Source organism: Hydra viridissima, unplaced genomic scaffold (genome assembly GCF_058129835.1).
Source record: "Hydra viridissima isolate aposymbiotic clone 2 unplaced genomic scaffold, HvirCarnegie_v1 scaffold_13, whole genome shotgun sequence".
NCBI classification, from domain to species: domain Eukaryota; kingdom Metazoa; phylum Cnidaria; class Hydrozoa; order Anthoathecata; family Hydridae; genus Hydra; species Hydra viridissima.
In genome coordinates this window covers 1,133,645-1,205,733 of record NW_028324312.1, presented here as the reverse complement: position 1 = coordinate 1,205,733, position 72,089 = coordinate 1,133,645, and the positions used below count along the sequence as shown (strand labels likewise).

At 29.9% G+C, this 72,089-nt stretch overlaps 5 protein-coding genes, 1 long non-coding RNA gene and 1 pseudogene across 9 annotated transcripts in view; 1 reads left to right on the top strand and 6 right to left on the bottom strand.

The window, feature by feature from the left end:
* Positions 1 to 3,482, bottom strand: part of LOC149879953 (uncharacterized) — a 7,902-nt gene extending 4,420 nt beyond the window's left edge. The window contains exons 1-3 of one of the 3 annotated variants that reach the window (XM_090070973.1): positions 3,359 to 3,482; positions 2,419 to 2,754; positions 1,918 to 2,004 (exon numbers count right to left, since the gene is read on the bottom strand). In XM_090070973.1, the coding sequence (XP_089927099.1) occupies positions 1,928 to 2,004; positions 2,419 to 2,728 (387 nt within the window). In that variant the 5' untranslated portion in view covers positions 2,729 to 2,754; positions 3,359 to 3,482 and the 3' untranslated portion in view covers positions 1,918 to 1,927. Of the gene's footprint in view, positions 1 to 1,917; positions 2,005 to 2,418; positions 2,778 to 3,358 lie in introns of those variants that run through there. The other 2 variants (XM_090070975.1, XM_090070974.1) reach the window with 2 other exon arrangements.
* A 21,193-nt stretch (positions 3,483 to 24,675) lies between these two features.
* Positions 24,676 to 40,893, bottom strand: LOC149879951 (FAS-associated death domain protein-like). Its single transcript, XM_090070966.1, has 7 exons — positions 40,656 to 40,893; positions 40,103 to 40,392; positions 34,522 to 34,545; positions 28,882 to 29,214; positions 28,588 to 28,697; positions 25,820 to 25,849; positions 24,676 to 25,690 (listed from the first exon to the last, which is right to left on the bottom strand). The coding sequence occupies exons 2-6, from the start codon at positions 40,362 to 40,364 to the stop codon at positions 25,841 to 25,843; spliced, it is 738 nt and encodes a 245-aa protein (XP_089927092.1). The 5' UTR covers positions 40,365 to 40,392; positions 40,656 to 40,893; the 3' UTR covers positions 24,676 to 25,690; positions 25,820 to 25,840.
* LOC149879952 (uncharacterized) lies at positions 29,854 to 33,994 on the bottom strand. The gene is made up of 4 exons (XR_016446465.1): positions 32,654 to 33,994; positions 32,165 to 32,472; positions 30,513 to 31,959; positions 29,854 to 30,298 (listed from the first exon to the last, which is right to left on the bottom strand). It is a non-coding gene; the product is annotated as an uncharacterized LOC149879952 (long non-coding RNA).
* A 2,493-nt stretch (positions 40,894 to 43,386) lies between the features above and the next one.
* Positions 43,387 to 44,157, bottom strand: LOC149879950 (E3 SUMO-protein ligase ZBED1-like). Its single transcript, XM_090070655.1, has one exon. It carries the CDS (start codon positions 44,155 to 44,157, stop codon positions 43,387 to 43,389), a length of 771 nt encoding a protein of 256 aa, XP_089926781.1.
* Positions 44,158 to 53,170: 9,013 nt separating this feature from the next.
* Positions 53,171 to 53,855, bottom strand: LOC149879949 (uncharacterized; annotated as a pseudogene).
* A 3,547-nt stretch (positions 53,856 to 57,402) lies between these two features.
* On the bottom strand, positions 57,403 to 61,914 carry LOC145194788 (calcyphosin-like protein). Of its 2 annotated transcripts, XM_090070972.1 has the most exons (7): positions 61,537 to 61,664; positions 59,406 to 59,492; positions 58,413 to 58,509; positions 58,188 to 58,268; positions 57,819 to 58,031; positions 57,621 to 57,733; positions 57,403 to 57,525 (listed from the first exon to the last, which is right to left on the bottom strand). In XM_090070972.1, exons 3-6 carry the CDS (start codon positions 58,473 to 58,475, stop codon positions 57,632 to 57,634), a joined length of 459 nt encoding a protein of 152 aa, XP_089927098.1. In that variant the 5' UTR covers positions 58,476 to 58,509; positions 59,406 to 59,492; positions 61,537 to 61,664; the 3' UTR covers positions 57,403 to 57,525; positions 57,621 to 57,631. The 2 variants fall into 2 exon arrangements, with proteins under 2 accessions (XP_089927098.1, XP_089927097.1); XM_090070971.1 differs by lacking the exon at positions 59,406 to 59,492 and having other exon boundaries at positions 61,537 to 61,914.
* Positions 61,915 to 70,828: 8,914 nt separating this feature from the next.
* LOC149879943 (uncharacterized) overlaps positions 70,829 to 72,089 on the top strand; it is a 113,384-nt gene continuing 112,123 nt past the window's right edge. The window contains exon 1 of the transcript XR_016446464.1: positions 70,829 to 70,910. The gene's annotated coding sequence lies outside the window, so the exon portion shown is untranslated. The remainder of the gene's footprint in view (positions 70,911 to 72,089) is intronic.

The window sequence follows — 72,089 nt, the reverse complement described above, 5'->3', positions numbered from 1 at the left end:
AAGATATGACAAGATAAAAAGAAATACACTTCAAGATATTACATTAATAGAAGTAATAAATTACATAATTTTTGGGTGGCCAAAAGAGTTGAAGATACAGGAAAAACTTATTGTTTATACAAAGAAGAACTTACAGTCATTGACAACATCATTTTAAAGGATAAAAATAAACTAAAAACAAAGAAAGATGTGAACAGGGATATTGATATCTCAGACATGGAAGGAAATAACAACAAATAAATGAAAATTTCATAAATAGAAAAAATCACCTGAAAAAATCAAAGGTATAAGCAATGCCAAACCAGCAAATCATCAGGTTAAAATCTCCCATTTTAAAAGTTGGAAAAAAGTAATTATTTTCTAAAATTTTATTATCACCTTTTAAAGTAGCAACTTGCATTTAAAAAAATTCATATTTTTAAAAAGTTATTTAGAAATACATTTAAAAAATAAGTTGCATTTTAAAAGTAATCATTACCTATTAAAATTACCGATTAATTCATTTTCTCTCAACATTTAAAATAGGAGATAAAATAATTCTAGCCTAATAACATGACAATACTAACATCACAAGAAGAGTTTCAAGAAAGTCTGGAACCTTACGTGATATGAGACCTATTTCTAAACAATTGTAATTATTTTCTCAAGATCAAGTTTATGAATTGTCAACGGAAACTAATATCTCAGATTGTGTGATCTTCTGTGTGTCTGATCCCTAAATAGCTATTGTAGAAATATCCCCAGGATATTCTGATTAATGGTACAAACTTCATCCCAAATAATGACTTGAAATGAACTTTCAAAACAAAGAGGAGTCAAGACAGTTCATAAAAGTAATTGCTTGAACCGATAATAGTTCGACCATTGTTCAAGACCCAACTGGGCTACTTTGAAGTGATATACTTAACAACCTGAACCACACCCCTCCCCTCCCTTCTCTTAGTATTATGTAAATTAACAATATAGGATATTAATACTTGTAATATTGGAAATGCAATTAGATTTTAGACATTTAATATTGTAAGTGTAACCCACTTATAGTTATTTAATTGTTGTTACAATTCAATACATTTTCTTCTGTGAATAACTTTAGAGGTTTCTTCATAAATTCTAATAAAAAGAAAACTAAAAAGTCTGTATTTTTTTAATCACCAACACACTTTTGAACACAGCTATAAATGGTCTTTAATACCACAATAAATGGTCTTTGATGCAACTTTATCAAAAACTGATCAATTTACAGTTCCCTGCATTATTCATCAGCAACTTAATCATCCACTTCATTGTTGCTCAAATCACATTAAGGAGGTAACCTTACATCATAGGTTTTAATGATATGTAGATTGATGTTTAATGACATTAGAGGTAAGCAAGCTCAAACTCTTGAACCAAGTTATCAGATTTCATTACAGAAGTTTTCTCTCTATAGTGAATATAACTAAATGAACTTCTACCATTACCTATGGATGAATAGTTAGAATCTGAACATTTTAAGAAGCCTCTGTGCAATCTCAATGCCATAAATTTTGTGAATGTGGCTAAGTGTAATATTAAATTAAGTAAAGATATTCTGAACAGCACTAAAACAAAAGAAGACTATCAAAATGGAAGTTATCATCACTTAACAAAAATTTTGAGTGAACCACTTGTCTAGAAATTTGAATATTCAAACTATTTTGATCCTTAACAATTAAAATGCTATAATTAAAAGACCTTTTAATGAATTTCTATAAAAGGTAACATATGTTGAAATGAAAACATATATCAAATGAAAATACACATATAAGATGAAGACACATGAACAAATGATTATATAACAAACGTATATAATAAAAAAAACATATATATAATTAAATAACAAAGAAATAATTAAAAAAGTTTCTTTCCTTTTAAAACAAGAAACAATAAATTTCATACTTCACTTTGTTTAGACATATACTACATCACTAGAAGATGAGTTAGTATTACAACCACTGTCTTGTTCAGGAATAATATCAGGTTTTGCTAACAGAAATTGATATCAAAAGTGGAATCAACATTTGTCTGGATCAATACTTTTTACATCATACATTACATACATATACATTACATACATATACATCACATACATATGCATTACATACATATATATTACATACATACATTAAGGTAGTTCTTAAAACAAAAAGGTCTACTGGCTTTTAAAATGTGTTCTATAAAATAAAATGATGTTGGTTTAAAAAATCAGATTACAAAAATTATTTCATGGCTTAAAACAAATCTCAAAAAAAGTGCGATGAGATGAAGTAATAATTTTTTTTGTTTCTTTCATAAAAATTCAATTCCATATAGCTTTAAATTTGAAAGGACTATGTTTTTAATCAGAATGATATCTAAAAAAAAGGATTTTGTAAATAAATAACTCAAAAAGCAAAAAACCTTTTTCAGCCTTGTTTGAGCCTTGTTGAGCAGTTTCATTAGATTTAAATATTTCCTCAACTATTCTAACTATATCAAGGCGCCCAAATGTTTCCAGTTTTTCTTTTAGCAGTTCCCATTTTCCATTTGTTTGCTTTTGACACCATGAAAATACAATTTGAGATGCTTTATCAGCTACTTTTTGGTAATCACAGTTAATATTATCAATTTCAGCTTCTTCTAAATCAAGGTGACGTCCAAAACTACGCCAATCACTTCCAATATTATAGCCAATTTTATTTCTAATATTTGGAGTCAATTCATTAGACATTTTTGGAGAATGTAATATTATTGTTCCTAAAATAAAGATACTAAATATATAAACTTAGCAAACTTAAAAGTAAAAATTTCAATAAATATAGAAATAACTTGATAGTAAAACTCACTCAGAGAGTTCCTCTCAATTCTATTTCACTAACTCTCATTAATAATATAAACCTATTTCACATAAATGATAAATGGCAAAACCAATAGCCAAAAACCTAACTAGCAGATAATGCTTATAAAGGATGGCTCCAATCTTTTAATTTAAAGTAAGTTGTAACTTCTAAGATTTGCATCAGAAAAAATATAAAAGCCCTTAAAAAAACAGGTGTCATCCAATGTTATCCTTAGTCTGGGAGACCCAAAAAACCTAGAGTGCAAGAACGTTCTCATGTTTTGCAAACCAATTCAATGGAAATTTATCAACTTTTAAGAAACTTAAACAAAAACCATAAAAACATTTTTAGAAATACAGTAAGAAACATATTACTTTAAAAAGACAGTGTATATACAGCTATATAGCTGATGTATAAAGCTGATGTTGACTCCGAATAGCTCAGCTCCTCCAAGATGAATCCTGTTTATTAAGCTTCCATAGAAGAACCATAAACAAAAGAAAATGAAGTAAATTTTATACCTCTACCCACATGATTGCTATATTTGAATCTAACAGTACATTTTTGGACTGGGACAAAAACTGCTAGAATTGCTTCAAGTAGATTATATGAATTAGATTAACATTTCTCTAAAGGAAATCCGGCGCTAGTGCACTTTCGCACCCCCCTTTTTTTATGATTGATTATGATAGAGAATTTTATGCTGATTCAGAAAAATATAAAAACATGGACCTGAAAATTAACGGAAAGTGCTCTAATTCGAAGTCAAAGTTGTAAAAAATCCCACTAAAAACCCTTATATTCGCCATTTTTAGAATAATAACTTAATGATCTTTTAGCTTACAAAAGCAATATATTAGTAGCATGGTTTTTACGTTAGGGTTAGGGTTAGGGTTAGGGTTAGGGTTAGGGTTAGGTTTAGGGTTAGGGATAAGTATAGGGATAGGTTTAGGGATAGGGATAGGGATAGGGATAGGGTTAACATTAACAAGACTTAGCGCATGCGTATTGCGCTTCGAGAAGTATATGGCTGCATAGATCGCATTGCGCTTCAAGTAGTAACCCTCAAACCGTTTTCTAAATAAAAAAAAACCAGCGTACAATACAATAATTATTATTCATCAATTTCTCTATATTCTCACATTCTACGTTCAGCCTTTATTTGAAATCATCCATTAATTTCATTTCGTTATTACACTTTCGTTATAATACTTTAAAATTGTAATGCAAGGCTAATTGAAACCAGGTCTGCTTATTGCGCAATATAAAAGGTAATTAATTTTCTTTAAAACTGAAAGCGTTTTGAAAAAGATTTTTAAAAAATGGCGAATATTAGAGTTTTTAGTGGGATTTTTTACAACTTTGACTTCGAATTAGAGCACTTTCCGTTAATTTTCAGGTCCATGTTTTTATATTTTTCTGAATCAGCATAAAATTCTCTATCATAATCAATCATAAAAAAAGGGGGGTGCGAAAGTGCACTAGCGCCTATATATTTTGTATCTTTTTAATTTTTCTCGCATCATTTTTAAAATTTTTGTTTGCACACGTTTATTGTTTGCATATATGCTTTTTTGATATGTATGTGTTGGTGGTAATAAGCGCTTTATAGTGGTTTTATCAATGTGTTTCTATAACAATGTGAAGTGTTTTTTTATTGTTTGTGTATGTGTTAATATGTGTTATATAATTGTTTTAAAAATGTGTTTAAATATGTATATAAGGTATATATTTAACCTTATATACATATTTAAACACATTTATTGTTTTTATAGTTGGTACATATGTTTATACTATGTTGTTTCCATGTTTTTAAAGTACTGTGACTTGGTAAACATCTACCTGAAAATCAGTTATTGCATTTTAGAGAAGGAGCAGAACAAATGGCTTAAGATCGTGCAGCTCAACGTGATATGCACCTAACAGCATGGTTTAAGTTAAATACTGAAAATGAAAGAGCACATTGCTATTCTTATGTAGACATTCTTTATCACTTTATATTTGATGATAAACATTGTAAATGGAAGGTTAGACAAAGGGGTGGTAATAAGGTGATAGCAAGAATGGATAAAGTTAATCCAACCGGAGAATTGTTTTTTCTTAAACTGTTACTTTTGCAAGCAAAAGGAGCAATATCTTGGGAGGATGTGCGTACTGTTAATGGTATTGTCCTTGAAACGTTTCGTGAAGCATGTGTTTTGAAAGGTTTGTTGCAAGATGACACTGAATGGCAGAATACTCTTTCTGAGGCGGTTTTAACACGTATGCCAAAACAAATTAGACAGTTGTTTTCAATTATTTTCACCTTTTGTGAATCTGACAATCCTTTACATCTCTGGAATACATGCAAAGCTTTTATGAAGAAAGATTTCATTCACCGCTCAATCCCACTTCTAATAGCTGAGCAAGCTACTCTTCATCAAATTGAAAAGATTATTAATCAAAGTGGTAAAATGCTGGCTGATTACAATCTGCCTGTTATTGATGAGTTTATTGGCTTTAATCTAGAAAATTTTGATGAAAATAATCAACAACTGAAATAGTATAATTGTGTATAAACACAACCAGCTGAAATAGTAGAATTGTGTGTAAAATGTTCTTTGCATTGGCAATGGGTGCAGAAGTTTGCATTAACTGAAAATATGAGAGTGCAAGATGGGGAAGGTGAATTTTCCTAACGGCTACTAAAACTTGGGAATGGAACAATACCTGTCAAAGAGGAGGATCCTTTTAAAGGATGCATTAAAATACCAAATCAGTGCATTATTAGAGAAAATGAATCAGTTGTTGAAAAGAGTTTTGGAGATGCTGATCAAAATGATTATTCTTAACGCGTGATTTTAACACCAACTAATGTTGATTAATTATCAATGAAGAAGTGCTTGAATGTCTGTCGGGTGAGGTCAAAATTTATTTAAGTGCTGATCAAATTGATACTGATGACCTTAATGAAAGAAATAATTTTCCTGTTGAGTTTTTGAACAGCTTAACTCCTTCAGGTATGCTACCTCATTGTTAAAAATTGAAAATTGGTTGTGTAATTTTGCTACTTAGAAATTTAGATCTCAAAGCTGGGTTATGCAATGGTACTCGAATGAAAGTTTGTGCTCTTCAAAATAATTATATTGATGCAGAGGTGTTTCTGGTGGTAAATGGGTTTTTGTTCCTGGAATTCAGTTGGCTCCATCAGGTTCTAATTTACCTTTTGTTCTGAAACGTCATCAGTTTCCTGTCAGATTGGCTTATTCAATGACAATTAATAAAAGTCAAGGTCAAACATTTGATAGAGTTGGGGTATATCTCAAAAAACCCTGTTTTTCTCATGGTCAACTATATGTTACATGTTCAAGAACTAGAGCATTTTATTTTTGTTTTTCAAAATTGATAAACATCTCATTCAAGGTATGGAAGGTGAAAAATGTTACACAAATAATGTTACATTTTTTTAAATATTTTAATTTTTTTTTTCATAGTTTTTGATAAATATATCTGTCATTTAATATGTTTATATGTGTTATAATATGTTTATATGTGTTATATGAAACCATATTTGTTTATAGCTGTATATATGTTTAAATTATATTGTTTCCATGTTTTCAAAGTGGTGTGAGTTGGCATTATATTGAGCAAGATTGATAACCTTGCCAGCCAAGCAGTGTACTTATAGCAGAGGTGTGACTTGGCAACATTTAGTGCCAGGCGGTGTTACTGCTTTAGAGCTAGGTGTTGTCTAGCCTTTTTAAATTATTCTGTAAATACATAATAATGTCTGTTAATGTTTAGGGTAATGTGTATAAGAGAGTATGCAATCTTGATCTTTAAATCTAGGGTGTTTTAATGTCCTAAATTTGAAGTAATTGAATAACTAATATTGAACATAAAAACAAATATACTTTTATGTAGTTATATGTTTAGTAAAAAGATAAATATATAGTTAACTTTAAATTGGTTTTCTAATTTTGCCTTTCATATTTTAATTTGGTTTGTTATTTTCGCTGGATTTTAGGATCAAGGGTGTAAATATTCTATTGTTATGTGTTATTGCTGTGATGTTTTGTGTTGATAGACTGCTTGGCTTACCTTCACGTTGGTGTCTATTGTTAAAAATGAATAATAGGTAGTTTCATTATTGGAACTTACTGCTTTTATTTATTTACTAAAAGCCAACATTATGCTAAAAATGCAGTTTATATCTTAATTTTATTATTATTATTTTTTTATATTAGTATTGTTAATCCTTTTGCACTTCGAAACAGATTTTATAGATACATTTTCGAAATATGTTTATAATAACTGCCATGTCAAAATAGGTTACTATAAATAGGTAAATCGATTTTCAGTTTTTATGTGGTGTTTTTTTTTTCTTAAAGATTTACGATTGACGCATTTATATGATTTATAAAAAAAAACCTTTTATTGTAAATAACCTTTTATTGTAAATTTTTGTCAGTTAAAATGATATAAATATATGCAATTAGTTCAATTTTTTTTTAATTTTCTCTATTTTATGCCTAATAATTTGTTGTACGTAACTTAGGGGATCTTTTTAAACGGGGGGTGAAGATTGTAGTTTTGCGCATTTGTCAAATATCGAGTTACTTAAATTTTGTAAGGTGCTTAACTAATTAATTAGCTTAGTTTGCATTTGCAACACTTTTGAGGAAAGAAAAAATTCTTATATATCTTAAATTCTTATATATATTAAAAAGAAAAAATTCTTATACATGTAAATCATTGTTTTACATTTTATTATTCTGGTAAAAGGTCTCCATCGAAAATTTGATTACTCTTGATAAGAATAACTCTATTCTCCTGACCACCATTTAGACAAAAACGGGGGAGGGAGGTCCTTTACTAAAAGCTATTGAAACAAAGAGGGCGCATATAAAAATGGTCAGATTAGTGCCATATATAGTAATGGTCAAATGATCAGTTATTTTTAATAAATTTATTTAGTTGTGTGTATTTAACGTTCTAAAGTCAATTTCCTTTTTTTTGAAGAAACATGTATCAAGAGGATACCAAAAAATTATTATCTCATGTATAATATACGTTCGCTCTATAATAATCTTATTAATTAAAGTTCATGTTATAAAAAATTTTACAAAAATTTAGCTTTCCTTTTTCGTCAATTTAAAGCATGACGAAGTGATATTATTTTGTGTCAGTAACTAAAAACGTATTCTTTTGAACTTAGCAATGCCTAGGAAAATGATTCTGCCTTACACTGATATGACCTATGTCAGTTGTAAATTACTCAATGTTAATTAATTGGTAAATTATTTTACCTCCGCATACTTTTTTATTTTACAGATGGTTTAATTTTTTCAATTTGAAGGCGTTTTTCTAATTGGGTATTAGTTAAGGTTTCGCAACTTTTAATTGTGGAAAACAGCTACACTAAATAATAGACCGACCATAACCCGTATTACGGGTTGCTTTCTGCTAGTATATATTAGTGTTGTTATCGACTTCGACTAAATCGACTAAAAGTCGACTGGTCGAAAGTCGAAATTAGTCGACTTTGAAAAACCGAATAGTCGATTTAATCGACTTTGGGTTTCCTACTAATCGACTAAAAGTCGATTTAGTCGGGATATTATCCTAATATCCTTATTTCTATTTTTTCACTTGATTTAATTTTATCAATCTTTAACATTGTTATGATGCTGACCAATTAGTAAAGAGGTATCTTTATAAATAGTTTATCTTGTAAAGATAATTTATTTGTAAAGATTGAGCCATGCGTTTCAATATCATTCAAAGCGGTTTTTTTAATTTAACCAAAATATCTGAACATTGAACCTAATTTGCTGTATCACATAAACTTAACTCTTAACTACTGTATGTACCACCACTTCATTAATGTTTCCTTTTTCTCATTATACTAACCAGTTGATGCTTTTCAAAACAAAACATATGGTAGGGTAGGGTGGGGCTAGTTGAGCAATTTTTACTAAACCTAATAGATCTTTTGAACGGTCCGTCAGATTTACATAATTTTTTCACTATTAGAAAGATAATTTTATTTGCTGAAAATTGCTTAAGAAAAAAAAGCGTTTTTAGATTTGTTTGAGAAAATATTCCCTAAAGTTGACTGAGCTACTCATCCTACCCCACCGGGGTAAGTTGAGCAGTTGCGTAGAGGAAAATAAATATAAAGTTAGAAAGTTATAATTTTTTTTCCTGAACTTTTGATTTATGCATATCATTTACTAAGTAATATTTAAGTAATAAAAAATTTAAAAGAAGCAAATATTTTATAGTTTTAAATCTCATTAACATATTTTTCAAGAAAAAGGGTTTCAGATATTATTTTAAATTGCTAAGAGTATTTAATAATGATTAATTTAAAAGTGTTATGGACCTTAAAATGTTTACCAAGCAAAATTTGTTTCTCCGTATCCGATAACGCCGTTTTATTAATTAATTTTATTAATTAATTTTTTTCAAACCTGCTCAACATACCCCGACTAGACTAGGTGACACAAAAGTGAGGTTATAAAAAGAGCTATAATACTTTGGGAAAAATGGCTAAGTATAATCGAAAGTCAAATAAATGGGTAAAATATCAACACTTAAGTGATGCCAGATAAATGTTTTTTTTTAAGAACCTAAGAGAAAAATAGCAAAAAAAATTTTTTTTGGTCCAAAATCGAGAAAGTGCTCACTTGACCGCGGTCCAACAACCATTTGGTGCGCATTGTATTACCATTATATATACCTATCTTTCATCCATTAGATGTAATTTAGTTGCCCAACTTGCTCCTATGCTCAACTAGCGCTACCCTACCCTACTCAGTTAAGGATGCGAAAATGTTTTATAAATCTGCCACCACAAAAAAAGGTTAGCCGCCCATCTGCCCCCACCTATCTACACCACTGTTTTTTACTAATTAAATTTTTTGTTAGTTTTTTGCTTTAATTGTTATAAAAAAGCCCATCCGTGTTTTTTAAAATGCCCATCCGTGTTTTTTTTTCTTTTCTTTTTGATTGTAATTTCCGTTTTATTTATTTTGTTTATTCAAATAAACAAACTGTTAAGCAACATTTAAGTATATAACTATAATAAAATTTTTTATTCAAATATTTCGACTAAATCGACTTTTAGTCGACTTAGTCGATTTTAAAAATGTATAAGTCGATTTTAGTCGACTTTGGAAAATACATTAATCGATTTAGTCGACAGTCGAATAATTTCAAAGTCGTAACAACACTAATATATATATATATATATATATATATATATATATATAGTTTCATTTTTAGATATATTTTCCCGCAAGCATAAGGTGTTCTGGGAAACTCCTTACATTGTTTTGTCAATAAAAAGGTTTGACTGTCATCATGGATTTGATCGGAATTATAGTGCTAAGCAAAAGTATATTGAAGCAAAAGAAAATCAAAAAGTAAAAAGCAAATTTAATTTCAATTGTGAAAATTTGCAATCTCATTTAAAAATCTTTTAAGATATCAAATAATAAAAAGGTAAATGTCTTTATTTTTTATTACAGAAGCTTGATCATTGGTACAAATCCGAATATATGATTATTCAAGACACTAAGAAATTTGAATGTCCAGCTAAAGTTAACATGAAAGAGATTATATATTTTACTAATTTAAAGGTATTTTAATGATATTTGTTAAGTTTACTTTTCCAGTTACACTTTTTGTATGAAATTTTAAAAAAATTATTTTTGTATGATTTTTTATAATTTTTGTTATTTTTGTATGATATTTATTTTAAAGATAGAAATATTGTTCACATAAAAAGTCTGATCAATTCTGTCATTTTTTTTTCAGGTTGTCAATCTAACAAATTATAACAAGAGTCTAGTGTCAAAAGATGTTAAAAATTCTTTGATAAAACAAAATCCTCTAGTATATTCTAGAAAAATTAAAGTGATGAAAAAGGTGATGGATTGGCCGCCTCAGTCTCCGGATCTCAACCCTATCGAGAACCTGTGGGAGATCGTCAACCGCAGAATTAATCGTGAAGGTGTTCGTAATAAGGATCAATTGTTTGAACAAATCCAAAAGGCCTGGGCAGCGATTCCACAAAGTTTCATTGATCACCTGATCGAATCTATGCCTCGAAGATGCAAGGCTGTGATCGACAACAAAGGATTTGCCACGAAATATTGATAGCGAAATACAGCTTGGTCAACATTTTGTCGAGTTGTACTTGTTTTTTCCAGAAGGAAATCAACTTTTTTTAATACTTTTGATTAATTTATCAATTTTCGTGTACAAATAATGAACTTTGTGATGAATAAAACTTGAAGAACTTTGTCTCTAAACAGTTACATAGTTATTTCTCTAAATTGAAAAAATGCAGCACTTTTATATAAAGAAGCTAAATTAGCATTATTTGGTTGCAAATGTTTTGTCCAATACTGTACGTCTCTTTTTTTCATGCTGTTGTGATGTGATTTAAAAGGCAGGGTTAAGTATTTCCGTTTTATTAGTAAACCTAATTTAAAGACTATACACCCTGTCTTGTTTTTTAATGATAATGGCTAATGAACTTCTTACAATTTATTGCCATTTTGGTTTTTTTAGTTTAAATAAGGTAAGACACAATTTTGTAGATTTAATAAAATTCCGAAAATAATTTATATACACTAATAACATAAATAATCAAATAATATTTACCAATATCTGTAAGAACCTCATTCACCGATGTTTTTATTTTATACAGCCGGTCAATCATCTGATATGTACTGTTCCATCTTGAGGTGCAGTCAGTTATCACAGACTTCCCACACTTGTCAATAAGTTTCTCAATTGCCACACTTGATTTCCTAATTCTTGATACAACTTGTCTCGTTTTTAAGATGGTTGCACTATAATGTTCATAACCTGGTTTTATGAGAAGCTGGAGTGTGTGAGCCATACAGGGCATTCGACGATATGGAACATGATCTGGCAGAAATAAATCAGTTTGTTCTGACTGAGACTGGATCTCATTCTCATCAGTTTCATGTTCAGACTCGTCAGATTCAAACTCATAAGATTCAGATTCGTCTGATTTCTTAGCTGCATGCACTTCATGTAAGAGCCTTATCGCTTTAACCATATTAGACCCAATGTCTTAAACAATCAACATAACTTGATTTTCTCTAATACCCCACTGGTCAAGACATTTCTTTAAACATTCGGCAAGCGTCTCACCCGTGGGGGATGATGGAGTTCCATCAAATTTAGGAAAGAATGTCGGGCTTTATCAATGGTGGTGTCATAGAAACAAGCAGATAATTCCAAGGAACGATGCTATGAGACCCTTCTTCGTCCAACCATTAAGACAAATTGTTACTTTGCGTGTACGATTCATCAAGTCTTTCAGCTGTGCAAATTGTAGAAGAAAACGCTCGTTTATCCGCTTGTTCACTGTTGCAGACCCTGCAATATAAAATTTAAATCAGTTAAAATTTAATGCAGATAAGTTTGTGTTGTTAGTTACTATAGTGTTACACTAATGATACTATAATCACAAGTAAACTTTTAAAAATTGTTTAGCATTGAATGAATTTAAAATAATAATTTAAAAGTTTAGTTGTGTTAATTATTACCTGGCAATTTAAATTTTGTCAAGTGTTTTCATCATCTTTCGAAACGACGGATGATCTAGCAATACCATTGGATAGCTGGTATTAAGAATCATTTCAACCACGCTATCCTGACGCACTTGATATTCATTTGATTCCGTTGCCCACGCGGTGATTCGGTGTTCAAAGCACTCTCTTATTGTCTGAGTTTTTGTCTTTCCACTATTTCGGGAAGATGTAGAATCGATGTCATCAATTTTACGTTTCAAAAATATTTTTTCTGCATTTCGTTTTTTCTTTTCACCCGTCTAACATTTGTGTAAACTCATTCTGTTATTGATTGATTTGCAACTCTTAAGAATCTTTAGATGTTTATTTTGTTTTACAACAAAAGATTGAACGCATTGAATTTATACTTAACGTTATGACAATCACGTGACCAGTTTTGTGGTCCATTTATACATTCTATAATCATTCCAAATATCATCGTTAGTGTCAAACATGTGCGCCAATTTTAAAGCAAGTATGTAAAATTTGTAAATTAATTGTCAAAAAAACTAATTAGTGTATAAAAGTTTTTTTAATATTCAATAATTTTCGTTCGGTAATAATTCCAAATTCTATTCCTATTTTGGTTTTTTGATGCTTATATTCAATTCTATTTCAGTTTTCGTTCTTCAGATATATCCTAATTTTAAATTTTTATTTACATTAACGAAATCAATTATTTTTACTTCTAATTTTATTTCACTTTAATGAAAATATCACTGCTCTGTTCAACAAATCAAAAGAGTCCGAATCCATTATGGTAACTTCCTTGATGAATAAATCCTCAAGCGTTTTTCCACGTTTCATTGTTTTTTCGCTCATTTTTTTTCAAATAAAATTCCTCGTTTCGATATCCGAATCCTTTTCTGGCAAAAGATAAATTTGCTTTTCTTGTTGAGAGCGAGTAAATGCGATAACATATTTTTAACAAATAACTCTTACCCATCCAGCACTACCTGTTTCCCAATAATTGTTACCCACAAATATTGTTGTCAATGCGGTGAAAAATGGTTTGAATGCGAAGTCCCAAAAAATTCGCGCATTCCGACGAACGCGTGTGCGATGATTGTAAAAACAGTGAGCAAAAAAATTAATCATGCAGCCAATAGAAATCAATAAAAATTCATTTTTCTCAAAAAGTATAAACTTTTTTGAAAAACTAATTTCACCAAAAGATAGCGCTTAAAAAATACATTAAAAATCATATGTTTGAAAATAAAAAATTTGAATTTGTTATATTTAAAAAAATAAAGAACTAACTTTATTGAAAATTCCTGACAAAAAAATTAATCATGCAACAAGAAAATTCGAATGGTAAGTATCAAAAATTATATTATATTTAATTATATTATTTATTTATGTTAATTTAAACTATATATTTACATCAATAAACTTTCCAGCAATGACCAGCATTGAAAATATAAAATCTAAAAGAAGCTACACATCTCATTCGATCGGACTTCGTGCACCAGTAAATGCGTTATGGCAAGATGGCCAAAGCCAAAGATCAATGGCTAAAACGCTATGTATATCGCCTGCAACCGTTCAATCCATCGAGGAAAAGTTTAAAAAAATTGGAAACCTCGAAAATCAACCTGGAAGAGGACGCAAACGAAAGACTACGGCGCGTCACGATCGATCTTTGATCAAAGGATTCGAAATTAATCCAAGATCTTCAAAAACAGCAGCAGTAAAAGAGTTGGAGGAGAGTTTTGGATTGTCTCTCCCACCGCAAACAATTAGAAATAGCTTGCATGAAGCGAATTTACATGGACGAACACCACGCAACAAGCCGTATATGAGCCCAATCAATAGAAAGAAGCGGCTCGAATGGGTAAAAAAGTACGTGGATAAGCCACAAGAGTTCTGGGACTTAGTCATTTGGTCTGACGAGTCGAAATTCAAATTATTTGGCTCTGATGGAGTTGTAAAGATATGGAGGAAGCCAGAAGAAAAGCTTCAATTGAAGTGTTTGAATGCCACAGTTAATCACGGTGGCGGTAATATTATGGTCTGGGGATGTATGGCAGCGAGCGGAGTCGGAAAATTGGCGTTTATTAATCAGAGAATGGATCAATATTTATATAAATCAATTCTGCAAGATAATTTAAGTTCATCTGCAGAAATTGTCGGGTTGAAAGATAATTTTATCTTTCAACACGACAATGATCCTAAGTATACGGCTCGTTCGGTCGTCGAATATTTAAAAGTTTCAGGATTCAAAATGCTCGAATGGGTTGCTCAATCACCAGAATTAAACTCAATCGAGCATCTTTAAGCTTACGTCGAGAAAAAATTAAAAGATCGGTGAATTTCGAAGAAAGCCGATCTGAAAAACTTAATTTCGAGTTTTTGGTCGGAAATCGGGTCAGATATTACCAGAAACTTGGTAAATTCAATGCCTAGACGTTGTTTAGCCGTCATTCAATCAAATGGTGGACCTACGCGTTATTAATTTTATATTAATTTTCTTTATTTTTAATTTAATTTAATTTTTTATATTATGCATGTTTAATTTTTTTGCCTTGGTTTTTTGATTTTTTATTTCTTTTGTAATTTTTCGTAACTTATATTATTATTTTGTAATTTTTTAGTTCCTTTTTCGATAAATTTATATATAAATTTAAATTATTTAATATAAAAATCATAAATTTTAACTTAATTTAGTTTAAATTCAGTTTTAAAAAGCTTTTACTATGGTGCATGATTAGCGATTGCAATCCCGGGATCCCGGGATCCCGAAATCCCGGGATCCCGGCCTTTTTTATGATCCCGAAATCTCGGGATTGTCTAACATCAATCCCGGGATTTCTTATAAGATCGAACAAAGCAAAGCGTAATGAAAGAATCTATAAAAATAACAACGATTTTGCATATCAATAAAATAATTTTTATTTAGTATAAAATTGTAAAAAGTATTGTATTTTCCGTTGTACAATAAAATACGATATCAAAAAGGATTAATTTAGAGAAAAACAAAAGAGAAAATCTTCGCACTATGCCATATTGGTTAGCATATACACTATTTAAAAATTGAATACAATCTGATTTAAATAATAGATTTGTAAGCAATGTATAATACCCAGACTAATTGTATCATTATACAAGTAAAAGTAACTCAGCTGTTTGGAAATATTTTCTATGTGATGAAAATATCCAAAAAAGCGATGTGTAAATTGCCAAACTACAAGAAAATTTTAAAAATTGGTGGTGGCTCAACAAAAGGACTTCATACACACATGTTGTCGGTGCATAATGTGAAGGTCGAAATTCCAACCCAACCTCATATTACCAGAGAATGCACACCAAATAAACCACCAAAAAAGAAATTTAAGCCACTAACAGAATACTTTTCAATTTATGAAAGGGAAGATAAAACACTTTGTGCTACACTTGCTTGTTTAACGGAGTCTGACGGGCTTTTATTTAATGTGATTTGTTCTTCAACAGACTTACGTGCCGTTCTAACTGCTATGGAATTCAGAAATCTACCAACGTCAGTAAACACAATTCGTAATCATGTAGTATAGTACAGGAGAAAAATAAGATTAGGTTTAGTTGGTTTAGTTCATCAAATTGAAGTTCTCAAGAAAACGGAATTCGGTCTGGGAGAGAGATTTTCTTTGTCTTTTGATGAATGGACGTCACTTCGAAATCATCGCTACATGAATATTAACGTTCATGGACAAAACTCTCAGTTCTGGAGTTTAGGTTTAGTGCGAATAACAGATTCATTACCAGCAGAAAAGTGCATTGAACTATTAGAAAAAAGACTTAAAGACCATTTTCTTGATCTATACAGCGACATTGTGGCTGTAATGACCGACAGAGCTGGTGTTGTGAGAAAAGTTGGCAGATTGCTGCCTGCTAACCAACAATTATGTTTTGCTCACGGCATACAACTTGGTGTAATTGATGCTCTTTGTAAAAAGAGAGAATTCGATGCAAATCAGCCAGATTTTAACAATGAATTTTCTGACAGCAGTTGATCCGAAAATGAGGACATCGAGGAAGATTTGTTGGACTACAATCATGAAAATCTAAGACCTAAAATTGAACTAAATGAAGTTCATTATGGGCCAGCCATTAAAAAAGTACGCAAACTATTGCTAAAATTTAGATGATCACCTACCAAGAACGACATCTTACAAAAATATATTAAGGCTGAATTTGGAAAACAACTGTCTTTGATAATGGACTGCAAGACACGGTGGAGCAGCCTTCTGTTAATGCTTAAACGATTTTAAAAAGTAAAAAATTGTATACAAAAAGCATTAATTGATATTTACCCAGTGCAAAATAATTCTATAGCTCTTTCACATGATGAACTGACAATATTATCAGAGATTATTACAACTTTAGTTCCCATTGAAGCAATATGTCGTCGAGATTCTAACCTATTTACAGCCGACATTGCTATTAATTTCATGCTCAAAATTAAAAGATGCTGACAATAATACAAGCAAAAAAATGCGTAGAGCTTTAATGACTCGCATGCATGAACGCCGAACCGATATGAGTGGACTTCTGCAATACCTGCATAACGGTCGAAGCCTCGATGAAGAAATAATAACAGTGCCTTTTTCATTTAAATGTCGAAAACTTTCGGTAGAATTGCTGGAAAGATTAAATGCTTCCAATCCTGCTCTATTAAGAGCATCAGTTGAGTCTGACATGCTAGATTTGATTGAGAAACCTGAAACCTGAGTCTTAAAGCAATACTTTAAGTACTGAAGAGGAACTTGATTGTGTTATTAAAGAAGGACAATCACCAATAAAATCAAATAGACATGAAACATTGTCATCAAAAATTCAAAAAGAAATCACACTATTTGAAAATGGGGGTACGCGTGGCGATTATTTAGAAAGAGTCTATTCTTTTCTAATGATCATGAAACCGACAAGTGTCGAGGCTGAGCGGGCATTTTCTTCCGCTGGACTGTTCAATACAAAAATTCGTAACTGTTTGGGCGATGAAACTTTGGACGCGTTATGCTTCCAAAAGTCGTATTTCGAAGCACAAAAAACATAACATATCTCCTTATTTCTAATATAATTTTTTAACATTAATTAACTTGTGAAATTTAATTAAAATGCTAAATTAAATTCATTTAATAAATATTTTTTTAGTTAAATGTACTGCTTTTATTCTAATTAACACTATACAGATGTTGTATCTGCTTTTCAATCCCGGGATTGATATTTTTCAATCCCGAAATCCCGGGATTGAAAAAGACCTCCGGGATTGCAATCCCTATGCATGATTAATTTTTTTGCTCACTGTATAAACACGATTGCATCAACGGCAATGGCTGAAATTATAGTGATTAATTGTTTACATCATGATACACAGTATATTATATTTTCCTTTCAAAAAAGTATAATGTCAAAAAGCATTGTTTTGCTGTTGGTATTCGCGTTGTCTTGTTTTGGAATAATAGGTTTGCTCCTTGGTTTGTGTTAAAGCGGACATATTCCTCGTTGCGGACGTGTATGAAGACAAACAAAAACAGAACAAGTTATCGCATATATTATTCTTTGATTTTCAATAAAAATTTCAAACCTTTGCTACCTCTTATCGTCCCATCAAATCCGACAAATAACTCTTTTTCATATGGAAAAAAATAAATTAAAAAAACCGCCAGCTTTGATTTTTGCAACTGCAAAATTTGATCCTTCGTCAATCGTCGTCATTGATCTGTATGGTTTGAAATGAAAAAGTCGAACGTCGAGAGAAGAGTAGAATTTTTGAGCAAAGAATTGAAAAAAAATGCTACTGTTTTCTTTTTTTAGGAAATTGATAATGGAAATTGAAAAATCAAAAAGAAAAAAATTGAAAATGGCAAAATCGAAACGCTCGAAAAGCCAAACGGCAGAAAGTTAAAGTTTCAAGAAATCGCTCAACAACTCCCAAACAATTAGAAAAATTGGCTCGATATTTGAACATTCATGAAAATGTTTTATAAAACATCGAGAACAACCACCACTATCTAGCAGAAAGTTCTTTCAAAATGATCATGCAAAAGTTTCTAGACTGACAGTTCCAAATACACGAATTAGAGGTCGAAAGAGAACTTTATAAAACCTCGGTCGAAACTGGACAATACCATATTTGCAGAAAAACCAACTTTTTTAGAAAGAATAAATGTTTTTTTGTTTTTAGATGAATTATGATAAAAACTGTTGCAAAAGATACGAAAGAAAAATCAAAAAGAAAAAAAATTTCAAAAACAAAAAGACAGAATCAGAAAAGAAAAAGAAGAAATCAAAAGACTGCAGAAATTAAAGAATAAATCATACGATGCACTTTCTTGTGCCATCAAGTCAAATTCGAAATGAAAAAAGAAAAAAAAGAAAAAGTTGGCAAAAGCAAAAGAGCTGTTGCTGGAGTTTGGTTCTGATAATCGCAAATGCTTTTTTAATCTTTTCAAAAGAGAATCGTTTTTTTTATGAACTGTTTAAGGAAAATGGTGTTACGTCGAAGAAAAAATACTGATAGAAGAATGGGACAATTGCGGTTGTAATGAAAAGGGTGAAAAGATAATGGCCAATTTAAATAAATGCATTTGCATATTTTTTAAAAATTAGTTTCTTGTAGAAAATAATATAAAAATGTCGGATGATAAACAAAAAAAAAGAAGAAAACGAAAAGTAATTTTTAGAAAATAATGAAAAGCCAATAATCAAGTTTAAAAAAATTGCAGTTAGTTTTAAGTGTGATGAAAGCGAATGCGAAGAAATGATGGAAATAAGTGATTTTTGGCTAAAGGTGTAAACCTTTAAAAGAATAAAAATTATAAACTTCTCCTTACATAAACAAAAAAAAAAGAGCAAAAAATTTTCAATGACGTTTGTTTCAATATCACTTCGAATAGGCAAAGATTAGAAACAACTGAATTGTTTGATTTAAAACAATTGAATTGTTGATAAGAATTGGAAAATCCACCATTCGATTGGTTTGACGGTAACGAAAATTAGTTTGACGAATGGACCAAAATGTTTGAAAAAAAAGACTGTCTGATTTAATAAAATTTACATAACTTTTTTAAAGAAAGTCTAAAAAAAAATGGAAAAACGAAAAGGCGAGCAAAAGAAAAGCATTTTGAAAAAAGAGATAAAAAATTGCGATGAAAGAAAATGATGATTGCAACAACGTTGACGAGAATTTCTTGACATTAATAAACGAAACAAAAGATGAAAAACAGATAGTGATGACAAAAAAGAACAAAATCAAAAACCTGAAAAAGATGAAGAACAAAAACGTGAAGAATCCGATAATGCGATTATGATTTTGAAAATAAAAAATTTCATAGAATATTCTAAAAAAATGATTCAGAAATTAAAACATTTAATTTTTTTTTTTTTTTCATTAATATAATTGAATAAATAAAAAATCATTTTTAGACTAACTAAAAAAATGAACACAACTTCATTGGTTGAAACTTGCTTGATGAACCAAAATTCTTGCAAAAAAGATAACGCTATGGCAATAATACCTCATCGATGTCCAACAGTCAAAATTACCGGATTAAGACCCTGCGTTTTCAAATGCAGAGGTTTTGATCCTATTCATCATCAAAAAACTATACCTTATCTTGAAAATGAACTCGAAAAAATGATTGAATCAATATTTTGCAACAATATCGAAGACCTTCAAAAAGAAGTTATTAATAATTTCTTTTAGAATATCGCGAGGTTAGAATTGCTTTGTTCCATCTCTCATTTTAAAAGTTGGGAGAAGATGAGTTCTTAATTTTAGTAAGTAATGATTTCTTTTAAAATTCTTTTTTAAATTTCTTTTTCTATATAATTTGTTTAAACATAAATTATTTAAAGCATAAGTTATTATTTCTTTAAAAATTAAATATAAAATTTTAGGTAATTTTTACTTTTAAAAAAAAATCAAAAACTTTCTCTCAACGTTTAAAGTTGGAGATAGAACAAAATAATTCTAACCTCGCGATGACGATCGAAAGAATTACAATAGTATATGTATTATCTCGATAAAGAACTGGAAGAATTGACAAAAAAAAAATTGCTTCACAGATTTGGAAATATTGTAAATAATTTAATTGACCATATATGCTATTATTCTTATAGGGTAACATTAATTTAAGAAAATAATATGATCATGATGACAAATCAGCCAAGTTCGGATCTTAAACTTAACGAAGAGAAACGACAATTTCATTTTTGTTTTCGTTGCGACGATTCATTGAATACGATCGAAAAGCCTCACTACGACGATGGCGAGTAAAAATTGAAAGAATTTGCAAAAACATCGCATGAAGCTGAAAAGAAGACAGCAGTTTATTATCACTGACGCATTGAAATTTGACAGAAGGATGCAAAAAAAATACGCAAGATACTATGATGGAAGGAAAACGTAGAAAAATTGCAAAATGTGTTTTGTTTAAGAAAAAAAAACGCGACATGATCAAACGCAAAACTTGTTTGAAAAATATTTGCAATTATTGAGAAGGAAGACACAAAAAAGTGCATAAATACGAAATGATAATTTTAAAAAAATGATAATAAATAACTAACTCGGGTAAATTTTTGGATTATTGATGTTTTTTATTTCAAATAAAAAAGTTTTAATTTTTTTAGATTTCAGATAAATAAAAAAAGGAAAAGATAATGGGAAATTTAGAGCGAATCTTTTTTCGTTTCTATCAAAAAGAATTGGAAACGATTGAAAAGAACTAGGGTTGCGTTTGAATGTGCGTGAAGAATTATTGAAATGCGTTGATGATGATTTTAAAGAAAACTTTGAAAAATCATCATCAAATGTTAATTATGTGGATTCAAGATCAAGACGAAGATCAAAACGAAGATCACTGAAAAAATAATCAAGATGAATCAAGATGATGTGTTCAAATAATTAATTTCAAATTTAAAATAATGTGAAAAACATTTAAACTTGCAAATTGATTTTAAAAATGTTTTTAGAATTAAAAAAGAATGGAATACAGGACCGGATTTAGGGGTGGGCATTGTGGGCATTTGCCCAGGGGCCTCCACAACTAGGGGCCTCTACATAAAATTGTCATAGAATTTTTATGCATGTTTTCTGTGGTTCGTGGAGTTAAAGTACGTATCAATGACAATAAAGTAATATAATTATAGTAATTACATGCTTGTTTATTAGTGATATTTAATCACATTATTATGAATAAGAATGCTACCTTTTTGTGTTTTTAAGGTAGAGTGTTTTATTTAACTATATGGTTCAACTATGTTAATTAAAGATGCTTAAGAAATGCACATCACTATTATCAAAAATATATAGAGTTATCTTTTTTGTGTTTTTAAGGTAGAGTGGGCCTCCACAAAATACATGCCCAGGGCCTCCACATATCTAAATACGGCCCTAATGGAATACGTTTGCAATCATAAACTTTCCTCTGAAGGATTCAAAGAAAAATTCAAAAAATGTTCACAAGAATTCAGTAAAGAAATCTTGGAAAAGGCAAAAAAAACAAACAAGAAGTCTACAAAGAAATGAAAAAAACGAAGAAAAAAACGGCTTGGATGAAAATAATGGAATTTAAGTATTGATGACAATGATGAAATTGACTTTAAAGAATCTCTGACCTCGTCAAATCGATTTACGAAAGTTGTGATAATTACACCAGACGCAAAGGCATGATAATGCGACTTTACATCGTGCATGTTGTTAACATTGAACACTCTCGAGCTTTACACAAAAAAAAAAAATCTTCTTTATGGATTGTTCTTGTGACGAATGCAAAAGACAAACTGACGACAGCGAGTTTACAAGAAAGTGTCGAAAATCAATTAAACGAAATTGAAGACATGAAATACAACAAAAAAAAATCAGATAAAAACACAATTTCTTGAAATCTTAATTGAAATTGAAAAAATTGGAAGTTTTAAACATGTTTTATTAAATGAAACAACGCTTCGATCGAAAATGTAATTGGGAATACGCGAGATATAACACGTGCGGGAACATAGGACATCAGCGGCATTACTTTTATTTGTACTGCCAGCAACGCCTTAGTTGCGGGAGATGCTTTGGAAAGCACATTGAGTGCTGATTCTTCTGCACACAAACGGAAAAAAAATTTGTTGATGAAATTCAAGAGAGAATTAGGTTGGCTTTGGGAACACAAAAAGGCTTATCAGGGAGTATTTTCAACTATTGGAGATGAATAATTTATAAAAAATATATATTAAATGAATAAAATTTTTTTTCTTTTATAGCATTATTGTAAAAAAATATGTGGCACCGAATACATCTACTGGCATAAAATTTTTGGCGTGGTCAAAAAAAACTCTCTGATAATAAAACGTTCTCTCTGATAAACAAAACATGCAGAGAAATGATTAGGCAAGTTTTCTTGATTACCTTGGCAGTTTGCACTAATTGAAAAATTATTATGAAAATGGTCAACGTAATTGAGCTCGAAAATGCGATTGTAAAGAGTGAAAAAGAGTGGCCTACGACAGCGAGTTTTCAAAGTACTTCGAAAATCGATTTTGAGAACTAGAAGAAATTAAACACGATGAAAGAAAACTATAGGAAAAATATGATTGGTTAAAAAATTGCTTGAAACCAGCAAGATTGGAAACTTAAAATTTGTTTTTTCAACTCAAAGAAATTCATAAACATTACTTCAATCAAAAGAAACTAGAATAAAATCCATATCCTAAGGAATATGAAATATGCACCATGTGTTTAGAATGGAACAACACTTGGAATCACTTTCATTTGTGTTGCTTACAACGCACTTACGGAGTTTATCGCGAAGATAAATAGAAAAAAATCAGCTACCGAAAGCCTTTTTTTTTAGAGACAGCAAAGAGTTTGTAAATTTGTTGCACAAGGATGTGAGTGAATGGAAGAAAAAGAAACGAAAAAATGACGACGTAGATCATATTTTCCTCAAATGGGCAAGCAAAACTTTTACTGATAAAACGTCGTCGTTCTTCTTGAGAGAATCGTTCTTTTTGCGGTGGTGATGAAAACGTCAGGTTTTTAATCGATGGCGAAACAACCGTTATCCAATCGATCGCGAACTGCAACTGCTGAGGTTTTTCTCTTCGAAATATCAGTCCGAAAAAAGCATGAACTACTAAGCACGAAGACCAAACTGATTGTTTTGTTTTGTTTAACAATGTCCCATATCAGATTTAAACAGCTACGTTTCTCGTTTCTTTCCATCTTATTTTGTTTACTTTAATTTTTGTTAGCGTTTGATAAATAACAAAAAATTTTTTTTGGCAACTTTAAAACAGTTTAAATAATTTTTTAGATGAGTTGTAAAAATGTAAGCATTGCTTTATAAAACTTCTTCAAGAAAAAAGCTAACCAAATAAAAAAAAAATTAGATTTGGAATTTGAAACATCATTTCCTCTTTTTCATTTTGATTAACGCAAAAGAAGTATTGCCGGACGAAGAAGTTTACAATACTGATCTCAGCCACTGATCTCTATAATAACTGGATAGCACATCTCTAATATCAAAATTGACGCCAAAATCGCCATATTGGAAAGCCCCAGAACAATGAAATCTGATATGTGCGATAAAGCGATAAGCCGAAAAACAGAACTTAAACCTTACGGGATTAAAATTTTTGGGGCTTTCCAATATGGCGATTTTGGCGTCAAAAAATATGAAGTTTTGCTCGGAGTTGCGCTATCCAGTTATTATAGAGATCAGTGATCTCAGCGAAAAACAATATCAAATGATCAAAAACTTAGCCCTTAGACACATATTTATCCCCTTCTTTTACGATATTTTAAAGGAAAAAGTTAAATACTATTCTAAAAAAATTTTTTTTCTCCCTCTGATTTCAGTTGTTACCATTAATATTGCTAAAGCTGTGTTTATGTAGATGGTATAACAGTGCCAATAGTAGCAGTTGAAATAAATGATGGTAATTCTGCCGGAAGCATGCAAGTATCAAGTAGAGAAAAGTACCAAGATGTTGTGAATTGGCTTGAAAATCCTGAAATTCTAATTAAACTTATTTTTTACGCGCGAGTGAACGCCTATGCACGCAATATACGAGTCAAAAATAATTTTGTTAACAAATTTGAATTGTTTGACCCAAAAACTATTATTTTCATATATAATATGCTTATTTACAATTTTTATCAAGCTTTTGCCGTTTTTTGAACATCCTGAGTCACTGTGGGACGGCTGTTGGTCAGCGGCTGAAACACCGTGGCACGAAATTTTTTTATTTACAGAAAACACATCGTAATCAACGAAAGTTAATATATACCCGCGAAATATATATAGATCAGTTTGCTATAGAATCGTTTTTTAAAATAAAATTCGTAAACCTTCTTCTTGTTTCACCTAAAAGACGTGCACCAAATTCTAGTAATACTGCTGCCTCCATAAATTACTTTAATTTAGGGTTGATAATGTAAAACAAACGCATACATATCTACTAAAACTTTTTCGTACTTTATTAAAAAAGTAAAAAATCGACGTTAAATGTTTTAAAAGGCGTATATTTTGTAATATTGACCCCTGGAGCATTTGTTCAAGTATTTTACAACAATAGCGCAAACTTGTATTGAACCAGTCAATATAAACAGAAATAAATTATCGAAGTCTTAACAACATTTTCACCAATCAAATCATTTTATGGCGATATTGATTTGATTGGTGAATTGCAAAATTTATTTCCAAAGTTTCCCGAGAATTTATCAAAAATGTAACTTCCATGAAAAGAAAGATTTCTTTTTTTTTTTAACCCCCCTCATCACATTAGAATATTTTTAAACCCCCTCATCACATTAAAATATTCCAACCCCATGAATATTTAAATTAATAACACACACTAACGTTGATTATCATCAACTGGCTCATCATCCTCAAACAACTCCATTAATATTTATTATTTTTAAGGATGAATTTTTTAAAATAGATTTGATCGTCATCGTCGTTTTAAAAATAGTTTTGTTTAAAAGTCAGCATAAAAATTTTCATTGTACATCAAATATCTAGTTTAAAAACAAAAATTCTATTATTCAATATACAAAATTGCTGAAATGGGATGTGACAGAAAAAAACAAAAAAAAAAAAAAAAAATACATAAAAAAAGTTAAAAAAAAAAAAAAAACCAGAATCAGTTCCACTATTAGTTACGATGCCTTAATGATTCATAACGAAAACGCCGTCATGGTTCGATACAAAACCGCCATCTTGATTTATTGCGATGTTTCATCATTTCAATGACAGTCAATACACAGTTACAATTTAATTTTCAGCGCTAAAAAAGAAAGAATAAAAAAAGAAATGGGAAACACAACAAATCATTTAAATTGAAATTGTAACGGATAAAAAAATGTACTTTAATAGAGAAGTAAATTTTTCAAAGCGTAATTCAATCAAGACAAACCTTAAGTGACTTTTACATTTGCTAAAAGCTCTAAAACATAAGCAAATAATTTTTTTTTAAGAAAACTTAGTAAAAGATGTGCTTTATATTAAAATATATTTAAAAAGGTTAGAACAAGCTAAACATATTCTTAATAAATTTCTAGTGTCACCAGAAATGTTAAGAAATCCGACGAAAATTTAAGCCCTGATCCAACATTTCCAAATGAATATGGAGTAACAACAAGAAGGTAAAACTACCTCCTGTTTCTATCTCAACAAAAAAAGTTAGTTCCAACTTCTCTAATTAAGGGGACAATTGTGTGTATGTATTTTATTATTTAATCAGAGTTACAGTTTGCAGTTACTCCCTCCTTTGTATTCTTAATTGCTCCAAAGACATTAGCACTTATATGTGATCCTTGTTCGATCACAGGGAGTTGAGGCTTAAAGCGCAAGCGCACAATCGTACGTTGGAGGCTAAGCCGAAATAAAGTTGCTTACGGTTTGCCCTCCTCAACGTATGATTATGTATTTATTCACCAAAAATATAGTAGCTATCATGTTGAGTATGCCGCTATTGCACTAAGAATACAGCATTATATAAACTAATAATATTAACAATAGTAAGTAAATTAATAATAATAATAATTGATGATGATAATAATAACAATAATAATAATAATAATAATAATAATAATAATAATAATAATAATAATAATAATAATAATAATAATAATAATAATAATAATAGTAATAATAATAATAATAATTGATGATAATAATAATAATAATAATAATAATAATAATAATAATAATAATAATAATAATAATAATAATAATAATAATAATAATAATAATAATAATAATAATAATAATAATAATAATAATAATAATAATAATAATAATAATAATAATAATAATGTTAATCTTGTATTATGGGAAGTGTGATTAGATTTTATATGTTTGGTACTACGAGTATCACCTGCTCACTATTTTTTAACTGCAGTTGTTAGAAATACTCTTCTGTGAATAAAAGTTTTTTTCTTCATAAATAAAAAAACTTAAAACCTAAATTTTTTAGTCACTACAACTTTTTTGAACACAGCTATAAAAACATGGTCCTTGATAAACATGGTCCTTGATATGGTCCTTGATACAACTTTACAGAAACTGATCAAACTATTGCTGCCTGTGCAGCAACTTAATCACCAACTTCTTTGGTCTTGTTGCTCACATCACATCGGGAAGGTAATCATATCTCATAGGTTTCATGATTACTAGATTGAAGTGTCAAAGTCACTGGAAGTAAGCTAGTTAAAACTTCTGAATACCTGTACCAAGAGTACAGGTATTTAGAAGTTTTAGAGAATTTCGGAGAGTACAAATCTATAAAAAAAAGGTAAACTTGGCTGGTTGGAAAAGCTGACCAATTTATAATCAATAAAAAATCTTTTAGAAAACAACAATTTGAGGGTTTTTGTACTGATGTATAGTTTGTACTAATAGTTTGTACTAATAGTTTGTACTAATGCATTGAAACAAATGTATAGTTAGCTTGAAATATCTAAAAAATTTGGACCAACTTTTTTTTTAAAACGTTTTAGAATTTTTCTTTATATCATTTTTATATAAATTAAACATATCATGAATTTTTTAAACTATACTTGTTTTAGATTATCTTGTTTAATTTTAAAAATGGGCAAACCAAAAGACATCATTAATTACGAGCCTGGTAAAATTGATGCTCTTTATTCAAAGAATTAAATAAAAGAGAATTAGCAAAAAAAATAAAGAAAGAAAGGAACGAAAATATGTTTAAGATTATGACAAGAGGACATAAAAAGATAATAAACAGGTTCAACAAGCAAGATTTAAGTTAGTAAGCATTTAAACAGTCACTGCTGAGAAAATAAAATGTGATTTATCGTTAGTTGCAAGTGTTTGAACTATTGAACGAGTATTCGAGTCAAATCCATTAATTAATCGTAAGAAATTAAAAAGAAAACCAGCAATTACTCAAAGACAAAAAGAAGCTGGACTTGAGTTTGTTAGAAATTGGATTGAAACAAAGTTTGATTGGAATGATGTTGTATGGTCTGTTGAAAAGAAGTTCAATTTACTGATGGACCAGTATTATTTGCATGATTTAAGAAAGGAAGAAAAATTTTTATCTAAATCTAATTTTGGAGGTGGTAGTTTAATGATTTTAGCAGCCTTTAGAAGTAAAGAAATATTAAACATCATATTTGTTGAAGGCAATCTAGATTCTCAAGACTATAGAGAACTACTTAAAGTTTGTTACCTTGCTTTAAAAAAATATGTAGTAAATATCCAAATTTCAACAAGATGGAAGCTAGCATCCATAACTCAAGTCATATAAAAAAAATTGGTTACAAACAAAGAAAATAATTATTTGATGCCCTTTTCGAATCTATTATCTTCTTAAATACTAAAAGTTTTTAGTATTTCAATTTATTTTATGTGCATATTAATTAAGTACATTAACAATTTTTATGAGTTGTTGCTATTACTTTTATGAGTTGTTGCTGTTAATAACTAAAACTATGTGGTCTTAAAATTTTGTCAGGGAATGTACTAACAAAAATTAGAAGAACTCTCACAAACTTTGCAAGGGTTACAGAAAATTATACCAAGAAACTAAACTTTTTAATATTGAAATGAATACACATACAAAAGTCAAGACACACATGAGATGAAGACACATAGTAAAAGGAATACACATGAACAAACAATTATATAAGTATATAGAAATAACAAAATTCATACTTTATTGTTGTTAGATTGGACAATTACAGGAGCGCTATCTAATTCCATTTTATTAGAAGATAAGTGGCCAATAGAATTACTGTCTTGAACAGCAACACAATCAGATTTTGCTAACATAAATTGATATCAAAGATAGAACTAATTTTGTCAAGATCAATACTTTTACACATACATACATACATACATACATACATACATACATACATACATACATACATACATACATACATACATACATACATACATACATACATACATACATACATACATACAATTACTCAAAAAGTAAAAAACCTTTTTCAGTCTTGTTCAACTCTATTTGAGCAGTATCATGAATTTTAATTTCTTTCTCAACTGTTCTAATGATGTCAAAGCGCTCAAACTTTTCTAGTTCTTTTTTTAACTGTTCCCATGTTGGATTTTTTTGTTTTTGATTCCATGATGTTAAAACTTTCGAAGCCTTTTCAGATATTTTACGGTTATCAGAATCAATATGCTCAAGAACAGCTTCTTCTAAATTGAGGCAACGTCCAAACCTACGCCAATCACTTCCAAGAGAGAAGCTGACCTTTTCATTAATTATTGAATTCAATTCATCAGTCTTTTTTGGAGTATGCAATGGAGTTGCTGAAATTAATATGCAAACTAGAAATACAAACTTAAAAGTAAAATTTTTTTTTCAAGGTCAGTTTCAAGGTCTGAGATTTGAATCAGGAGTACTCTAAAAACTCTTAACAAAATAGGTGTCATCCAATTTTACCCTGAGTTTGAGAGACCCAAAAAAAATCTAGATTGCAAGATCAATATTATGCTTTATAAACCAAAATTCAAAATTTCTTTATCAACTTACAAGAAGCTTTAACAAAGCCATGAAAAACATTTTTTCAAATACAGTAAGAAATATATAACTTTAGAAAGACAGTGTATATTTAGTTATTAAAAAGATGATATTGACTGCCAGAGGCTAAGTTCCTCCAAGATAAATTTTATCTATCCAGCTTGTATAGTCAAACCATAGACAAAAGAAAATGAAACAAATTTAATACCCCAATTCACATAATTACTAGATTTGAATTTAATAGAACCTATTTGGGCTTGGATAAAAACTGTTGGGAATTGTTTAAGATTATTTCAAGTAGAGGATGTAAATCAGATTAAACTCTTTCTGAAGGAAATCCTATGGCTATAGCCACAGTTTGGGGATTTCATCAGAAGGTCCAGATTTCTAGTAAAATTACAACAACTAATAAGTAGGAATTATCCTGTAAAGGACTAGTTTTTATTTTAAATATACAATCTGAGACGAGGGATAAAGCTTTTAGTTTGGGGAAAAAATTCAAAACATTTTCTTGTTCTTCCTGTTCTGTAATTTCTTTGACCATTTCTTCTATTTCTTTATCTGCAAGCAGTTTGACTTTGCTTTTTTTTTTGCAGCTCATAGTTGACTTTTATTAGAGCCAACTTTTTGTATATTGTAGTGTCCAAGTTCTACCTTTTGGAAGCTATGATGTTGCCACTTTGTAAGAACAACATCTCACTATTGCTTGATGCAGCTGAATCACAGACCCACTTCCTAGCAATTTTTGAAAGTAGAGGTAGGTATGCCTTGATGGTTTTCCACTATAGTAGAGGACCAACTCTGTGCCTTTCAGGTATCTGAAGCATGGCTTGATATTCATTAATCTCCTTTTGCAGTGTAGCTCATTGTTGGCTGAAAGAAGAAAACTTTCTCAATACATTTAATTATTTTCTGATCTCTAATAAAAAAAAAAATTGTTGTCCACTGAAAATTATCACATTCAATTACTTAGAAAAAAAAAAAAATTCTCAAACTTTTTTGATTGATTTGAAGATTTACTGATCTCTACTAAAAATTATTGCTTCCAATAAATTTATTCAAAAAAAAAAAAAATACTCTAAATTACCTTATATTTTGTGGTTCTTAAGTTTGCCACATGACTCCATCTCCTGCAAGAAATCATTATCTTCAATAGAGACTTCTTCATCACTCAGACTAGCTGAGACCTGTTTAGTTCCTTAAATAAAAAAAAAAGAAATAAAAATGCTAACTATATCCATAGAATAGGAGTTTTTCTCATAACAATTCTCTGAAATCTCTTATCATTTTTCAACACCTGTTAAATGCAGGGTAAGGCAGCAATTTGCAGACAAACATTTGGTTTTTTGATGTAAATTAAAAATTTCTAAAATTTGTTTTTGTGGAATAATGTTCATTGATCGACTTAAATTTAAATAAAAATGCGAATAAAAAATATCTTAGTTAAAAGTTTTACAATGGAAGCCAAAGGAACTGAAGTTTTTAATTTGATTCAAGCAAGTGAAGTGATTGGTATTTCTGGAGTTTCTAAAACTACATTTTTACAAAGTGAAAACATGTGACAGTGCTGAAAGAGCCCTAATACCCTTACTGAAAGCTTAAAAAGTTGAAAAGAATCTTTTTATGCCCATCAGAAATGTTGGACATAGTAGGATTTAATATTGATGAACCCTAACCCCATAGTAGGATTTAATATTGAAGAACCCTAAAATCGCTTGAAAAAGTCAGTTTAGCCCAACCTACATAAGAACATTTGACAGAAAAGCTGAAAAATTTGAAAATGGAGCAATCAAAGAAACTTCTGAATCAGCTGAAAAGCCATGCTTTGTCAACAGCTAAAATTTTCTCTGATGAAAAACTTTTAAGCACTGACTGAGTGATCAATAGGCAAAATGACAGATTCAAAGAGCAAAAATGTGACAGGGCACCACCTGTGTCAAATCAAGAACCCCCAGTCTATCATGATGTTAGGAATCATCACTTCTAATAGAGAGAAATATAGCCCACCAGTCTATCAAAGAGAAAGAAAAAGTTACTTCTGATGTGCATATCAGCTTAATAAAATGTTCTGTGGTTCCATGACTGAAAAAGAAATTCCAAAAGTTTGCAAATCAATGTCGCACCCAATATTTTGTTATTTTGGTAATTAATTCTGAAAAAAAATACAAATTTATCAAAAGTCAGTAAAATTGTTGCACCTTACAATATTAAACTCCTCACCTTATACTCCATTTCCCTGCACTCCTTCTCAATCAATTGGCATGCATTCCCTGCACTCCTTCTCAATCAATTGGCATGCTTTGTGGACTTTGTTGGAGAGTTTGGTGGTAATATCAATGACGTCATTGAGTAGTTCAGCTTTGTTGGTGGCTTTGTTCAGAACAGTATTTAGCAAGTGGCCACCACAAAATAGAGAGGAACAACCACCAACTGTCAACAATGGATTGGTAGCTTTCATGAGTGCAGCAGCATCATGAACAATCACTTTTCTCTTGACTTCCTTTAATGCAGGATACTCAGCAATCATTTGATCCCTATTTAAAGAAAGGTCCCTTGAACTCAACGTTTTTTTTTTTTTAAACCTAAAAACTTTTATCATAAATACTACTTTTTTCCTTAAACAATAAAAAAAATGACTTGAAATTAATTTCCTTGTATTCTCTTGTATTTTGTTAGTATTTACAAGATTCAAATTTTATTGAAACCTAACATAAATTTTCATGAAAATAAAAAAGAAACCTTTGCTATCATTTAGGAGGTGTGGCTTCCAGTAAAATCATTAAAGTTCAGGATGAACTTCTTTAATTTGAAATCTTTACTGATGTAATGCAGAGCGAGTGAGATGAAGGGATTCTCATCTTTAAATGTCCCCCAATCAGTTGCCAGGGCAAAACCTCTGCAGTCTGGAAGATCTTTCTCAAGTTCTGACTTGAACACACCCATAACAGAGTTGTACAATAAGGGCAACTAGTACTTCTTGAAGGTAGTTTAGAAGAACTTTACAAAACTCTTAAAGGTTGAGTCATTAACTACTTCAAAGGCTGAATCTAGTGTAAAAAAAAAAAAAAAAAAAAAAAAAAAAATTTTTAAATAAAACATATTATCGAAAATTTCTTTATTGAACTTAACATAACGCCAAAAAAGTTGAAATTATTTGTAATATTTTCTAGAAATCGTTTAAAAATTTCTAAAAACAACAACTTTTCGTCAAAAAAAAACAACAACTACCTATTCAAGAAATAAACTCCATGATCTCCATGTCAACCTCCAACTGCCTCTTGCATTGTAATAGATGTTTGCCAAGGTCAAATTCAGCAAGTGATTTTTGAGTGCCCATAGTCCTTTGTTTATCATGTTGAAATAGGGTGTAGTGGACCAACCTGTCTTGAGCTTTATCTAAGTGGACTACTCCTTCTTGGATTTCTTTCAGTTTTTCAGCTATCTTCTGCTATTGCTCAGCTATCAGTTAAATTTTGCAAAGTTTTTAACTAAAAACTTTGTTTTAAGGATATAAAATTTGAGTGACTTGTCACTATAAGATCTTAAATTAGAATGACATGCATAATTATGAGTTCATGCAATTTCCTGGATTGTAGAATTCATTTTTTGAAGTTATAAGTACATTAATTTATCCCAAAAAGAAAACTTTTTTCAAAAGATATTTTTTCTTGTTGCAAAAAGTAAAGTAAGATTGATGAAACAAGGAGCCCACAGGAATAAATTAGTTTCTTTGAAATACTTTATCTTATGATATATCATATACTGCATCACATATTGCATCATCTATTGCTCTAATGCATTAAACAATGATGAATAAGACTTATTAATTAGTTTTAAGTAAGAATTTGCTGAGGACTTTTTCTAGTGGTTTTTCTACATTTACATTTATTTTGTTTACACAGTATATGCAGAAGAAGTTAATAATTATAAAAAAAGTAACAACTGATATCAAATGTCTTGAACATATTTTTTTCTATTAAATTTAGATTTTTTGTGTTTTAAAAGTTTGCTGTTTAACTCATTAATATTTTTGAGAAGCTGACATTTGATTTAATTATTACTACTTCTTTAGTTTTTTTTTTCATGTTTTTTATTTTTTAAACTTTTTCGTGACATTTGTTGTAAATAATATTTTTTTTCTGAAACCATTAGAAACTTCTCAAAGAAGATTAATTTTGTTAATTTTTTTTAAACTTATTCAAAAAATGATAAACTTTTTTGCAAAACTTTGGTTTTTATAATAAAAATTTTTTTTTTGGAAAATGTTACTCATCTCCGTAATTTTGTTTTAGATGCTTCAACGCAAATGCAACTGAAGTTTGGCACTTAGGATGCAGAGGAGATCAGAATCACCTGGGAGGAGGATTTCCTGGAGCATCAGTTGAAGAAACTTAACAGATTATGGAATAGGCTGGTCAATCTCCCACAGCCAAGGTCATAGCAAGATTTATGAATCCACCCTGTCCAGAAGCTGTTGTTGGAAGCAGAGGCAGAAATAGATGGGAAGAAGAAAGAACACCACCACCAATACAACCACCACCACCACCACCACCACTACCACCACCACCACCACCACCAACAACAACAACAACAACAACAACAACAACAACAGCAACATTAACAACAACAACAACAACAACAACAACAACAACAACAACAACAACAACAACAACAACAACAGCAAAAGCATTACCAACAATAACAGGTTTAATTGTATAGTTAAATATTCTTTCAGAAAAAAGTATTTCTCAAAAACAATCAAAAGCTTTAGAGAAAAAAAGTTTTTACTTCCAACTTTTCAAAATATTTGGAGGACAGGAAAAAATTTTTCCTGTCTCCGAAGTTCTTGAAATTTATTGCATCTAAATTAGCTGCAAGCCTAAATTTTTTCTACAAAATCTGGCCTTTAAAAAATATATATAGGCTAGGCCCATAATGTCTTGATTTTTATTCTATAAAATTTACTAACTAATATTTATAACAAACAACTAACTAGCAAAAATCATTACATAAAAAAAAAAAACTATATTGAAATTATAATCATCACATTAAAAAAAAAAAACAATAACAGTGAAAATAGGAATTGTATAACTTACTTTTAGGATCACAGGGTGAGTGCACTAAAAAATGAAAAGCAAAGTTAAAAAAGTTGCAAAGCAGCATTAAAACATTGAATAAATTAACAAACTTGTGCAGTCCAAAACTCCAAAACAAAATAACAAAGTTCAGACTTATTTTTTGATCAGATTTTATATTTAAATGCGTTTAAATGCAACTCAATTACCAAATCAAACATTAGTCTACTGAAAATTAAAACTCAATATCATACAAAAATATCATACAAAACGTAATAACATACAACTTCTAGAAAATTGATCAAGGCAAAATGTCATTAAATTTAAAATAAATTCAAAATAAATTTTTAGTGACAAGTAATGTGGCACTAAAATATTCAAGGGTGGAAATGTAAAAATTAAAATTTGAAGTTCAATTACATCAGAATGCACTAAGGCATTTGGGTATGATAAAGACAAATTTTTTTAGTCAAATTTTACACTTTTAAAATTTAAATTTAAGACAAAAAATATTTCTCAGATAATGTTTAAAAAGCTTTTATTTCATATTTATTTTTACTATTATTTATTTAACACTAGGTTGCTAAACCATAGTGATGCATTTAGCTGTCTCCTCCAAAGGAAACAAAAGGATGCACAGTCAAGCATTCCTTATTTCAAAGATCTTTTATCAGTGGAAACTTTCCTGAACTGATTGCAGCCCAACTACATTTATTGTATACTTGACACCATTCAACTGCTTCCTATAACTGCTTACTTATCATGGCTATGACAACTTCTAAAATATTACATCTTGAATTGCTGGTTAATGTCACTCTGAGATAAAAGCCCTTCCCATTTCTTATTCATTCTTTACTCTAGAGGAAGATCAAAACACACTTTAACATGTCAAACTAAAAAGATTCAACTAAAAAGTGTATAAAAGGAAGCAAAATATCGGTTTTCTTTATTTCCTTCTGACCTAACTTAATAAAACTTGTTAATTCTGAAATTACCTCTGACATTACTTCTCAATTCTGACAAAACCTAACATTTGTTACAGAAAATCAAAGAATTCATTTACAAACACCTAAAAACAGAACATAGAACTGAAAAAAAGGACATTATGATAAAGGAGGGTTAAAAGAAGAATTGTAGTTAGAAAATCCAAACCAAAATGTCAAGAAGAATAATTGAATCCAAATAGTTTTTCAACTTTTTTTGAAACTAAATTTCATTCACCTAGCATTCTGAGATTCCTTAACTTAGCTTTTTTTTTTGGTAGAATTCTTAAAAAAAATGTAAAAGGAAAATTTAAAGGATTAGTGAACAAAATACTTATTCAGTAGAGAAAAAAGTTTTTTTCTAGATATTCATAATTTTCTAAGCAATATTTTATCAAATTCTTGACTTTGGCAGGTATTTTGAAAAAACACGTTGAGTTCTGAGTTCCCTTTACCTATATATCAAAGTTTGCATTCAGTTAAATGATTTTTCTAGTTGATAAAAGAAAAATGAGGAGAAAAAAAAAATCACATTAGAATTTTGAAGCATTTACATTCCATTGCATGCTGGTATTGCAAAACAATTAACTTAAAAAGCTGATATTTTCTATGAAAATATCAGCTTTTTAAGTTAATTGTTTTGCAATACCAGCATGCAATGGAATGTAAATGCTTCAAAATTCTAATGTGATCAAAAAAATCACAGCTGATAATTTTCTATGAAACTTAAATGAATTGAATGAGTTAAAAGTATAAATTTTTCCCATCCTTAGAAAATGCTCATTTAAAATCATACCTGAAAATCTTTTTTTTCCAAATTTGAACTCATGACTTAGACAAAGCATTTATGACAAAAATGCTTGCATATTATAAGTAATATAAATAACTATTATTTTTTAAATCTACATTTTTTTAGTTGGTGAATATTAAGAAAAAAATTTTTGATTCATTTCATACATAAAACTCAACACAAACTGCTCTCTGGTGAAAACTTTTACATAATTTGGAACAGCTGGAGATGTTTGACTTGCAGACCACAATACAGCATGTTTAAACATGCTATATTGAAGTCTGCCAGTCTTAATGATACTAAATGTGTAAGACAGTACTGATGTAATCTAATGGGAAGTAAACTTCAAGCTGACTCCAGAGCACCACCTGTATAGGGTAAAAGTAGACATGTTTCTGTGTCCAGAAATACAAGTTTTGAAATCAACCTACGATCTGCACAGAAATAAATATATTTTAAAGTTATAATTTCATGCATGATTAAACTGAAGCCAGAGGTTAAGACATTTTCCTAGATTATTAGACATATCTATGGTTTTACTTAGATTAAACTTCAGCTCTTTATTTCAACTAGACAGCAGTGCTTAATGACATTATATATTACCTTTTAGTCCTATTATTTGTAAATATCAGCTAATAACTTATCGTAGATTTTCCTAATTCCAAACAGTCCCTTATTCCGAACAGCTTTAGTTCACTTATTGTTACATCTTTTATTTTTGTGGGATTTTTAAAAGGAAAATTGATTAACAAATTGGAAGACTAGGGTAATGAGAATATGAAAAAATATTTTCAAAATATATATTGCTACCATTAAATTTTTTAATTGCAAGCAAAACAGTTTTTAAAACCCTGAAAAACCAACAATATAAAACCGACTTAAAAAAAAAAGGCAATTTAAATTGCGTACTGTTCGATGTAGAATTTGATGGTTATTATTTATCTGAAAAAAAAAGTCAAAAATTAGCAAATCTTTTAAAAATCTTTTTACCTTACTCTAAGCTAGAGGTCTACGCTAGCATAAATTATTTACTTTTTTAAACTGAATGCCATTTTTTGGGATTTGATATGTACGTTTGGAATTAGGAACATGTGCTCTTAATTGCGAACAAAAACTTAAATTTAAAAATTAACAATATTTTTATAATAAATATACTTGTTGCTTAATATGGTTCGAGTCAGTTTAGGTTCCAGTTTATTTATTCAAAAAAATTAATATTAAATTCAAAAAGCAAGCAGAGTTATTCAACTTTAAGTACGATTTTGTTCGGAATTAGGGAAATCTACGGTATATTGGTGAAAAACACTTTGATTTTTGATTATTCATCTTGCAAATATTTTTCTGTATGAAAAGTGCAATTTTTATTACAATAACAATAAACTATGTGTAAGTGCATTGTGCAAAACTAACTTATAATTATCTTTTTTCTTGATGACGCCACTTTCTCAAAGTTCACAATAATGCTAGGAAAGAGCATACTAAAGCAATCATGTCTGAACTTGCACCTGACTTTCCACTGCTGCTTCATTGGGATGGGAAAATTCTTTTTGAGATTTTGTCAAGTTGCAGGCATTGACCTGCTACCTGTGTTTATTTTAGGTAATGAACAGGATAAGCTCCCAAAATTAGCCTCTAGCCACAATGAATACAGCACAGTGTGTAATCTTGTAGAGTAATGGGAATTCAGTGATAAAGTTCAAGCATTGAGCTTTGATACAACATCTGTCAATACTAGCAGTTTAAATGCCGCATGCACTCTTCTGGAAAGAAAAATAAGCAGAGAGATCTTGTGGTTACCTTGCTGTCATCATATGATAATATTGATTTTGGCCAAAATATTTACCTTGTACAGTGGACCATGAAACTCTTCGTTTTTTCAAAACATTCAAAAGGTTTAAAGCAAAACTAGGGAAAAACTTTTAAAAAACATGAAGTAAAAGAGGAAACTGAAACCTTTCATCAATCAGCACTTACTTTTATCAATAACTATGCTGAAAAGAATTCACATTTAGGAGCTAAAGACCAGAGATATCTATCAAAGGCGCATCAAGCTAACAATAGTTCTCCCTTGCAGTCCACCATCAATTGTTTACTGGAAAACTGCTGGGCCAATTCATCATGCATGCTAGATGGCCAAACTACTGTATGCCATTAAGGTGGTTCACACAGCTAAGTAAACTTTTTTTTTTTTTTGTTGAACTGTCTATATTAAAACCTTTTACATGGTCTTAAATATCAAAATGAACACCTGATACTTTTCATGAAGCTCGTTTGTTATCAAAAGTCATCTACTCTTTCAAAATATACATGCTTAGGAAACAGTTTAAAATGACATCAAAAGAAGAGAAAGCATTATTGTCCTTTAACTTGTTTGCATCTCTCCTGTATGTCTTTGTGGCTTTTATGCACATTCCCTGAAAATGCTGACATCTATTGGAAGTCAATTGAAGATTTTGTAACATTAAAGTCATCCATTATTTTTGAATACTTGATTTTCAACCATTACTTGCCACTGACGCAAGTATCTGGAAGGCTCTCACAGCATACAAAAAAGGCCTTATTAGAACTAAAGGATTGTGAGTTGTAAATGATTGTGCTAAACATGGTGTTGCATTGATGACCCAATATAATGAAATATTGACAAAAAATGAAGAACAGAGACAATAATAATCAGCAAAGAAATAATTGCTTTCTAAAATGAATACAGCTAAAGGAATAAGGTTCTTGGATTACAAAACTGATTCCAAGTACATTATATAGGTCATTTATTTTGTTATTACAATAGATTGTTAGTTATTGTATGGTATAGTTTAATATCATTAGTAGGTTGTTAACTTTTAGTTAAAACTATTGATAATACTTATAAATTAAAATACTCCAAGTTAATAATGCATTTAAAATTGAAAATAAAAAACAGTTGCAAAAATATAGAATTCTGCAAACTTCAACAGTTGTAAGTATCCTCTAAATATTGCTCAAAATGGTTAAAAGTTTGTTTACAATTTTATTTTAGTATTTGTCACCACTTGTTTTTTAGATATATTGCAGAGCATTAGCATCGCAGATGCCAAAGTTTACTTCATGACATTTTGAGAGTTGATCTGCTTGGAACGCTGTCTGCTCCCTAGAGCACTTCTTAAAACAGATCAAGCACACTATTATTTCATTTTGCTTAAGATTTCTAGCCTCATTTGGCTTTTTGGTAGATCAGAAGCTTGAAAATATTATGGGTAAGAGTGAGTCAATGAAAGCATAAATGACAGATGTAAAATAAGATTTTACAATCACAATAATATTAAAAGTTCTAACATATGTACATAATAAGGATAAATTTATCAAGGATCATAGAATGATTTCAAAACTTGTCTGCTTTCCCCCTATAAAATTCAGCTCAAAATTAACTAATAAAATCTTTACAACAGTAAACTTATATAATAATTTCAGGGGAATGCTAGAAGATTTGTTACCAAGGGGAAAGAAAAAATGGCTACAAATGTGATCTGTAAGTATTTTGCTTCTGATGTTGACTGCTAATGAGTATCAAGTAATGGGAAAAGAAAAAGTTACAGATGTCAAAAAAAAAAAAAAAAAGCAAGATCATAGAAAATAAAAGGTAAAAAACATTATGCAAACAAAAAAGCTAAAAAACTGTTTTCAAAGGATAGGAATAGAACTTATCTATACACATTCCGCATATTTTTTTATTACATTTTATTACATAAGCAAGTTTAAAAATGCATCAAATAAAAACCATAAATTGATGACACTCTTAAAAATTTAGGTTAACAAAATATAATCAAAATACCTAAAATATTAACATAATACTCACATAAGAAAGAAGCCTGATGCTCCCCAGTTAAGATATCAACAAGATCAGGTCTGTCAAGCATAAGAAGAATTTCTTTAAAAGTATTTAAATTTTCAGACCCAACAACACCATGCATTTCTAAAACCCTAATCAGTTCAAGACCTGTTGTCACCTTTTCAAGAATGGCTTCACCAATGTTAGTGCATAGATACTTAATTTGCTCAATTTCATCTTTTCGCAATTTATTCGCAAGTTTAATCATTTTTGCCCTGTATGGATCCATTTAAACCAAAATCGAACATATATGATTACTGAAACAAAGAAAAAAAACAGCTCTCAAAATATATTTGAATTTCACTCTCACAAATACACATCTATACTAAATTATTAGCTCTAAGACAAATAGTCTGTTTAAAATCAAACCATAGGCTAATCTCTATCATAAGTACATTTAAAACAGTAATTTAAAAAACTGATGAGAGCTTAATAGTTATTCACTTGGAACAAATGAAAGCAAAACCCTGAACAATTACTTTGTTAGTGTTTATACATTTGTCAGTAATTAAAAATGTACCAATTTTAAGTCATGCTTTGATCGTACTCATTTAGTGCAACTGTGCTTATATTCAAACGGATTAGTTTGGGAAATGAGTTATATGTATATCTTATTCTTGAAAAAATGTTTTGAAGATATTTTAATCAATTTCAGATTTTTATTGTTCATGGGTGTACCTGCAAAGCTCGATACGGAAACTATCGTTTGGCACTGGATCGGTCATTTTTTACGATTCCCGTCATTCGATACAGGTAAAGAGTTGGCGTCGGTCTCGGAAGTATGGATTTTTACTTTATCAACTACCAATTATCGTTGATAGTAGTATCGTACATTTGAAACTTCCAAGCTTGATGCTTAGTACCTACCAATGATTATTAAGATAATGTTATATGCCGATTTTGTTACGAGCGATTTTTGAACGGAAGAGATGACAAAATTCATTCCAGAAAATGATGGCTCACTTTCAGCCGTCGAAACAGTTGACGCACTTGTAGCAGCTTTCAAATACTGGAGATCTTTCGAAATTTTATTTCACTCCCTTCTAACAAAGTATTCTTAAAACCATTAAATTAACATACTTGCGCAGATACTATAGGTGCCAATTTTCGAATCTGAATTTCTCCAATGATCCTATGGATCACTTTCTGAAGTTCATTTTGATTTATTAAAAATCGAAAATCTATATTTTCACTTTGTGTGTTAAAAAATACCTTATGACGGGTTCTGGGGACTTTACCAACGTGAAATTTCATACCATAAACTCTATTTCTTCTACACCTGTGCTCTAAAGCTTTACGACAATTTTACTTCTAAATATTTCTGGATTAATAAAGACGATGAAACTTACTTTGAGTACAATCATGAACAAAATCCTCTGTGGTTCTCTAAAAAAAGCTTTGATTTGACAAGCTGTTTGCAGCTGGGAGAGACAACTGTGTTTGCGAGTAAAATTCCCCAGAATTATCTTTCATTGATTGAATTTATTATTTGTAAATAAATAAAATAAAATGCTTAATTCTGATTGAATTATCTTTAATTGATAGAATTACATGACATTCTTTAACATCGCCAATCGTCCACTTAAAGCATTTAAATGAAAAAAAATGTGAAAGTAGAAAAACTACTGAAAAAAGCATTTATTCATTTTAATTTGAAACTAGGTAATGATTCCAATGCATCTTTCCTTCGAATGGGAATTATTTCAAATAAAATTACTTTATTCCTGTGGACATATTATAAGATTTCAAACTTTTACTTTGATAGTCCCCGATGGTTGCGCACAGCTTAATCCTTGCGCAAAGTTGTTTTGTTATTTTTTATTTATCATTTAATGATAGCCCAGTACTTTTCAATAACTCTTAGTTCTGGGCAGTTTGGAGAGTTTGTTATTTTAGGCACTACGCTCACATTATTTTTCTCATACCATTCCACACCCAGTTATCTATAATGACTTGAAGCTAAATCAGGCCTGAACCCAGGTCCATTATAATGTGATTTATTCAGGTGTAAAAAATTTTTTTAAGCACTCTTGAACATCTATTTGAGCAGTAAGTGTGGGCTCACTAATATAAGATACTGATTTTTGCCACAGCTGCAAATCACAGCTTGTAAAATTGAGACACTTTTTAGAGAACCAGAAACAGCATTTTCTTCATGATTGCACTCAATGTAAGTTTCATCGTCTTTATTAATCCAGAAATATTTAGAAATAAAATTGTCGTAAAGCTTTCTACAGCAGGTTTTTTGCACATTTTTCTTAAGTCTTTGTACGGTTGGACAGCTTGTAATTTGAAAGAATGAAGACCATATTTATTTCAAATTTTTGTAACAAAACTATTAGAAAATCCGTATTTTTTATGCATTCCATAATTAAGAGACCTGGGTTAATCTTGAAATCAAAAACAAGTTTTTATCTTGAAAACCCTTCTTACTTCCACCACCAGATTTTCGTTTAATCAATTTTGTTTGAGAGAAACGTTGATTAACACGACTGATGGTGTAAGGATGTATTTACAACTCTTTTGCTATTGAGTTATAGCTTCTAATTGGTTTTTCCAAATATATTTTTGTGTAATATTTCCACTTGCATCTTTTTCTTTTATCATTTTTAAAACTGATTATGATTCAATGGAAAAACTAAAACGTCTTTTTAAAATCACAACATATTGCAAACATATCAAAAAATTCAAAGTTCATTAACCGCAACCACAGAAGAAAAAGTCGAATCAACTGTTTCATATTTATTACCTTAACACGTTTAACTCATTAATTTTACTTTTTGAGTTTTTTTGAGCCGAAATAGTTAGTGGACATATACACAAAACAATCTTTCAAAATAGCTAACACACCTGCCTGCAAACACTTTTTAGTTTTGCGATTTGACCCCGGACATTGTTCATACATCGTTGGATTCGATACAATGAGTAGAATTAGGGTTGATCTGTCACCGAAATCATAAAATTCCTTTTAGCAAAATATTTACGTTTTAAGGGCCGAAAGGGCCCAATTTAGGAATTTATCCCCTTAATTCAGGACGTAAGTAAAAAAATAACTTGGAAATTTTATATATATATATATATATAAGGGCCCTGCGAATCGGCATTTTTAGTTTCGAATCGAATCTCGAATCGAAGCAGGTCCTGATTCGCGAATCGAATCGAATCACGAATCGAATCACTAATTGAAAGAAATTTAAGTTTTTTATCTTTATTTTTATGTATACTATACAAAATATTACAAAATTTGAATGTTATTTTAACAAACTCTTTTTGTTACTTCTAGCCCAAATTAACCGTTCCGCATTTTGCTCGGAAAGACTATTGCGTTTAATGTCGATCACTCCTCCTCCCACAGAGTTAACTCTTTCAGACAAACAATTTGTAGCTTGAACAGCAAGAAAATCAGTTGCAACTTTTGATAATAAAGGGAAAATGTTCCGTTTGTTTTTCCAGTAGAGAATAGAACAATCTGAACGTCCCAACGTTTTCTCTTCGATGTATGCAGAAGTTTCAAAATTTAATTGCTCATCTAAAGTTCTTTTCTCTGGTAGAGTACGATTTTTAGAGATATGTTCAAACATTTTATCAAAACTTCCATTTGCTTCAGATGACAAATTTGCTACTTCGAGTTGAATTTCAGCGGGAATCATAGTGATATTTAAATCGTGTTTTTTTGCAGATGTCATTAGATAAGATTTTACGATTTGTTTCTCTGCCAAAGTAAACATTTCTGATTTAAATCGAGGGTCTAAGAAAGTAGCGGTAAGAAAAACGTCTTCACTTAAATCAAACCTCATTTCCAACTGCGTAATAAGATCGTCAACAAATTTACCCATCTCTCTTTTATCCATCGAGCGAAGATAATTTTTCAAAGATGTAATGCACGGATAAACTAAACTAATGCTTACGCTTTTTTCCGCACTTAGTATAGTGGTGGCTTCAGATACTGCATTAAAAATAGGAGCGACTGCTGTTAATAATTGCACTTGTGTTTCAGTTAGACAAGTCGGTGGCACTTTCATACAGTTTTTTTTTTGTGAACACTCAACTAGAGCAATCTCTATAGAATCATTATTTTTTTAATCCATTCCAATAAGTTAGAAGTGCTGTTAAAGCGCGTTTCCACATCCATTGGAGGCTTTGACTCAGGTTTTCCTTGAGAAATCTGATACTTTTTGAGAGCTGCCTGTCCAACTGATGATGAGTGAAAAAATCCTACTATTTTATGAGCCTTGCTAATTAATGTAACAAGAATTGGTTGGTTGTGTATAGCTGATTTCACACAAAGTTGGAGTTTATGAGCACAACAGCCTAGCCAATCAATCCCAAGAAGTTTAAGTGTGCATGGCATACTAGGAGTAGTATCGGTTGTAGCTCGGAAAATATTATCTGAAGTCAAGTCAAATTTTGACAGCACGTTTCTTAAAAATTCTTCAGTGACAAGCATTTATTACATCCAGATTTACAACTGATAAACAGCATGATTCTAAAACCCAAGAGGATGAAATAAAGTGGCAAGTAGAAACAAGAAAGTTATCGCGATTGTCGGCTTTATAGTGATCAAAAGTGATGCTAGGTTTGGAGATTAACTGGCTTTTTATACTTTGTTGGAAGTTAATATATAAATCATCGACCATGTCACCTAAATTTCGAGATAAAGTGGTCGGGTGTGGTGGATGATATTGCCCTTGAGTAAGCACCGAGCACAGATTAATAAAGCCAGATCCAGAAGTTGTCTCAAATGATCTTCCATCTTCAATTACAAATCTAAGCACTGCACGGTCGTAGTTTTTTTTAATAACTGTATCTATTGGAAGTCGAATAAAATACGAATTTAACGAGGAACTTGATGATTGCTCGATTGTGTTATCAGAATTCTTTTTTCTTTTAGTAGCAGATGTGCGCTTTTTTGTTGCTTCTACGTGTAGTTTTTTATGGTCACGTTTTAAACGGTTCCATAGATGAGATAAAGTTCCAGTTTTCTGAACAGAATACTTTTTGTTGCAATTTTCTTGTTTGCATTGCCAGAATACTCCTTTTTTTTCAAAGAATTCTTTAACTGCCGATTTTTTAGAAGTCATTTTATAGCTTGATGCGAAAATAGCTTGATGTAGCACAAACAAAAAGTATCGAATTTAAAATTACTTTAGTGAAAGCGAAGTTAAACATTAACGACGCAAAAAATAAAACCTAACGTTTGCGTTACTAATTTGCGTTCCGCTCTGTTTAAATCCCTAATCGACAATTAATTTTAATGAAAAGTATGTTTACGTTCCAAAATTACTCTACCGCTGAATTTTCTGATAACATAAATATTGATATTTTGAAAACTTTTTAACGCCGTTTGTATGAAAACATAAAGTAATTTAAATAAAAAAATAATTCGAAAATTTCGAATCATTTTTTTCGAATCGAATCTCAAATCGAAGCGACATTTGATTCGCGAATCGAATCAAATCGAAGCGATTCGCAGGGCCCTAATATATATATATATATATATATATATATATATATATATATATATATATATATATATATATATATATATATATATATATATATATATATATATATATATATATATATATATATATATATATATATATATATATATATATATATATATATATATATATATATATTTGTTTTTCTTTGTAGATAAATAAAAATATTTATAATGTCGCATCCACAAAAAAAGTGTGATTATGACACAAACCGAAAAAAGATTTGTTATTTTTGCGCTCACAAAACATCAAGACTGTTAAGTAAGCAAGCGATAAAAGAGAAAGTGTCCACTTTTGATTTAGATTTCAATGATACAAAAAATCCACTCGGCATATGTAATAAATGTAGAAGTAATATACGTCTAAAAAACTACTTGCCGGATTTAGTGACTGGACTAAAAACGTCGTTACACCTTTAACCAGAAATTTTACGAGTTGTCAATGTAAAATACGCAAACTAACCAGTTTACGTGGAAGAACCGGAACAAGAAGAAGAAGTAGTAAGTTTTCGAAGTCGCGTGCACCCCACGAAAAAAATATGTAAATCTTGTCTTTCAAAGATTGGGAAGGGAAATAAGCACAAATGTGGAAATAAAACGTTTGCTGTAAAAACATATGAAAAACTTCAAACCTCAGCTAAAGTTAAGGATCAGATTGCTTCTCAAGTCATCTCAGAAAAATCATATGAACAAGAATCAAAAAGAATTAAACTTTCTACAGGTGCAAAACCTTTACAAATATCAGTAGGGCCCTTAAAAAATAAACCTAGACAGATCACCATGATTGATTTATTAAGGATTCAATCAAGACTTACTTTGTCCAACAAGAAACTAATACAGCTAGCAAAAGAACTCAGGTAAGAACGATTTTTGAATAAAGTAATTCTTACTCTTTTTATGTAATTTAGTTAGCCTAAATGTATATATGTATATTTAATAGAACATCAATTAAAGGGAAAACTTGCATACAAGCAAACCTACAAAGAGTACTTCCAGTAATTGATAGTGCACTTGAAGATTTATTTATAATTGATTATCAAGAATTTAAATTTAAAAAAAGAAATTTAAAAGTAAAGGAAAATCTCCCTATTATTAAGTGCACCAATATTGAGGAGTTTGTAAATTTGCTTATTGTGATTAAAGAGGTGAATTTAAGCAATCAAACAGTCAAGCTTTCTGAAGGTAAATAATTTCATTCTAAATATGTTTATGAGAACTATAATTCAGACAAAACTAAAGAAAAATTGTAAAAATAAGAAATATCTTATCTTAGATCTGTTTGAACCTATTGTCAGATTGTGAGAGCGAAGGTTTAGAACTTGACAAATACAATCATGAAGACAAAGCTACAATGAGTACATATGAAGAACCTCAGAATTCAAAATATAAATAAGGTTCTGTAAAAGCTTCTTTTTTACTAGCTTTAGTTCCGAATGTTCCTGAAAGTCACTACAATGTTTCTATATTAATGAACTGTCTAAATTTAGATAAAATAAAACACTCATTTGTAGCTGATCTTAAGCTTTGTCAAATAATGTGTGGTTTATCTCCAAGCGCTACGGCTACACAACCTTGCCATATACCATTTAAAGAAGAGAAGCTTAGAACTTTTGGTTCTTTAGAGGAACAGTACACAAAATCTTTTAAATCAGGTTCAATAAAACGTAATGCTAAAGAATTTAGCAATCTTATTAATCCTCCATTGATACACGTAGAAACAAGCGACCACTTAGTGGCAGATTATCTTTTCCCGCCAGAGTTACACCTAATGGAGGGAGCTGTTAATCATATTTATAATCATATAGAGAAATGTGGTGGTGAAAACGAAGTGGCCAAAGTATCAATGATTTTAAACATTTCAGAGGTCCAGAATAATGCCTTTAATGGCAACGCCTCCCGTAAAATTCTTAAAAATTATTATAAGTACATGCGTGCATTGTCAATTAATTTAAAGCCATTGGCAGAGGGGCTTAGAATTTTAAACAATTTGGTTGAGTCATATTAAAAACTTTGAAGATCACTAGAGAACACTTGTTGAAGACTATGGAATAATTGTTTCATTGAAAATTCATTTTAGTTTTAAAACCTATAGGTGCTTTTTGTGCAGTAAGAGGGCGTGGATTAGGCTGCTTCTCTGAACAAGCTGTTGAAGCAATTCATTACAGATTTGTTAATGAATCTTGGAATAGATTTAAAGTTTCCAAAAGTAACAGCTCCTTTTCTGAACATTTGAAAAAAAGCTGTTATCAGTTTTAACGGAAAAAAACTTGTAAATATTGCAAATGGGAATCTATGTTTTAACTATAACTTTTTTATGATAATTTTAAAAAAATAAACAGAATATTAATTTAAAAAAAATAAACAGGACAGTTCGCCATTTCTGCACATTCCAGTCAATATGAGATGTAACAAACAGAAGTCTTTTCTTCTGGTTTTTTAGTGAAATCAGCGGTTTCTTTGCAGGGCGTCGAGAAAACAATCCGGCTTCAACAGCACGTCGTCTGATTGTTCGGTCCGATACAGGCAGCTCTAATTGCTTTTGTATCTCGACTGATGATATCCAGGGATCCTTCTTGACGGATCTGACGATCATAGAATCCTCTCTAGAAGTGGTGTAGCGACAATCCATTTGATATGTTGACGTTGGACGACGTCAATCCTGTGGGAATGGATATGAATCCGCCATAATGGTTATTTGCATTAAGTGCTAACATTGTTGCAGGAATGCTTTGAATGTTACCTAAAAATAACAGTATAGTTAATAGTCCTTTCATAGTCATCATAGTCATAGCTAATGCTTCTATTTTATTTTTAATAAACAGAATCTTAATAATATAAAACATTAGTTAATGTCAGTGGTTTGTATATATATATAATGTAGTTGTATTTTACAAATGACACATTCATGACAGTCATATTCAAACAATATATTCTATTTATGACTTATTTTCACAAATTAAATGACTATAACTTTTAAATAATTGATAAATTTATTAAATAAATTTATTTTTAGAAAAAAATTAAAAAAATCCACGAATTTGGGAAAATATTCCTAAATTGGGGCCTTCTGGCCCCTAAAACGTATATATTTTGCTAAAAGGAATTTTATGATTTCGGTGAAATATCAAACCAAAATCTACTCATTGTAACGAATCCAATGATGTATGACAATATCCGAGGTCAAACCGCAAAACTAAAAAGTGGTTGCAGGCAGGTGTGCCAACCATTCAAATGTCTTTTATTTTCTCCTTCCATTGCATCTCCAGTAAAGCGGCTGTTTCCTGTCTGACTTATTGAGTTTAAATTCTCGCTCTATGGCTTTAATTCTAGAAGTCTTAAAAACGTTTCAGTATTTTTTCCATGTCATGAAAACTGACGGAAAAAGTTGATAAAATGCATATGGTTATGTAAGTTTGGTTTCATTCATTACATCGGGAAGAATGTCATAAAGTAAAAGGTGAGACAGGTTGCGAAAATGACAAAATACTGGAATTGAAGCCATAGGAGGAAATGCTTTGATCTTATCTTTATCTGTGCTTAAAAATAAGAGGATGTTGCAATAACTTCATTTGTAAGTATTTTTGAAACTAAGGATATTGAAACTTCGATAAATAATAACCTAAATGTATGCAGCATGTTCAATCTCAGGCGCGGATCTAAGGGGTGGCCATTGCCACAATGGCCACATAGTTTAAATTTAACAACAGCCAAGTTAGTTTTGGGTTTTTTTGCTTAAGGAATATCTCTAAAAAGTTAGACTTGTCTGCCGTAATTTACGGATTTTGGCTATAGTGATTCCTGCTATGGCCACAACGGTTCTTACTATACGTTACCGACGTTTTATTCAATCAACAAATGCTGTGAAAAAATATTGAAATATCGATCTTTTATCGAAATTTCAACCGTGAAATTAAAATTTGGCCACACAGTTACAAATTCCTGGTTCCGCGCCTGAATCTACATACTTAACAACCTGAAAAGTGTCATTTGAACACATTTTTCCTTTACCGCCACAGTAGGTCTGCCATTTCTTCTTGACAAACTTTGAGTACTTACTACCTTCTATAATTGGCAGAGCCTCTGCATACACTGCATTTTTGTTAATGAGGGTTTGATATCCATGTTGATCCGAAGGGGATCATAAAAGAATTTCTTTTTTTCCAATTCTTTCCATTTGCAAAAACATTTTATTGGACTTCTGAAAACTGTATTTCTGATTTTATTTTTGATTGTATTTCTGGCAAGATTGCAGGGTTATCCTCTTTTTTCATAAAACTGACATTCTTATCATCCACAGTCACCAACTGTTTTGGCATAATATGAGGCTGCGAAATCTGGCCAAAATATATATTCGCCTGCGAAATGATGCTTTTCAATTAAAAGAACAATTTTCTTCTTATGCACTCATTCAAGTAGATTTCCTGATTCACTTCATAACCACTACCACTAAATGCCGGCGTGCTTTTCTCTTTTTCAGAAACGCAATTATAATTTCTTCTCTTTTTCAGAAACGCAATTATAATTCCTTCTTTAATTCTCTTCGTAAAAAAGCAAAAAGAACAAGACTTTATAAATTTTAATGAATTTTTATGCAAAAAAATGAATTTTTATCCAAATTTTGTTTGGGCTGCTGCTTTTTTCTTTATCGCTTCGCTTTGAAATCTTTTTCCTCTTCCTTCTTTTGATGGATGTCTTGTTTAAGCATTTTTGACGCTTACGGTTGAGTGCACTTGAGTTTTCGAGCCGTTTGACGTTGTGAGACTTTCATTGTTACGGTCAAAAATGACTTTCAAAAACCGAATGTTCCTTATGATTACTGCTTTTACTATTCGACTAACTTCTGGGGCTTTTTCGTGGCCAGATTCGTTCTCAGAACGTCCAACTATCCTTTAAATAGTGATTTTTTGATTTTTCTCTTTTTTAAAACAATCGAACGTGAACATTAGAATTGTAATCATTTATTCGAGTCATAATTTACTAAGTACAACACATTTAAACGTTTGATAATACAAATTGAAAGTTTATTTACATTTAAAATTTACTTATATTTAAACTTTAGTTGTGCCTAAAATTTATTTATATCTAAAGTGTATTTATATTTAAAGTTCATTCATATTTACATATATTTAAATATACAAAAAACATTTGGATTTATGTAAATTTATTTACAAAGTTGGTTTTCCATTCATTCCATTGCATTGTGAAAAGCACTAGAATGATCCGTCATGTCACTAATTAATTTTTAACTAATAATATTTGCAAATCTGTTTTTCGATGTTTTGTAATGACAGAAGTTTTTATTTGCGAATGGTTATCCAATAAAAGAGTTCTATTTATTGAAGCTATAAACATCTTATTTGATTGTTGTGTTTATTGAGAGAAAACTACAGTTGGGATTGGTACATTTTATGCCAATTTATTTACTTTATTGCCAACCAATATGGAGTGTAGCATAGGTAAACCTCTGTTACCAGTTCCGAGGATGAGCAAATCTATTTTTCGTTTAGTAAAAAAAACTATAATACAAGAGGTTTGGAAATAGAAATGGATATAACCTAAATAAATAGATAAAGCCAAATGATTATGCTTTAGTTAAACTGTCTGGTAAAAGGAAAATATATTACTACGCAGCAAGAGTATTTTAAAAAACCCACATTGTATATGAAATTCATTATTTTGTTAAAACTGGAAGGAATACATATTGAGAGATGAAATGCCCAATGAAATAAATGAGGAAGATATAATATGGAAATTACCTTTGCCTTCAAATTCAGGAACCACTGAGCGTCTAAAACAAATAATGGAATTCCCGGTTGATTTTAATGCTTATGACATAACTATGGACTAATCTAGTAGTAAAATAAACCTTTGTTTTTGTATAAATTTGTTTCTTATTTTAAAATTTTTCCCACTTTTCAGCCATAAAGTACAACACCCAAAATCCCTGGTGTTATACCTTTGGAAACAATACATGGTCGTAAAAAAAATTTTATTACTTCCTTATTTAAAAAAAAAAACACATTTTAAATTTTTAGGTGTTGATATGTTGTCCAAATGCTGCGCTTTAAAGCTGTATTTAAAAAGCTAATATAAACCTTAGATAAGTCAAGATGAACATATTTGCTCCTAAACTGTCCCAAAGTACAATATTTTTTCCTATATTTACATTCAGCAGACTCAAAGACATAACGCATTCCAAATTTCTCATTGAAAATTCGTCTTTTTGTTCTTTTTTTAGTTCTCGAGCTCTTCAACGTCGTGTTAATGCACTAAAAAAACTTATATTTAAAAATAAAATACAATCCAAAACTTGCCAAAATGTGAAATATCCATCATACCCATTCTTCGACCTACTTCTACTTGCGTCAATCTTCGCGTCGTTTAAAGAAATCAAAGATAATTACCAACGTTTGTGCATTTCTTGCAACAAGGTTAATCGACTTACCTAAATTCCTCCAGCAAGAAAAATCGACTTACCTAAATTCCTCCAGCAAGAAGAATCTTATTTATAAGTGCGAAGTTGTGAAGAAAGGAAAAGGACCAAACCAATCTCCATAAAGATGGGGATTATGAAAAATGTCTATGATATGAAATGAAATTTCTCGCCTATTTTTAAACAATACGAAGTATGAATAGTTCATTGTCCTTCTATTGAAACTAAAAAGTTTTGATGGGGCGTTATGAGAAAATAGTAAAGATGATTTACGATTGCGTCATAAAGGAATAAGTGTGTTATTTTTTCAAGTGATTATTTTTATTATTTCTTTCTTTGTGATCTTTGTTATTCTTTGATTGTGATCTTTTAGATGGAACACTTAATGAAATAAGTTCGGGAAATAAAAAAAAAACATTATTGAAAATTTATCAAACGGCTTGACATGAATTTGACAAAATTGGAAAATTATTGAGTGGCGAATTCTCCGAACCAAAGTTCAATGGATTCAGTTCATATTCACAAAGTTCAATGGATTGTTGGATTCCAATTTTTACTTTGGTTGTTTACTTCCAGCTGTTGATACAATTGTCATTAATTAAAAATATACCAACTTTAAATCATGCTTTTATCATCTTTTATCATCTTATTTAGAGCAACTTTCAACAGTACTCATATTTTTGGTGTGAAATGAAAACAATAAACGTTTTACAACTAATGTTTGTTTTATAGGTAAAATAAAGTAAATAAAGTAAAACAATTGAGATTTACATCGAAGTCTTGATTGTATAAAAAAACTTGATTTGCATTTTTCAGTTAATAAGATTTTTAAAGAAGAATTTGTATTTTTCAAGTTCGCAAAGTATGAAAATGAAGGTATATACAAAAAGGTTATCGATTTCTTAGTATTTTTCTTTCGCTTTTTTCCTTTGTGCTCTCTAGAGTTGACTTATCACAAAATTATTGAAATGAAAAGTGAAAGTTTACTTATGCTGTTTTTGAAATCCACTGGTTGTTCTTTAAGTAAACAAACTTGAAAATTGAATAAACGTTGTATTGAAATCTTTTTCCCACATTTTTTATAAGGTAACACGTAGCTTTAGCCAATTTCTGATGAATGACTGCCGTTTTGAATCTTCTTGTGTTTCGTGCAAACGACTTGACGATTAAAGTGAATAATAAAACAAAGAACAAATGCATACTTTATACCATTTTTAGAATATAAACGATGTATTATGTAAATAATTTTTGTTTCTGAAGGTTCAAACATCCAATCATCAAAAATTTCAGGATTAAGTGGACTTATTCGCGTCTTTCTAAAACCATTTTCAGTCGTCAACATGTTTGCAGATTTTACATAAGCTATTCCAAATAGTTCTGGGATCTGATATTCGGTCACAACTCTAGGATAATGTGTACGCAACCAAATACGAACTTCATTCGAATAGTTGCTACTAAATGGTGCCATGAAGGAGACATCTAGTGGCTGCAGACGGTGTGAACAATGTGATGGGATCCAAATAAAAGTGATATAATTTCCACGTGCTTTCATTATTTTTTGTATCTAATAATAATAGTACAGGGTTTTTTTTGGATGGCGTTACAAAGGACAGAAAATGTTCGAACCACTTTAAAAATATATCTGCTTACATTCAACCACTCAGGTGATACGATGCAATTGTATCCGAAGGAGCTTTTTCGATAATATTTACATTTTTGGGAGCTCTAACATGGAGAAAAATAATTAAGGGGGGGGGGGGGACGTATATACCGGAGGCACTCATACAAAATTCGATTGCTATTGTTTTCCCTCGTTCAGCTGATACTTTTGACACTTTTTTTGGTACTGAGGAAATTTCTGTCTCGTCAACATTATACTTAGGTCGTTAGGAAAGTTCATAGAACTCCTCTATAAAAAAAAAAAGATCAAAAAGCATGGATGTTTTAAAAGTTTTGTGCAAAGCTGGTTTAAGCATATTTTATATAAAATAAAGTGATAATTTGTTAAATATTAATTCATTTGAAAGTATTTACAGGGTATGGCAGTAATTTTCGGACTAATTTTTAGAAAGGTTGTATGGCTTAAAAAGATTCAAGTTTTTTGGTCTTTTGTACTTTGCTGATGCCTAATATTATAGTTTTGACAACAAAGTGAACAAAGAAAATATTGATACAAAAAGTTCAAAAATGGACACAAAAAGAGCTAAAAAAAAGGGTTAAAATTGTTTTATATGGGTATATATACTGAAGTAGTGGTCAGAATATCGAGAGTGCCAAGAGCCTGTGAACCAAAAAGTTAACAAGCTAATGTCATTTAGCTATAAGAAAAACTAAGTACTGTTTCCTTTTTGATTCATCTGCAAGTTCCACAATCCGTTCAAAAACCCGTCCATAGTACTAAAGTGATGGATTAACCTAGCAAGTGTCTAAACCTACATAAAAACTTTTTTTTTTATTCGACCTCTTTTTCAGATGAAGTTAATGCTAATGTCGAATAAAAGGAATCTGAGTCTTTCTTCGTTGAAATTGAAGACGAGGGATTTACAGGGATTAATTGAAAAGAGGAATCTCACTAATCTCTGGTTCATCCTCACATAAAAGGAAGCTTGATGCAGGTTCCAACAACCATGAAGCTCCACAGTCAGTTTAAACAGCAGCCCTGAGTAGATTCCAAAAGAAGAAACTCAAGGTATTACTTGATCTGTGGTATTTAACTATACATAAACATTTTAAGAAGTTTTGCAAGTTGGGTATTACAGATATCTAAAAAAAGCCCTAGTTGAAATAAGCTGCAGTGTTTCAAAAAAATAGAAATAAAATTTGTATTAAACAAACAGCAACATTTTTATAATCCACAGAAATAAAAGAAACCAAGGAAACCAAGATACGCACACTACCAATTTCTTTTAAATTAATTAGATTATACAAAACTTGCTGTACCACTCAATTTAAATGGTACTATAACAAAATCCCCTCCCCAACGAAATTCTCTTATAAAGTTGATATCGTAGACAGTGGGTTAATTTGGTGCTTGAGATTTGTTCTTTTACTTGGGGGTAGGGAGGCAATTAAATCACATGAACTTAGTCAGTGATTGTTAAAATACTATATAAGCTTGGATCAAGTTATTTGTCTTAAAAAACTAACATGCAACATGTCCAGCACAAAATATGTAAAACTTACTTTTTTTAAGCATTCAGAAAACAGGTGCAAGTCTCTTGCTTTAAATTCAACATTTTTGGTAAAATATATCTTCATTCAAAATTATCAGGGGGGGGGGGGGGGGCTGATCCACTTCATATTAACGATGGTCTCTATTGGTCAAAAGATTGCCACGTCACTCAGTAAGATTACCACACCACTTGATCAACTTTCAGTTGCATCTCAAATTAATTCAAAAAGTATCTGCAAACGAGGAATAATTATGAACAGTAGGATATCTTTTTTGTTAGTGTAGTTAGAAACATATCCTGCGTGCATTTTTTTTCTTTGTACTCATAATCATTATGAATAGCAGTTGTTTAAATGCGCGTTTCATAATCATTTTGGAATCTCGGGTAAAATTCGTAATTATCTTCAAATTTCTTTCTCAAAAGTAGCCAAAATTTAGTATATCTGCTAAATCAAAGAAAATGGAAAAAAAGGGCGTTAGTTTAAGTAAAAAAGTATCTGAGACAAGAAATCATAATTAATTTTATTTTTCCATGTGATGTCATTAGCTGGGAAGTTTTGCCGCTAAAATCTTGGAGATCCGACTAGAGTTTTTCTGCAAGGAACGTTTAACCTTTTTTCCGCTAAGGTTGGTGTCTAATAATAAGAAAAGTCAAAATAAAGCAAACAACATTGCCATATCTATGTTTGAAAAGGTTCAAACTCGAAAAAATTTAATCTAATGATCTTCTCATGGAGTTATCTCAAAAAAAAAGCCTTCTTAACCGAACTTTTTACATGTCTGTAGATGTGGTGTCCTCGCATAAAGAATCATTTTTATTTTCAAGTTCGTTAGTGTTTTAATTTTAGACCTCTTTACTTTAATCGCATTTTTTTTTAAAACTCAATTTTACAGTTTTTCAGTAAGAATTTCTTTTCGTTATTGTTAAAACAGTTTTAAACATTAATGGTGTTGGTGATTTGTTTTTTTCATGAAACTGTATACGTGTGTCCATCTGGTGTTTTGGCTGTCTCGCGCTTTTTTTCGGTTGAATATGTTATATATGTTTGAATAAAGTAAAACATAAAGATGATGTTTAAAAGTTCTACCGTTTTACCTCCTCACATTTTGATTGGTTATTGAAACTTTTTATAAATTATTGATGTTTTTCGGAAATTCTAATGTTTTTCAAAATGGACTCCGCTTCATCAGAAATTTGTGATTTATCAATCAATTTATTGTCATTTTTTAGAACGATTTCTTTCTTTCACCATCATTTAAAGTTAGCAGATTATTATTTTTCAACATATAAAACAATCATCGGCGGGGTTGGTTTTGTTAATGCAACTTTTATAGATCATTTTAGCTCATTATGCATCTAAACAAGATGAAGCAAGTTCTAAAACTAAAGATTTTTCTGAGCAAATGAGAAATTTATTGAAACTAGAGAACATTTATTATGGGTATGCTTTAACAGTCGCCAATGCAAAAAATGATTCGCTACAATTCTCAATTGCAACGTCTAATTTAAACTTAAAAAGAACGTTAGCCAGCACAACAAGAAAGAGTTTTACGAAAAGAACGAGTGGAAAGATCTAAATAAACCACCCACTTATGCCGGCATTGGAAAGTACAACGACTGGCAAACTTTGCGCAAGTTTATTATTTTACCGTAAATAAAGTTTAGATATTGGCAAAAGTAAAGTGTTTAAATCTTATTCGAAATCATTTTAAATGAGCAATAATTAACAATAACTAGGCAATAACTGAGCAATAACAATAACTAAGCAATACTACTAAGAATAATGGGAATTTGGGAACTTACGGCAGTGGTTTTAAAGTACCTCTAACTAAGAATGTCTACGATTTGATAAGTGTTAGAAGGAATTTTATTGTATTTTATCAGTAAAGATGACACGCCACCTTACATCTTAATTGTTTTAAGCTCCAGCTGTTTATACCGGTTGTCACTGTAACCGGTTGTAAGAGTAAAACCGTTTGATTGTAATGTGAATTGTTTGCCGTTAGAAATATCTTAGATATCGTTTCGAAAGTTTTTCAGTGTGAACACGAAATATTTGACTAGTGTTACATTTTCAATGTAAAAAATCTTAAATAGTTTCACAGAAACAATTATTCGCACTCACAATACCCAGCGTTTGGTCATAAAATCAACAGAATATCAACAAAAACTTATTCAGAAGCTTACGATTTTAATAACAATGATAATGAAAATTTACAATCTTTAGTTAATCAGCATATCAATGAACTCGGTTTTGAATCGCCTATCTTCGAAGGCACATCTTAGTAAGCAAAACGTAATAAAAGCGCGACCCAAAAAAATATTACAAAAAAAAAAAAAAAAATACAAAATAAAAAAATACGTAACTAAAATATTTAAGACACGGTTTATATCTTCCAAGCGTTTCTGATCATCAAATTGAAATAGCCGTCATTATCAATGTTCGCACTGACACCAGCATAATAATTGATAAATTCTTCTTCAGTAACCTGATTAGTTAAAAAAAATAGTGTAAATTTTACAAATTTTCAATGACAGCCAACAAATACTATTAGTAAAATATAAATGACATACTTTTCCATCGCGCAGTTTCTCGTCTGGCTCGAAAGAATTAAGAAATTCCTGAAAAACGCGATTTTCATCCCATTCTCCGTTCTTATACTTCGGGTGTTCAGTAACTTTATATATACGCTTTAAGTCTTTCGCATCTAAAACGCCATCACCATTTCGATCAGCTTTCTTGAAAGCCTCTTGGACGACCTTTAACCGATTATTCACCAAATTTCCCTATTTAAGAGAAAAAATAACTGCACGAAGAAGTCTTATTTTTAAAAAATATAACTACACGAAAAAATACCATTTTAAAAAAAAAAACGACAAAAAAACAAACAACTTATTTTGCAAAATCTAAGAAAGAAACAAATAAAAAATAAAAAAACCTACCCGTAAACCAACGAGAAACTCGTCAAAAGAAATAAATCCGCTGTTGTCTTTGTCAAATTCTTTGAACAATGCAATGCATTTCTATCAATGCAAAAACAACCCCTACTTATAAAAACTTCAACTGTTATATATTTTTAAATTTAGTTTTTTCCAATTAAATGTGATGAACTTGAAAAAAATAAATTCAAATATTAAAAAGAAATTTAAAAAAAGTAGATTGCTTACTTCAGTGCTAAAATCAAGACCATAATCTTTTACACCTTTACAAAATTCTTCAAGTGACAACATTTTATTACCATCATCATCATATATACGGAATGCTCTATAAATGAATACATACAGGCAATAAAATTAGCTATAACACAAAAAAGTAGAAAATACTGCAAAACTTGTTGCTAAACATTAAAGCAAATTAGTTCAAATATGAAGAAGTCCACTGTTACTAGAACATCTCTCATATGGCCTAACAAAAAATAAAAAACACAATTTTTAATAGTGATTCTGATAATAGGCACACTCCAATAAATCAGAAGACTGATTATTGTGTTTACTAGTCCTTCTTGTAATGCACCTTCCTTCTGGCCGTGATAATATTATACGTAGAAATATTATTTATTAGTTAATATTAGTCAAATTATGATTTTAATATTGTGTTAGATTGAGTAAGAGTTTCTTATTAGCTAGTAACCATATTAAAGCTAGTTTGAAACACTAGTTTCTTGTGAGGAGTAAATATGGTAGTGATTTTGTAGAAATAAAATAATTTACTTTTGGACAGCATTAATACTCTACCAAAACCTAAAAAGAGAATTTTTTTAACAGCCTCTTAAGAATACTAAAAATTTTTAAAAGATTTTGCATCTAGTTGTTGTTCAAACAGACTAGCTGGAGCATTTTTTTAGGAAGCAATAGAACTTTTTTCTTTTATTTCAAATTTTTGTCTCAATTTAACTTTTGTTTTATTTCCAAGAAGAATCATCAGTAAAAACTTTTTACTATAGTTTTAATTTTGTTATAGTTTAATGCTAAAATGTTCGTTTAGCACTTAACTATAATAAAATTTTAAAATAGACCCACCAAATAATTGATACCTTTGTGGTGATGATAGACCCCCTCACCACAACAAAGGAGGGCAACCCGTATTAAGCATGATAGGTAAAATTTTAATTCTCCAAATTTCTTTTAAAATAAAACACTAAAAACATAAATTGCACTTACATTTTTTAACTTTTCCAAGTAAAAACATTTTTTCAAACATTAAACACTGTCCAGTGTGCAAGTAAAATTAAATTCACTTTTAATTTTCTAAAAGCAAAATAAAATTTGAAACTCAATTTAAATATTGAATTTTACCATTTAATACCAGAAAAATGTAGATTATTGGCTGGATTCCTTAACTACTTGATTGTAAGGCATAAATAGGAAAAGCTACCAATATGGTTAATAGAGAATAAAAAACACCACTTTCAGGTAAGACCACAGTTTTCTGTGTTTACTTGAAACTAGTTTTATTCATGTTTTTAAGTTAGCGAAATATTTTAATTGTTTTACTGAACATTTATTAATTAAAATTATTTTAAGTTAAAAATAATGACATTAGGAAAATTAAGGTAGCTTTTATTTAAAGTTTGTTAAAAATTAGCAAAAAAAAAACTCCACTAAAAAACATTCCTGATTTATTTTTTTGGTTAAAAAAAAAATGTAATAAGCATAAAAGCAATAGCTTGCCATTGCAATGATCAACTACTAATTTAACTAACTATTATCATAATTACAACTGAAGATAGTAAGTGATAAACAATGATATTTTGAAAAAAATTATATTTATTTAAAATTAAAACTCAGCTTAAAATAAATTTACTCGTTTGATTTTGCTCTTTGTTGTCAGATATTCCAATTTTTAGAACAATTTTTGTTATGATTTTAAATAAATAAACTTTAAATGAGCATTAACAACTGATACCACTGCTGAGCATCATTATTTAAATTAAGAAAATTAAATAATTTGAGAAACCATTTGAAATAGAAATTAAAACATTTGAGCCTCATTTAAAAAATGAAGAATAACCATAATATTTATCAAATACTATGTAATAATGCTCTTTTATCATATAAAGTTTTTGAGGTCATTTTTATTGACATTTTCAAAAGAGTAAACATCTGTCTAAAGCTAGATGTAAAATAAAACTAATGAGGATTTTTTCTTGTGCAACCAAATGACCAAATAAAATCTTCTTTGATTAGCACAGCATTTGTTTAAAGATCAAGTACCATACAGTTCGCTCTTACTAAAAACTTACCATAAAACTTTTAATTGTAATAAAAAGAATATGGGTTTGTTGTTGTTGTTGAGCTGCATTTGATCACTATAACAAATGTTTTACATATTAATTTGATATAAAGAATATGTTTGAAAAAATAGATGCAAATAGCCTAGTTTTTCAAGAGGAGAGTAGGGTAATCCAAAATGGTGGAAAAATACCCAGAAAGACCAAGAGAAAAAAAGTGGAGAGGTATACAATTACCAACAGTTGGTAGATTATAAACATTTGTTTGAATAGTTTTAAAATTAGAAAACATTTTATTAAAGGTAAATTTTATGATATGTCTTTCAACCAACCCAACCTTAAATTTCAAGTTATCATTCCTTTTTTAACAGACTTCATAAAACATTTGTGTTACTGATATAGCAAGAAAACAATTTACTAACTAATATTAAGGCCAAATAACGTCTATGGGTTATTATCATACACAATATGAGTTGTTATGATTTTAAACTTAAATCTTACATCATTTCTGATGTTTAGCTATTATCAGCCTAGTTTATACCCTAGTTTGTTATCACTCTATATATCAATTGCTCTATATTTCTCCTGCTTGTTCTGCTTCATATTTATTTTGTATTGTACAGTACTCTAAAACAATTAATAGTACTCCTGATATCCTTTAATGGTGCAGATTGTTAGAAATGTAAGTAGACAAATTGCAATTAAGACCTAAATTTGCTAAAACTTGACTAGGTGAGTACTGAATAATTTTGTTGTTTAAAAATTTAAAGTATTTTATTTATTTTATTACATCAAAAGGAATGAGAAATCAAATGAGAAAAAAATGTATTTTGTCAATTATTTTTACTTTTATTGTAACAAATATATACTACTAAATCTATTATCTTAATGAAATGGTTAGTGTTAATTTTGGAAGTCCTGTAACTCAGCATGAGAATGACTCATAAAAGAATAAATATGTACCTTGCGGGTTTTTGTTTTTTTTCCAGATTTTTTGTCTGAAAAAAAAAATTATATAAAGCTAGATAACATGCAGCAAGTTTTAGCAACGTTGTACCTACCTTCCGATTCCTTTTATAGAAGATGCACCTCGTGTAACAAGTTTTGCTCTAAATTCTTCCATGTCACTTCTAGATTTCGCCACACCTTAAGATTCACTGTTTTACAAGATAGAAAAAACGCATGTAACTTTAAGACAAAAAACAAAATATTCCGGTACTGCTCAGATCGAGAAATCTCAGAGTACTTGAGATCCATTAGAGTTTAGTGATAGTGATTACGACCATAGACATTATTAATTAATTGCTAGTGGTTTGACTAAATTATCAGTTATGTAACCTTTAAAAAAAATTTATTTAATTGCGGATCCTTTCGACAGAGCCATTACGTTTATCGCAACGTGTTTAGTTCAAGTAAGGTCCAATCTCGGTTTTAAATTTAATTCATTTGTCAATATGTTACGGCCATTTATATCCTCGCGCAATTAAATTCCTTGGCTTGGGGAATAATTGTTTGCGGAAGAAAATTAATGTCATTTTATTAGGAAAACTGACTGTAGTTTGTTAAGTTGTTTCTTAATTTAAACCATACTGTTATAATTTTGTTTAAGTAATCGTCATTTTAGTTCATTTCAATACGTTTAATTATTTTTTAATTGAAAACTTATTTTCATTTTTATCTTTGGAAGTAAATAGTATTTGAAAGTTAAGAACTTTAGGTTCTTTTTCATATAAATTTTTTTAAATATAAAACCGATTATTTGTGAATGTAATGTTTGCGTGAATGTAAAAAAAAAACAAAAAAAAAACATATTTGTGCTAGCTTAGTGTTTATTTGCACCAATCCAAAAACTAATATATGGATTGGAAGTCAAAAGGTATTTTTCATTATCCTTAAAAATCATGAGAAGTAAAAATTGATTTCAAATTTTTTTCCAAAATAATCTTTTTTCAAGAGTTTCAATTTTTCTACGTCCAAAGTAAATATCAAAATAATGCCAAAATGCCATAAAATGCCAATGGGTCAAAAAAATGCCAATCATCCAAAATTTGGCATCTTATAATAGCATATGGCAACACTGATTTGTAACTTCGACATAAAGCCTGTTACAGTTACTGTAAAAAACATTTTTTCAAAGTTGATTTTTAGTCGAACATATATTTCGCAGAACGAACCAATGTGTTGTTTGGTTGAGGCAAATGGAATTGACAATAGAAGCATGCAAGAGGTTGAATGAAGTTACCTCATAACACTTATTTTAAAACGTCGTTTATTAATACAAGTATTTGAATTGTGGTAGTGAGGATTTCTTAAGAATAAAGGTACATAAATTTTCCGGTCTAGTGGGCGTCAAAAGTATATAGTCGACAAAACAGTTTTTTTCAATTGAACTAAGCGAAGAATATTTATGACGCGGAGTAATTTTTAAACGAAACAAGACAATTCGGGCTTAACATGGAAAAATGCATTTATCAAATCCACTAAATTAGATTTTTCGGATAAATTATCTGTAGAGCTGAAGCAAAAAAGAATCCGACAAAAGTAGCTGCCTTTAAAAATCTAACAACGAATTCTTTTACAGCACACATTCGGTCAAATCCTGTTCTCAAAAACAAGAATTATAAATGATATAAAAACACAATACAATTTGTTTATGATATTTCTTTATGTTTATTCAGATAACAATTTAAGAAATTTATAAAGATCATAAATTTATTTAAAATTAGCGAAAATTTTTAAACAACCGTATAAATAAAATATAGTAAACAATGAGGAAACAGTATAGTCCATCAGACTTTGTTAATTGAAGAAACTAAAATAATGAGAAGTTTGTATCATCATTTGTTTATATCATCAAAAACATATCAGGTAATTAGTTGATGGCATCCCTAAATCTTAATAATCTCAGTTTATGATCTTAAAGTTAAATGCCTTAGTATCAATGAAGCATTTTGTATGCAATTTGCATCAATGAAGCATTTAGTATCAATGAAGCATAGAATGTAATTTGTCACTTTGAACTTCTTTTATTTTTAACAAGGCAATCTGAAGTTCCTTATACACTTCAATAGCATTACTAAACTTACCATGTAAACTTTCTCATCAAGTTATTTCCAAAAGTTTTCAATAGGATTTAGGTCAGGAGATTGAGCAGGCAACTGCACTACAACGATTTTGTTTGTATCAAACTGTGCTTTAACTAATTTTGATGTGTGTTTGGGATCATTTTCCTGTTGGAACGTCAACTGTGGAGATATATTTTCGCCTACAAAAGATACCATTTGAATCTCAAGAATTGAATTGAATGTTTTCGTCCATTGTACATTCTATGCGATAGAGAATTTCCAATCCGGAAAATCCTGAAAAGCACTCCTTCCCCCCTCCGTCTTTTCACACATCACTCCTCTCGAAACTATCAAGATTTTCCTACCCTTACACTTCACGGTTTTAATAGTGTATAGTCCATTTAATAGTGTAATAGCATCCATTTGGTTGCTTGTTTCAGAATGATTACAGTTGAGATCATTTTGGTTAGTTGATGGCTCACACTGTAATCAAATTTTTAAATATTACTCAAATTTTTAATGAAATTCTAATCAAATTTAATTTATGATGAATTGTTAAATGTTTGATTTTCTTACCTGAATGTTTTGAATACTTTTGGAATTAATAGATGGTACTGACACAACTTCTGAGCAAGTTTTTAAATACTTCTCCAAACTTCCCTTAAACTTTGACAGGGAAACATCTTTTTCTTGTTTTCTTTTTAGGTTTTGAGCTCCTGATAATTTTTTCTTTCCAAACATGATGATTGTTTTTATATCCTCTTTTGAAACACTTTTTTGTTCACTTATATTTGTAAAGAGTAAAAAATGTAACAAGGATTGAATTGAGTTAGCTTCATGAGCAAAAACTTGTTCAATATGGATTATACCAGTAGTACTGTATAAACTGGTTTTTTAGAGTTCCTACAATTATGGAAAACTTTCTTTAAAAAAAATTTTTATAAAATTGAAATCTTAATCTAAAAACTATTTTATTTTTAATTTATATTCATTTTTAATTTTTTTTCAATTTTGAATTTTCTATTTTTTTGGCGCCCCCTTTGAAGCGGCGCATGTGGCCAAGTGGTGATTGGCCACGCTGTTGAGCCGGCCCTGCCGAACTGTGATTAAAACTGCTAACAAAGTTTAAATTTGGATTTTGATATTTTTTTTCACATGATTTTTGTTTCAACTAAGTTTGTTTAAATTTTAACAAAATAAAAAATAATCAAAAAGACCTCATTCAAGCTAACTTTAATGACTGCGTAGCTGTACTTTAAAATAAAATTGATAAAATAAATTCAAATAAAATCAAAAAAAATTTAAAGATTTTAACATAAACTTTTTAACGCAGCAACAAATATCTGTAACAGTCCGACTACATATCACCGGTTATGGATGACGTTATTCGCAATAATCGTTTTATATAATTTCCATCTTATTTTTGTAAATTATCTTGATTTTATGAAGAATTTTAACATTAAACTCTTTGCTCTACTTTGGTCTTGTTATTTCTTACTTAAATCATTACTAGAATCTGGCTTTTTTAACAAGCCACTTGACAAAGAGATTTTTTTTTTTTCAGAAACTGCAGCTCTATCTCTTGTTAAAACTATACTTTGGTTAATGCCTCAATAATAACACTTCAAAAAATCTTACGAGCTAAAATCAACATGTTGCTTTTTCAGTTCTTTGTTGCTCTTTCAGTTCGTTGTTGCTTTTCTAAATGTTCTTTATTATTGCCTCCTAAAAAATGAGCTGATTATAATCGACAAAAAAAAAACAAGATCTTCAAAATACAGAAGATATGAACATGTGTCTACTCTGAACTGCAGTAATGCTAATAAACTGCCAAAATATGAATAGAGATTATTTACTTACAGTTTGATTCCTCCAAAAATAAATCTGAAATTTAGTGCATTTATCTATCACATGTAAGTTTTAATTATCTTAAGTTGAGCATTTCATTTATTTTTCTTACTATTAGCTAATAAGTAAATTTTTATTCACAGTGAATGACGATGTACTTATTGACTAATAGTAAGAAATTAATGCAACCTCCGTCCGAAGATAAGGTATACATTTTGATTTTTTATATAAAAAAGGATATACATTAATTTAAAGGTTTTTTTAAAGAAATAGTAATAAGTACAAGTCGTTCAAATATATAAAGTTTTACAAATAACATCCACTGAAGTCCCACATTTTGATGTGTTATACTTGGTGGGTATTTCGGTCAAAAATGCCCACGTCCAAGATAACTCGAACAAGCTTGCAGAAAAGAACAAATCTGAATGAAAATAAATTTTTGGAGCTTGAAGCATGAAGAATAAAACCTGTGATTTTTACGAAGTGTCACTCTTCTAACAGACAAATCATGGGGTTAGCAACGTTTTTTTATTTTAATGATTATTTTGTTCTAGCAGACTTAATGCCAAAAAGTTAACCCAATCAATTGATTTTTATGGTATAAACGTATGTTTGTAAGCAATGATTGTTCATATAAATTGTTTTTTTATTAATCGGGACTTAATTGGAGAATAAAATATAAAGATATTTTAGTCTATTAATGATGTTGCTGACTCAATTGCTTCCCTGGAACAAGACATTTGTTGATTTGTTTGTGTAAGGGTTTTCTCAAAAGTTGGATGTGTTTACAAAGCTTACAAAGCCACCTTGAACCAGTCAACATGGTTTCTTCAAGGTAGCTTTGTAAAGTTATAAACACATTATCAAGTTTTTTTTACGTTTAATTCATGGAACGCATTCAATGAGTTCGTCGATGCTATCCGGCGAATGTGTAATTACTATCTGTAAAATGCTGTAAAGACTATCGAATTATATAAAACCAAGATCTAGCACATTAAAATTAGGGCTGAAAAAAAGCTGGTTGCAATTTAGATCGAATGGACCAACCATCTTTTCATCCTTCTGCCAAAATATCTTTATCATCATCATCAGAAAAAAGGTGATTTCTTCATCTTGTTGCACATAATTATCTTTTTTGGTTACACATTTGTTATTTTGTGCTTAAAACTTTTGGGAAATTTTGATTTTATTGCTGGAATTACGTTTTTCAAAATCATACTTTTGAGGTAATAAATTCAATATTTTTAGTTGCCAATGTTTCTTTGGATCTATTTCATCAACTTCCTTGACTCGGTTCTTGGTAAAGAAAAGGCAATTTTTCCATCAAAGAATTGTTTTTTTATGTGGATTGTAGCAGAGCCTGGTAACAGCAGCCATGAGTGTTGCTTTGGCGATAAAGCGCTTATTTTTACAGCTTCTGTGTGACTTTTCTTTGTCTAAGGTGAAAGTTTCGATTGGGTTAAGTAAAACCACTTTTCATCAATATGAACATAGTAATACATGCTCTGAAAATAACCGTTTGGCTTAACCATAGACAAGCAAAATCCAAACCATGTCAACTTATTTTGTTCCGTTCAATATGGTTCATTCTGTTAAACATATATATATGATAAAAATACAGAAGACAATATGTGTTTAAAACTGGTACCACGTTAAAAAACATTAAAAGTGTTGACTTTAGGACGACAATAGCAGCAGACAAACTATTGATTGATCAACGGCGATTTAAAGGAATTTTTTTCATTTTCGTTAAATTTTCTTAATAACCCTTACTCTTTCTTCCGCATTTTTTAAATGAAGTATTCTAAAAAAGTCGACCCTTACAATAATGCTTTTTAGCTATTTGCAAAATTTTAGACACTGTTAAACGACTAACCTCTAAATTTAGCGGCCGCCTTATTAATAGCACCACACTGCAGTTTCTCGCCTTTCAACTAGTTTAAGCAGCAGGTGCCATTTATTTTATTTCCACCTTTTAAATTTTTAACTGTCAAAAACTTCTTCAACGATATCAACGCTAACTATGATTTTATATTCGAAACATAACCCTTTAAAATATAAAAATTCGAAACATCACCCATGGCCTGGTATTTTACATAATAATATAGTTACTATATTTTTACTATATTACATAATAATATACCATATCACATGATAATATAACAAGGTAATATTGTTGGCCATGCATCACCCTTTAAAATATAAAAATAAAATAAAAGTTTTAATATTAATTTACTTTAATAATCCTACGTTTTTTAAGAAATATAAACTTTAATTTCGTACGGACAGGGGTTTTTTAACGAAGGTTTTTTTTGTTTTTTTTTTTTGTATTATCGTAGTGACGCTGTAAAACATTTTTCAAATTAACTTCGAATCTTTCTATGAAGTGTTGCTGTATTTGATACGTTTGAGCAGGAATCACTGGTAGTGTTGTTAAAATTTGAAGTTTGCGAATCGTTAGAGTTTGATGCTGACTGATGTTAGATAATGATGTAGGCTGAGTAAAAGATGGTTTAAAGACTGAGAGTACTTTCCAGTGGGCATGCATTGTCCGCGCGGACGATGCATGCCTACTGGGTTGGTCTTCCTACACACCAGTCTTTGTATGGACATGATATTGATTTGTAAAAAGTGTTGATACAAATGTTACTAAACAATTGCAAAGGGCATTTAGCACCACGCTTACAAATTATATGTTGTTTGTGTTGATCACCTAAAAATCAAATTCCCTCAAAATTCCACAAATTGTACGAAGCATTAGCACGAAGTTGATATTATATAAGAACTGTTGATAAGCAAAAGCACGAAGTTGATATTGCTTCAAGATATTGTTTTTGAAGTGTATTAAAACAAATTATTATATTGTCTTTGGTACAAGAAGAAACCCTGAGAAACGAAATGTTTCTGCCTACTAAGACGCTTAATTTATGACTCCATAAGTGTGTTTAATCTACCTTCCTCCGATAAACATTTCCTCCGTTTTTCGCCCCTTTTCCCAAACTCGCTCATTTTTTTCTCTTTTTCCCAAATTCGCTTGTTTTTTTCTCTCTTTTTCCCGAATAAGGCGCTTTTGATGAAATGTATCAACGTAAAATATTTTCAACGTAGGTACCAGTGTGGGTAGTGCTGTGAAGGCCATTAAGTATTTGGTAATCACGCTAAAACATACATTAGTTTAATAGATTCTGCTGAACACATTTTGTTTCTGCCTGTGAAATATCAATCAGAAAGATAGGATGTAATCTTTTCTTTTCCGCAACTCAAGGACAATTTTCAGAAGAAAAAAAGATTTTGATGAAGGCAGAATTGAAAAAGTTACAAGACCTATTTATTTTTTGAAAAGTTTAGCCTTTGGATAAAAAAATTGAAGTAGCATAACAATCAGTCACATTTTTGTAAAATAACTATTTCTTTCTTCAAATGTTATTGAAATTTATTGAATATGTAAGATAATTTACAAGGTTTTTCGAACTTCAAAGAAACATTGTGTATCAATCTTCTTAACATGGAGACTGATTCGTTTCAAGACTTTTCACTAAGTTTGTATAACCCATCCATTAATTTAATGAAGGATTTTTTAAAATAACCAGCTGTTAAAGCAGTCTATGTTTGAAGAAGAACATTGATTATTTATATCAGTAAAATTTACTTATGCTATTTACAACACTATTTTATACAATTTTCAAATAATTTTTAATTGTAACAAGCTTAAAAGTTGTATCTTTAGATTTAACTCTCTTTTTTATTTTTAGATTTAACTCTCTTTTTTATTTTTAGATTTAACTCTCTTTTTCTGCCCATTTTTAAAAAAAAAACACAGTTTTTCAAAACTACATGCTACAGTTTTACAAAATTTTACTTTTGTTCGGTATTTTATTTTGCCACCCATATTTAAACCATTAACGTCGCAAATAGATCGTTATTATCATGGACGTATAAGAGTTGGACGTGCAACGATATTGTTTTTTGCGAGCCATGCTCGTTGTGTACAAATCCTTTGTTTTAAACAAAAGAAATTAAATTATATTAAAGTCTGTCGGTTTTGTCGAAAATTTTTGATCTCGTCTAACCAGTCACATCAACTTCCTTTTAGTTATTTAAGAAACCAGCAATAGAATCAGGTTTTAAGCTTAATTTTATATAGCTAGATATTCTTAATATTTTAAGAAATAACGCTGATGATAATATAGAAATTGAGATCATTTACTTAACTACTTTGGTACATGTATAACTAGAGATATAACAAATAATACAAAATATCAACTGGTTTTGTAGCTACCTAAAGCACAATGGTTTAAATTCCAGGGAATTACTCCATCTGCTATGTTGCTGTAGACTTCTAGTTTATAAATATTATAGAACTTTCTATTTTTATGTTTAACAACAAAAATATATACAGTTAAGGATGAATAACTTATACATAAAATAAATGTAAATTCAATAAAGAAAAAAATAGTTTGTCACAGTTTTAAAGAGTTTAGCAAAGCCAATTTATGGCAAACCGCAAGAATAACTAAGTATTTAATATTAACATTACATGATTTACCAGCTATATATAAACTAATTTTTATTTGACAATAACTAATGGGTTATTATGTGCCTTTTATGACATGAAATAATACATGAAATATGAAAAACGAAAACATGAAATATCTGGGCGCATTTTGCAAGATAATTATAAATTTGAGTAACTTTTTAAAAGGTTTTGCTTTATCAAATAAATTATAAAAAAGCTCTTTAGAAAATACACCTACTAAAAAAATAATGCATAATGGGATATATATTATGGAGTTTATAGAGTAGTCGAGGCAAAAAATGGCGACATATCGGAAAAATACTTAAAAAATATACAAAATTAAGGCTGGTAATAAAGGACCAAGAAATTGAATGAAACCAGATCTTGACAAAAATTTTTATTTAAGCTTTTTTATATTTCGCTATAGTTTTTTTAGTCATTTTAAAATTATCCTTAAAGGTCTATTTTATAATTGACGTGCTTTGTTTACACGAAAAAAGTTTTAAAAATTTACAAATGTTCGTCTTGAAAAAATGGTAAAATCTGTTTGTGCCGACAACTAATTTCCTTTACCTTGCTGTCATTTGTTTAGTAATTTGTCAACGCGTGAAGTAGTTACTTTATCCTGAACAGTCTTATTAAGCAAATGCTATAAAAATTTTAACTAATAGCACGTGATCAGAGTTTCTGTTTTAAAACTGTTGGCAGCCATTTTAGTTGTTTTTTTTTGTTTAGGGTGAAAATTTAGAGTTTGTTGCACTGATCTCTATAATAACTGGATAGCGCATCTCTAATATCAAAATTCACGCCAAAATCGCCATATTGGAAAGCCCCAGAACAATGAAATCTGATATGTGCGATAAAGCGATAAAGCGATAAGCCGAAAAACAGAACTTAAAGCTTACGGGATTAAAATTTTTGGGGCTTTCCAATATGGCGATTTTGGCGTCAAAAAATAAGAAGTTTTGCACGGAGTTGCGCTATCCAGTTATTATAGAGATCAGTGGTTTGTTGGAAACTCGCATGGCTCGCTGATTTCTGCGGCCTCTTTGATGTAAAACAATAGGTTGCACGTCCATCTCTTATACATCCATGTTATTATATGTATCTGCACCCATTTGGCACACTTGACTCACAAATTGCAACCTTCTATTTGAAATATTAGTATTTATTTCTATCAGTTTTAGTAATGACTGCCTGTTCATTTTATGAAATTTCACGTGCTTTTTCATTGGCAGACCAACAAATTCCATTTTAATCCCTGTTGAGATAAATTGCTTTTATCTGAAAATGAAATCGACTGAACAATGCATATGAAATTAATTTTAAATTAACCAGCAGTGAAACAAGAAGAGTTATGCAGTAATAAATCAAAAGTAGTGAGAATAAACTTTTTATGTTGACTATTTCTTGTTAAACGAGTTAAAACCAGCACTTGCAAAGTTAAAAAATGGAGTTTTAATGCAGAATAATCTTGATATACAAAACCAGGGATGTTCAGCAATTGAAAAAAAATTAGGAAAAGGTCAGAACAGTCTTATTTTTTCACGTTTTTGTTTGTAGCTAATACAATAACATTTTCCTATCTAATATTGTGTAGATTTACAACACTATTGGATAGGAAAAGGTTATTGTATTAACTACAAACATGACCTGAAAAACCTTTAGGATGTACTCATATTTTATTGCCTATATTTTTTATGTGTCTTTTGTTTAATCTCCTGCACACCTAAACTACTAGTCTTCTTCATTAGCAGTAATTCGTGTTGAAGAATTATCAAGTGTGAATTGAGTAAAAGAGACAACTTTTACATTTTCCAGATGCAATATTCAGGGTTAAATTACATAAAAAAAGACTTAATTACAAAACTTGTTAACCACCTACGAAACATCCTTGCTGAAGAAATTTTAGTAACAAATAAATAATTCATTAAAGATGCATGGTTCACTAATACAATAAAACCCAAAAATACAAATTATTCTTAGTAGTATCACAGTTATTTTTTTCAAATTGTTTTCTGGAAAGTCAGATAGTACTATGCTTCAAATCAACCTAATATTGGTGCTAGCAGTAACATTGTGATATAACTTGCATCCTTCCTAAACGCTCTTACCACAAGCTGTATACAGATAATTGGTTCAATAGTTACCTTGAATGTTACATAAACATTTAAAGGATTTACAT

Excerpts from the sequence above, each read along its gene's own strand:
- LOC145194788 (XM_090070971.1), bottom strand. The coding sequence starts at position 61,598 with ATGGAAGAATTTAGAGCAAAACTTGTTACACGAGGTGCATCTTCTATA. Across the intron at positions 58,032-58,187 it reads AGTTTCTCGTTGGTTTACGG|GGAAATTTGGTGAATAATCG; the intron begins GTAGGTTTTTTT and ends TCTCTTAAATAG. Across the intron at positions 57,734-57,818 it reads AGAAACTGCGCGATGGAAAA|GTTACTGAAGAAGAATTTAT; the intron begins GTATGTCATTTA and ends TTAACTAATCAG.
- LOC149879951 (XM_090070966.1), bottom strand. The coding sequence starts at position 40,364 with ATGGATCCATACAGGGCAAAAATGATTAAACTTGCGAATAAATTGCGA. Across the intron at positions 34,546-40,102 it reads GCATCAGGCTTCTTTCTTAT|TGCACTCACCCTGTGATCCT; the intron begins GTGAGTATTATG and ends TTCATTTTTTAG. Across the intron at positions 28,698-28,881 it reads GTTGAACAAGACTGAAAAAG|CAAAATCTGATTGTGTTGCT; the intron begins GTTTTTTACTTT and ends AATTTATGTTAG.
- LOC149879950 (XM_090070655.1), bottom strand. The coding sequence starts at position 44,157 with ATGAAAGTGCCACCGACTTGTCTAACTGAAACACAAGTGCAATTATTA.